This window comes from Conger conger, chromosome 12 (assembly GCF_963514075.1).
Source record: "Conger conger chromosome 12, fConCon1.1, whole genome shotgun sequence".
In the NCBI taxonomy this organism is placed as follows: domain Eukaryota; kingdom Metazoa; phylum Chordata; class Actinopteri; order Anguilliformes; family Congridae; genus Conger; species Conger conger.
Genome location: NC_083771.1, coordinates 38519515 through 38591603, shown reverse-complemented (window position 1 = coordinate 38591603; position 72089 = coordinate 38519515). Strand labels below are relative to the sequence as shown.

The window sequence follows — 72089 nt, the reverse complement described above, 5'->3', positions numbered from 1 at the left end:
AACTATTGTTCTTTCTTCTTTTTTTTTTTTTACAATTTAATTGGAACTCAGAGTTAAATCCTCTCCAATCATTACTGTTTTCCCTTTAGTCTGTTGGGACATTGTTGTCAATTTTTTTTAAATCTTCAAAAACAAACAAACAAACAATGTGTTATACATTTATATAATATAACATTATATAATGGGCTTTTTTAAATCATTTCTAGCGTAGTTGTTGTTTATGACAAATTTGTTGTGTGGCATGTGACATAATAATTTTCTACTTACTATGATGACAGCTTAATGAGTATAGCAATTGACATAAACTAGCGAATAATTAAGATGATTTATAACAGACTATATTGTTTAATAACATTGTTTTCATAGATTTACAGAACATCTATGTGCACAGTATATGTTATACATCTGAGTAACCAGAGTACAACTTTTAAGTGCTACTGCAAGAAATCCAAACCCCCATATAGCCTTGAAATAGCTCAGATTATCCATATTCATTAATTCATTTATTTACCCATTGTGGAATTTAGCTTTCATCTGCCTTTCATGTAGCATATGTTTTCCTCTCTTAATACCAAACTGTGTATACATTTATTTATTTTAGGATTAGGGTAGTGGGTGTGCTCTTGCCACTGTTTCCCTCTCTTAAAGTGTGTGAATATTTTTCTCATATGTCCCCATTGAGTTCAGCGTTTTTGCTAAGCATTTCCAGTGTCTTTGAGCATCTCATAACGATTGTTTATTGTGTATGGGAAACTAATTGGAGCGGCAGGTCACTTCTCCACTCTCCTTTCATGATGTTTCCGTTTGACAGTTTGAGGCCTTTGGTCTCTGGGGCTGTCAATTCCATTCCACTTCCCAAGCTAGTGATCCATCACCAAACCTCTAGAGCAGACGAGATCTGCCAAGCATGTCACCAAATAAAACAACATACTGGCTCCTTCATTTTTATCAGGAGGGACGTGTATTTGGACAGGAGTGGGGGCTCGGAGAAAGAAGGTTTGGAAAGAGCATGGGCATTGTTCCTATTTATTTTTTCCCCTCTCTACCCTTTTTCTAGATCAAGAAGTATTTTGAATTGGAACCTCTGGCACGAGGGAAGAGTTGGATACTAGAAGCCAGTTCAGTGGACAACATGGAGGCTGTGAGGGAAAGCTTCAGTCAGCTGATCGGCTTGCTGGAAGATAAAGACGTGGAACCAGGAAGGATATGAATGCGGTGAATAGAGACTACAGCCCAAACACAAACTGTTAGAAAACAGCTGGTATCTCACTGTATCTGTGCTGTTCCTGATGATGGGGATCAATCAAAATGGATCTCAATATCTGAAAAAATGACTATTACAGCAGAAAACGCAGACAGTCAATGGCCATATGGCACCGTAAAGGAAGGCCACGAATATCAGTTCAGTCATCTCGATATGATGAAAATGATAAGAAAATAAAAGTTGTTAATATCAAAACAATATATGTATATATTGTTTACTCCTGTGTGCCATTTTAAAAACATGGTTTAATTGAAATGTAGAGCATTTTTGGGAGTAAATGTGTCTTGAGTACCTGTGTAGTTGCGTATTGCTACTGAACACTATTTTTAAAAGCATATGCTTGATATTTAGAATGACTGGAAAGCATGGTTGTCAGACATATCCTGGGAACATGACCTGTTTTAGTGACACACATTTGTAGTCGAAAGCCTTAAGTAACAGGATCGTTTTTCTTTTGTTTGTTTTTTAAACCATCAAATATTTTAAGTGTTTTTGCATATCTATCACCTAATCTAGTTAATTTCTGCAAGTGCGTCAGGACTGTAATGGTGGGATCGAAAGCTGTCCAGAAATTGATAGACAACTTGAATTAAGGAAAGCTAGTTTGTTAGAGTAAAATGCATGTTCTAGCGCTCAACAAAGAGCATAACAGCATCATCTCTGATCCTTTAGAGGCTTTTATTCTCTCTAAAGGGACATTATCTTAAATTGACAGAAGTTTCCTAGAACTATGAATTGTCTTTTCTTCTGGAAAGAATAATCAATCACAGACCAAAAGCAATACAGGCCTCTGTTATCTTTCACTTTCAATTTGAGCCTATTTTCATTAATGCTGGTGGTCTCAGAGCTCACACAGTCATGTCAGTATCAAGCAAAGTAAATAATGCTTAAATGTATTAGTCAAAAGACAAAGCACATCATGGTGAATTTAGTCTGTAGTGTTAGGTGGATATAAGCCTGCACATCCTCAGTCTATAAGAATCTATACACATGTTTATGTACAATAAGTACAGTCTTTACAAGCACTTAAGCTTGTAAAGATATTTTATTCTGGCTCAAGTGTTTAGATAAGTATGTAATATTTGTTATCTAGGATTTGGTTGCGGCGCTTTATGTTGTTGTCGTTCTTGTTGTGGTGATTGCTTTTGAATGTTAAACACCCCTGTACTTGTAAACAAAAAAGAAATGAGGCTGTCTGTTGCATATCTCTTCATGTGGAATGCAAACACTATCAATCAGCAGCCATGACAGTTGTGCCTGAACAGTGGCCATCTGACGCTTCATTTCTTCCAACTGTTTGATAAGAACCCTTTTCGCCCACCACTTCTCCCCCAGTGCTCATACCCGTACACTCCAACTTCTGACATTGTAATAGTGAAACTCAATCAGCAGCTAACATTACGACGTTCAACTCTCAAGGTCCCACTACGTGTCCCAAAGTGCTTAGCGCAAAGGAAAAAAGTTTTATCATACTCTCACTTCTTTTTTAAGAGTATACTTGGTGCATTTTGTTGTATTTATAGAATCAACCAAATTTTTATACCCTATTAGCCAATTCAGCTGCCTTTTTTTGTAATTCATTTATAATAGCAAGGAATTTGTACATTTATTACAGGTAGTCTTGTTAGTGGACTAGGCATATGCCTGTGTTTGTACTGGAATATTCTATATTTAGCAGTTAATTTTGGTGGGTCATTCACAAGTTCTGCTGTGTATATGTGTAATTTATACATGATTCCCACTGTCCAACAATGACAATAAAGGCTGAATGAAGAATCTGTATTTTGTGGACTGATTATAATTTTTTAGATGTTTTATTTACTGTATTTCCATACTATTTCACAGTTTATGAAAAAAATAATTCTAAACATATGTTGATAGCTACTGTAAAATAAATTTCATAACATTTTAAGAATCAATGTAAAATATCCCAAAGGCTTGATTCTGTATTTTACTGTAGCTTGCTTTTGTGATGTTAATTAGCAGGGAAAATTCTGGACAGTAATTTCTTGTATTTTTTAGACCATCTAAGTAAGAGTTGTTTAGCTTTTGTGTTTGTTGACATGTTCAGTATGTTATCTTGATGGCATTTTAATAAGACTCAGACCATCACAAGAATGAAAGTAGGAAGATGAATATGATCGAACAGGACCCTTGAGACAAGAAGGTACAGTGTTTCTGAAGTATTTTTCTCAACCGGGATCAGAACGTCTACTCTGCCAGTTGTAATATCTAAATTGTTTCAACTGACCCTATTTCTAATTGTGTGATAAAGCAGGATGGCTTTATAAAGCAATAAAGCATTGTTATGTATGTGTGGTAGTGTACTCCTGTTTTAGTCAAAATGGCATCTAACACAGGGCATTTGTAAAATAATTATGTATAATTTATGTATAAATAATTTGTACTAATTGCCTACTAATATGAAAACTTATTTCAAAATAAAATGGCAGTTCATAATGAGTCAGCAGGGTAATTTGAGAAGTGTCTTTTTTCAGACTTGAGGCATCCACAGTTGGAAAACAGTACTGAAATCCAATCATCCAAGAACTTATTCAATCATAAAATTTGGAGAATTAAAGTGAAGCAAAGTTTCACTGAAATGAGTCTACAATGGCGGAAGGGTGATGGAGGTGAGAAGATAAACAGCTGGACTCCTGATCCTGCTGCTGCTGCTGCTTCTGTGGCTGCTGCTATCTGAATGTGTGTTCTGCCTTCCCAGTGAGGGAGTTCTCGCATGACAGCAGTACTGTGCCATGGGGAGATGCCTTCAGAACACTGGATTAAAAACAAACAAAGGTTTGCTGGGGCATCCTGGGTGGATCCTTGCTTGGTATCACACTGGGTTGGCCCGGTCAGCTGTAGACCATGTGTGTTTGTGCCATTTTGTCTCTGTTTTGTTTCTGGAGATGCAAGGAAATGAAGCCAGGAACCCCCAGGATTTGTCTGAGGCATTTCCTATGCGTATCAACAGTCACATATGGTTAAATAAACATCATCTGAATGCTGGGGGTGACACATGTCTTGTGCCACATCTTTCAGAAAGACAATTAAGAATTGTCTACTCTAGAAGACTTGTTCGTTCGCTGTTATTATAAAACGATTACTATATTTAAAAAGCACAGAAAACTAAGGCTAGAGCAATGCTAGCAACCATTCCAATAAATTATTCTAATTAAAATTGGTGTATTTTTGTTTCACGCCAAAGTTTTAGTTATAAGTTAGAATAGTTCTGAACAACCCCCTTTCCAAAAGCATTCCTTAGTCTGAAGTTGTGCTGTCATTTGTTTTTCAATTATTCATATGTACATCCATGTTAAACTCAAATTTTGGGTGAATCCCCTTTTGGTTCTTCTCTGAGAGAGACCCCTTTAAGAACTGAGCTTTGTTCATTTATTTGCTTGTTTGTTTATTTGTTTTAATTGACACTTCTTGAATGCCTATCCCTTATCCCCTTCACTTCCAGGAATGCAGGAAGCTGGTTCCACGAAGGCAGTTAAATCCTGCCCCTAATCCCTGCTGCTCCTTTCACTAAGAGCACCAACAGACACTATTCCCTGGTGGCTAAAGCACTAAGAACACCAACAGACACTATTCCCTGGTGGCTAAAGCTTCAAATCAAATTCAAGCCATGATGGAATTAAATCTAGCTCTTAATTAAGAACATAAAAAGATGGTTATTGTAGTCAAAAGATTCAGTGGGGTTATTCTGGTGATCCCACCTCTATTTCCTCTACTCTGTCTCCTCAGGTGTGGAAAAAGGAAAAATAAGTACTTCAGGCATGCCAACCAATCTTAGAAACCAGGTTAAATATTAAGTCAAGGACCACAACTGGAATAAATTATCTTTTAATTTTCTCAACATTTTTAAATGAATATGTATTTGTTGCAGGGAATGACATTTTATATATATTTGTTTTGATAGGTCAAATAAATCAAATCAAATCAAAACTATTCTAGCAGCATATGTATGGCAGACTGCATAATTACGCATGAATATATTTCATGGAGAATGGAAAAACAACTAAGGTAGTCGAGACACACCGACAGGGGTCGGAAATTATCGATCTGAAAATCAAGGAAACAGGTTGTAGTGTCTGTCTGTCTGTCCTTACATGTTCTCTGTTGGTGCTTGCTCTCCTCTCTTGGAAGGGCTTCACTTGTGTTTTTACTACGGTGTGCTTCTGCAGCCGGGGCAGAAGGCCACTGACTGAGTGCACTCAGGTGCTCACTCAGGCACTCACTCAGGGACGCTGCTGTCATAGGCTGTTGTGACACTGCTCACAAGCCCCTGTTAGGGTCCTGGGCCACGTGTTGGTTTGTCATTCTCCAATTTCTGAATGTTCCTATGTAAGCACCAAGCGCTGATGGATCTGCCATTACTACAGATCCAAGAGTAACAGATTAGTACTTTTTTTATGAGTGATATGAACATGTAATGTTTGTATTTATTATTGGTTTTGCCACAATCAATGAAGTAGGAAAACTGGTTACTGAACTTATTTCAAGCCAAAAATGTCTGTGCTTACATGAAATGCCTAAAAAGCAGCCAGCAACTACACATCATACCTTATTTCTCTAACCTAGGATCGTATCTATTGGAATTAGTTTGCTATATTATTCACCTTATGTGCAAGCTAGTGCTTTTCTGTTATCTGATTTGAACCAGTGCACCCTGGGCCTCAACCTATTTGTGCTTGTTTCTCTTCTGCTATGCGTTAATGTTTACTGTATGTGCAACCATATTTCAGTGTGACAACTGAAAAACAGCTGAATGTCAGTGAGGAAGAAAGATGTGGAAAGATTTCACAAAGCCTCTAATAGCCTACTTTTGGGAACAGTTTCAGGGACATTATTCTATCCAGATAAATCTAAAGCAGAGGGACTCATGTTTTAGACTACATGTACAAAAGTCACGCATTGGATTAAATCATTCCCTGAAGAAAATACAGAAGGCTCTATTCTCACAGTCTTAGTGCATGACCTAAAAGTGCATTTAGGGCATGGCCAGACCAACTTCTGCTCGTTTCACAGCAGATGGTTCAATATGGCTGGACTTGGCGGCTTAATTAATTGATAGGTGTGTCCTGGCCATAAGGTGATCAAAGAGTCATCTTCCATTCTTTACTGCTCTTTTTAAAAGGTTACATTTTTATTAATTATACTTTTGTTCTCTTTACAATCATATTGTTCAGTAACAGGTGAAATCATTGAGGTGTGGAAATCTAGTCACTGCAATTAAATCAGACTTCACCATTGATTTTTTAATCGTATCCAGATGTTAACATTCTGACATGCACATTCAATCCCTGGAACCATGTTTGAAAAATATTGCCGTGCATTTAATGATTGAATGGCCAAATAAATAAAATATTCGCTGGACAAAATTGTGGACTTTATTCAGCCAAATTGCATCTGGCTGCTTACCAAGCGATAGATAACATAGCTAATTTCTTCTCACTACAATCGCTGATGTATATTGGTTCATTAATTGGACATGCAGTCCTGTAATCTGTCCTCATTTACATCTGAGACATCTTTGACTTTTGCCAATGTTATGCAACACAAAGCCTGCCGCATTTTGGGCCAACTGAGGGCTGTATTATAATGTTCCACCTGACTTACAGTGTGTACTATGCATCACCGCTGCGATTGTCTAATTCTGATATATTATGACCATGAATTATGACATTGTATTTTTATTATTTTTTGATATACACAATAATAATCTTTCATTTTGTAATCTTACTATGTTTATGCATGTTTGTGCATGCTGCTGTGTGTAACAGACAGGAGGGTGTATGCCAGTAGTGCATTACTATCTCAATATTGCAGCCTTAAAATATAGTAGCAGAACCAGGTTTTGGTTTGTCAGAACACAATCTCTTTCAGCTGCATCAAAATAGCATCAAAATAGCAATACACGGACAATTACAATGACCACACCTCATTTTGTGACCAAGCCGCCCAAGGTCATTTGCTATTTTAACGGCGTAAGTGCTAGACTGGAAAATGACAACTGCGTCTTGTGTTTGGGTTACTGCCGAGTCCAAAATAGAGCCCAGAGGGAGGATTTAGATAGGAGTTAATAATGCCAGGAAGTCTCCTTCCACTACCCAGAAGTCTTCTACAACTACAAATAAATTGCTGATGCTTTTAATCAATACTTTTGTTTTTGTTGGTGTTAGTAGAACCGGGAAATCATATGACAATATAAATGATTCATCATTTAGTGTGCAAAAGAAAGTCTTTTCATACACTCATACACAGATCATATAGTACAGTTCATACCTGATTAAGCCAAAAAAATGGGTTCTGCATGATCTTTATCAATCTTTATCAATTTACATTTAACCCTCTATTGTCCCAAAATTGATAAAGATCAGTTTTCAATCGGCCCATTGTCATCATGTTTGTTTATGATTTACCATCCTCTACTACATTACCGATACTGGTCAGATATGCTCGTAATTGGGCTAAAGAAAGCCTATACAAAGTGTAGATAATAACATTCCGATGTAAAAGTACTTTTATACAAGTATACAATGGATATTCTATTGACGTTTTGCCATGTTAGCACATTTTTAGAATGAGAATTACTGCATGTGGTCTGCTGGACCCTTGTTGTTAAAAGAACACTGACACTACCTTATTTCTTGTAGTCTGGATTTCCAAAATGCAGAGAAGGTGAGGTCCTCCTCACGCTTGTTTTGCCACCCAGATGTCACTATATAAGGAACTGCTATTGCTAAAGCAATGACATCTTAATAGGTTATACAGATAGAACCGTGAGTTTTAACACATCCAAATAGTATAGCCTGTTACTATAGTGATTGAAAGTTGCTCAGTTAAAAAAAAAGAATTAATGCAACAAAAAAAACCCTGGTATGAGCTGGTGACAGTTAAGGGGGTAAACAGTTGTCGGTGACAAATGCATAGCTTGCTGAACACAATTAACCTATAACATTCTAAAAAATGTCAAAAATGAAATAAGCTTGAAATAAGCTCACAAAGCTTCAATGAAGGGATTGCATGGATGGATGCCATTTACTTAAATGACAACAAGTAACAGTCATGGAGATTTTATGTGTTACACAATAACTTGTGTGGCTTTTTAGTTGGCAGTACAAAAACAAAATATCTTATTTATCAAACAATATCAGACTAATTCTCGTGATATTGAACATTGTGCATTAAATATCATATCTAGCAAAGGAGCCTGTTACAATCAAAGGCACCCTCAGACCTAAAATGTAAATATGCAGGGATGATTTATTTAGATTAAAACATGGCAAATGAGAAATGAAACCACTCCGTCCACTCCATTGTACTCAGTAAAGACTCGGTGGGCACCTTGCCAACTTGGTCAAAGGAGGGTAACAACATGTGTATTCAAACAAGCAACAGCTAATAAATCAATCCATGTTAGATGGTAAATAGTAAATGACCTATTTGCGTTTGTCTTCAAAACAACGCAGCCTTTAGATGTTGTCATCACGGACCGTGGGCCAAGCTCCGCAGGCGAACTTCCACAATCCAAACAGTTTACATCGGAAAGCAATCTCTGAAGCAACATTATGTGGGCAGCGTTTAATACTTCAATACAAATGTTTGAAGTGTAAAAGAGAAGAGTAACACACTCAAAGTACACAAGTGACTTCCATCCAGAGACAACACCTGTGTTTGGATTGCACCGTTTGAAATTACATTGGTTTGGCTAATGCGGGAGCTGTGCTTACTCAACAATAGGACAGAATTTGCGGTGTAAATGTCAGTACTGTAAGCGCTCATAGGCTTTTCTCCTGTTATTACGCAGAACACAAGCAGAGCCCGTCCTAAAAAGTGAATGAATAGTGGTTTGGGTGGCTGGACTGGACTGGCGGGGTTAGATTACAGATTGCAGGGTGTGAACAGGTCATGGGTGCCACAGGATGGATGACATGGTAAGATAAGGTGAAGAAAAATACATGGACAGCGAGTAGGGTTAACCATTAAAGCAGATGATATGGAAAGAGCTCACATAATGAGAATGACATGAGGAAGACAGAGGACTAATAATGATGTCTGGAAGAAAGATGTTTATTTAAACTGAGAGCTAACAGTATAACAGGGTTAAACTAGCTTATAGAAAAACACAATATTTTAATGTAATCTTAAGGGGCAATACACTGAACAGTACTTGGACCATAACATTTTAAACAAATTAAACCTTTAACCTAGAGGTATTTGACATTTAATTAATTTATTTGTAGGATTAATTACCTGCCTTGTTTTACTGTACTACTTAAAGTTAGGAATTTCAAAAGGCTTCAAAAGGAAAGGTTACCATTCGCTTTCTCTACACTGGAATGAACTCTCTCAGGACATGTAGCGTCCATTATTCCATATTTACTCCTAGCACATGAAATAAAGGTAGTTATGCTACTAGTACACATTTAAGCCACAGTCTGCCACTTCGTCTTGCCAGGATTTATCCGAACAGCCGATCTGTTTGCACGCCAGACATAACCACGAGAAGCTGAACAGCTGCTGATTTAAAAGCAGTAATCTGTCTGGGAATTCCTCCATTCCATAAAATAACTGACATTCTTCAGTGCCTGTGATCAGTGGCTGCATTCATTCATTCACGAATGTACATGGATGAAAGGATGAAGCACAGTGACAAAAAAGGGAAATGAGTCACGAGAGAAATAATGTACATGACACTCATAGGTAATGCTCCATAAAACCCAATGATTCAACATCAATTACATTTCACAGCTAAGGAATAATGAGTTGAAAAATGTTGGTGAAATAAATATTACTACCTACCAAATAAAGTAGGATACAATTCAATGAATATGTTTAGCATAAGGGAATGCATTATTGAATCAATATCTACACAGGTACCTGTGAATATGAGAAAAAAAGCTGAATTTAGGAATATCCAGAAAATCAAGATAACATACTCTACCTCTGGAAAATGCATACCTGCCCATTTTGGTCAAGCAATCAACAAATGCAAGTTACTAACTGCTGTGATTAATATGATTTTTTTGTATTATTATAGACTTTTTAAAGAAACAAAATACGTTTTGTGTATCTTGTGAAGACCTGTCATTAACTGTTGTTCATTGTGACGGGCCAGTCATAATTCTGTTCTCAAGAAGAGGTTTAAAAAAGAGAGGAGTTCCCTTTCATGTGTCCGTCCAGCTGACGTCTATACAGAGCTGGTCAGACTGGCCCTGCGAGTGCGTCAGCCTGTTTCAGATACACAAGATTAAGTGGCAAAAGTGACATCCAAGACCAATCGGCCCACCCAGGAGGACAGCGACTGGCGGAAAGGCTGTCAGAACCCCCCTTCAGAACATTAATCTTCAGCCCTGCTCTGCGCTGCCTACACGCATCTCCTTCAAACGGGACAGGAGGGAGGGAGGACTCTGCTTTTCTCCTTGGCCACAGCCATTGATTAACTCTTTAGACACAACGCCACGTAAGTGCCTGTGGACAGCATTAACTGTGTGCAGCTGGGCAGGCTTTGAGTCCATTAATTAGCGGATCTATCGATTCCGGGCTGTTCCGATGATGAGCGTGCTGAGGTGCTGACTTGTCAGAAAGCACGTTATCACGTTTGATGATGCATTACTTCGGGCAACCGATGCTAAGTGCACATTTTCCATCAACATTATAGATGTGGTTTTTTTATTTATTGGATAATTCCAATTGAGAGAGAAAAAAATGAAATTCCAATGGAAAACCATCTTCTCAGTAACTGGGTTTGAAAACACATAGAATTTATTCTGATACCTGTGCATTATCATTAGTTTCTTTGCAAGAGAACATAATACTTAAGTGTTCATTTTTACACTTTCAGTAAATCATAAAAAAATAGATGTAGTCTATATTTTATGTACATGGTTTTCTTTTAGTAACAGTAAAAGTACAAACATATGTCTTATATTTTCTTTTGTTTGAACGCCAGTCAACTCAAGATTATATCATATAATTATTCATTATTAATCACTCTTCATTAAAATGATTGAGTTGAATATTTTAAGTTGAAGCTATTTTTATGTGGTACCCTTTAGCCTGTCATTATTGGATATGTAATAAAAAGTATACTCATTTGGATTTTCCCATACCTTTCCGCTTAAATAAGCACCTGAAGTCTCCATATCTTTCATGTCAGAGTACCACATGCATAAGACATATTGTAAAATGATTTATCAAAGTTTGATATGTGGAAAGAATCACACTAAAACCCACTGGTTATAACTGGAAGTAGATTCATTGGACTGGGCTCATTAAACTGGCCTTAAACCATTCAGTTTTCCTTATAGAGTTACTGATCAATGGTAACTTTGATCTCAACCTCGGTGGTGAATCACAGGTTCCCATAAAGAAGGGATAGGGGGAGAAAAAAAAGTACAACCTAATAGCAATGAATGGAAAAGAGGAAAAGAAGAATACAAGAGATAAATAGCGGAAAATGAGAGTGTTATGCCTTGGCATGCCTTCAGTCCCAGGAGAGGACCTTCCTACTTTAGTCTAGCCCTGAGAACCAAAGAGGAAGCCGACCCATCTAAACGTGATCCTTTGAAGAGACCTGAACTCAAATTAAGTGGCATGCCACGGATGCTTTCTGTTGTTTTCTTCTTCTTCGTGAGAACTCTTTTTCTTTGGGTGAGGGTTTATATATCTGTCAAACTTAGTCTGCCCCTTGGACAATGCATGCAGTGCACAGTTTGAACCAAATTACGCTCCTTCCACCGTGATTTATTGTCAACAGGTAGGTGGAGCACCACTTTCTTACACCCCTCTCCCTTCCATAAAGATTCAGCCTGTACAAATGAAATGGTTCATTCTGTCGCTCGAACGGTTGTAATAAATGCAGATAGCTTCTATAATGAGATGTTTATGAACCCAAAAATCTTTACTGTGTATACTAAAAATAGCAATGCCAATCAAAGGTTGCCCAAGTTATTGTTTAATAATATAATAATATTTTTATGTTCGAATTTCGGCTCTAGCGTTTTCATGCTATTTAAATCTTTCAAATGTTTTTTCAGAATGTCTCATGACAATTGAATGAGGGATGAAGTCTTTTGAAAGCTTTCTGAATAAAGGGATGTTTTTTCCAAGACCGATTGACAGTTTCATATAATATAAGTATGATGCAGTGGGATCTCTACTTCAAATAAAACTACTAAAAAAAGGTTTACCAGTTTAAAATACTAATAATAGGATTAATAAAAGTCACAAGTAAATACGTTGGAGCTTTTTGTTACAAACTAGTTGAAAGAAATGTATGTCTATATCTTGCTTTAAATGTCATGGCACGTACGTAAGTCTGAAAGATGATTGCAGCCTTGCCATTGATACTGGATATGGACATGCTTAACTCCCGGTTCCCGCTAATGTGACATTGTGCTTAATGCCCCTCCATTGGATAATTAATATAGTGTGGTCCATCAGGGTAATCCTTCACATAGCAAGGGTAATGTGAAAATTGATAAGTTACAAAAGAAAGAAGTAAACCCAATAGAGACATAAGAAAGGTATTTCTAAAAGGAGGGGTGAAAGTAGTAGGTTGGAAAATAATGCACTGAGGCAGATGCATTTCGTGATGGTCTTCCAATTGATGGATGTGAATCTTCACTCTCACTCTCCAGAAGTGATACTGAAATCTAAGGGTCCAATGCACCTTTTTGTACCCCCGTAGACCCAGGCCTGCTGTGGAGGCCATTGGAGTACAATGAAATCATTGTCATCTTCATGGAATCAACTTGAGATGAACATGGTGCATTATGCTGCTGGAAGTAACTATCCGAAGATGAGTAGACTGTGTAGACTATAGCCATAAACAAATGCACATGGTCAACAACAATACTAAGGTAAGCTGTGGTATGTAAAGAATGCTCAATTTGAATTAAGGGGTCTAATATGTGCCAAGAAAACATTCCCCACACCAATATACCAGAATGGATCCTTAGATTCATGTTTTCTACACCAAGTTCTGAACATTCCCCCTGCATGTCGCTGTGGAAACTGAGATTCAATAGACATTTTCACAATCATCGTCTGGGTGAGCCTGTGCCCACTGTAGCTTCTCACTTTTTGTTTTTTGCACCATTCTTCTTAAACTCGAGACCACTCTGTGTTGTTTCTACTAAGCTATGTCAATAGAGTTTTCCAAAAAGGACATTCAGAGACTCTAAAAGGACACATGGAAACAAAATTTTATTAATTTTCGAAATGGACAACAATGATAATTCCTCCAGAGAAATTCAAAGTAAACAATGGACATTCTATCAATGTTTCTATGAGTTAGCATGTTTTTATAATTGCATTATTATGCATTTGGTTCACTGGACCCTTGCCGTAAAAAGGACATGGACATTACCTTATTGTGTAGTATGTGAATTTCCAAAATGCAGAGAAGGCGAGATCCTCGCACGTTTGTTTTGCAACCCACATATTACCAAATAAAGATGAAAAATGGGGACAGTGAACACATATTAAATAACTTTGACGCCCATTGTGGTGCTGAGCATTCTGAAATTCCCACCGCAATTTGGAATGACCGATTGTCTAAAATTACAGCCTTGCTCATGCTGCGGAAGAGTGTAGACCTCCCCAGTTCTCAGAAGCACGTGACACTGGCCCTTTTTGGACATGACTACACAACCATGCTATTGAGCTACTGGCCACATTATCTAGAGGGCTGTCCCTCCCTAATTTCAAATTATATTTATCTTATTCCCAATTACAACTGTAGATCCTAATGCATCTGTCTCCTGGTCACCTGCTGAAGAAAGGCTTGTAGATCCCCGCAGGATGTGATACACACAGCTATTCCTACACATGTGACAAGCTCAATCGTGTATATATGATAATCTTGTATCTTCTTACAATTTGGGGAAAATATGCAATGACCATCTGCAAAGGACATTTAGCCACTCCCATTTTTTCATAACTATAAACTTTTAACAGACTTCTATCCTTTCTCATTTCAAGGGGTTTCATTTTGGCCCTCCTTAGAACCTCTTACAAACCTCCTTAAAATCCAATCAATTTAGGATGGGGGGGGGGGGGGGATCAGTGGGAAAAAGACTGTTGAATATTCTGTTTGACAATTTTTTATAAAACAATAAATTAAATTAATAATAATAATAATAATAATAATAATAATAATAATAATAATAAATAAATAAATAAACATTTGATCACCAAAAAAGCTCCCAGCCACAGCAGGGACTGGCCTGGTCTGGATTTGATCTGAAGCCGTGAGGCTCATCTATGCTCCACAGCATGGTGTCTTACCCCAAAGAACCATCCAGAAGCCCTGGGACAGTAATCTGAACTGTCCACTTCATGTGGAATTTCCACAGCAATCTATCTCAAAGAATCAGGATGCCGAAAGCTCCAACAACATTAAAATGTTCATAATATTTCACAGACAATTTAACTAAGCAACTAATTCATCTTCTCCGATGGCCCCAGGTTAAAATGTTGAGACAGTACGTTCCTTTTCCCATATTGCCTTTGATAGGTTTTCACACTTTCTTTGCAAGCAGGAAAATGTTTTACAAAAAACAAAGTATTCAGTATTATATCTGCAGAAGACCATTAAGAATTTTTCTCTTCAGTCACTTGCTGTGCCAGACAAACATATTAGCATGCAGACAGATGAACTCTTTGGATTAATCTTCAAACTTTAACCATGTCTGAACAACTTTATAAAGCTGTCTGGAGCTCTGAAACTTCAAATCTTTTTTTCTCTTTTCATCCTTCTTGGTCTGACAGAAAGCATTATTGCAATCTTCTTAAAAAGTCTACTTTTCATTTCCATTACACCTGTAGATTCAGAAAGCTCAAACAAAAATTAAGTACACTTTGTGAAATCTATTACCACAACTGAAGTTACATATTTCATTAACCCTTTGCAATAGAGCACATGTATTATTTAGACATCTAAATATTATTTAAATATTATTACATTTATAATATAGAAATATTTAATTGCATTAAAATATTGGACAACGTACTGTACGGACAACAAAAATGCTTCTAAGAAACACACAGAAAAATAGATTAGTATGTATTGTTTTTAAATCTAGAGGTTCCTACAATATTAGTTCCCCAAACAGAATGCAGGTAATGCTATCAAGCATAAGCAGAGCCTCAAAGTACATGTGCAAAGCACTCACAACCCTCCGATGTAAATATTTTCCATTGTGAAGAGGCTGTTGATTTTCTTTATTCGGTCTTCAGAGGATTGATGAAGCTACTCAAAATGAAAGTTACATTTGACTCAAACACTGTGCAGATCTACAGTGGAACCAATTAGCTATCTACTGGCCAAGGGCTCTACTTGCACTGGGGGTTGTTTGTGCAAAACTCTCATTTGACAACCTGTCCTATTCCTCCATCTACTTGACATTATACGCATGACAAACTGCTTAATCAGGGAACACTTAGCATTCTTTCAGCTTTCATTGCTTTACATTCTGAGGCTCATCAAAGGCAGATTTACTGAAGCATGCAGATTCATTTGGGTACATTGTGTGCACTTCCGCCGTGTGGATCCCTTTTCCACTGCCCTCCATTATACTACAGTGAGTGAGAAAATGCTTATTTATAACGTAGGAGAGAGTAACATGAAACAGAAATGATGCACAATAAGTCCAGCCTTTCTGTGATCACATTTCAAAGGCAGTAGTTGCTGGCACTGTTTACCAAAAATGTCTGACCATGTATTTCCACTAATTGCGGTATATTTATTTATAGCAAGTTGTTTATCAAAAATTAACTTTGTATGTAATTCCTTTATGCCACTCAATTGAATGGGAATTAACTGAAAACTGTCCCTCCCCCTTCAGTTGAAACCTGAAAGCTGACCCTAGCTGGCAGAAGAATAACAAACACTTTGAAGTGTTTGCTATGAAGTACTTGGAAAAATCAATGCTACAACAGTAAACTAAATACCCAAAGTAGAAACAACCCATGTTGTACAGAGTATAATGCTAATGCAGTGTCGCTGCTATCTATTCCTTGCGCCTGTTTTTTATTTTTATTTACTTATTTATTTTTTAAAAGAAGCCATATTCTCCCCTTGATGAGCGAGGAACTTATTTATATACAAAATCAAAATCAGGTAGTATGCACTTTGGCCAAAATATTAGCTTTTTACCAGCTAATACAACTGTCTGCAATGGACTGTGGTAGCTTGTGAAAACTGCACATATATAACCCAGCAAATATTAAAAACTACACATTGCCGTAAAGTGATTCAGGGGTGTCAAAAGACAATGAAGTTTGATTGTATGCATCTTTAGACAAGTGAATGCACTGTCATCTAGGATGGAGAGAAATCAAAATGGATTAATTTCATTAATATACAAAAATGAATACCACAAACAATATTGACTCAATACTGAAACAAACAATCTGAAACAAATATTCATTGGTATGTTTCCAAATATTGTCTTTCAAGCAAGTTTAAATTTAATTACCTTTCTTTGTCAATAAAAGTTATCATTTTAATTAGTTAAGTTAATTAATGTTTACTATTAAGCTGGTTTGTGAAAATAATATGTTGACTTGGTGATAGGCTTTAGCATTAAAAATGTGTTAAGAATCTGAGATTCTACATCCTTAACATTTTCCAACCCTTATTTAAGCATTTGTAACTTTTATTGGTTGGCATAACGATACATTGATATGCACAATATAACTTTTCAGTTTAAAGTTATGAAAATATGGAAGTGATAATGCTTTAAGGGTGTTTTAAGGGTCTCATTAACATGTTGGTTTGGATCCAGTGGTGGCATTGCTTGAGAACCTGATGTCACAGTTCATCAGCCTATTCACTTTGTAGCTGCCCTCTTTGCAATGGTGAAATAAATGAACACAAGGAATTACACAATAGCTGCTATAGCTTCTGGCTACATGGAAATTATTTACTGATATTAATCAGTGCAATTCAAAGGTGGAACCTGATGGGACTGGATTTGGGAATGTGATGATTAAAGACATATTTTAACAGAAGCCACAATAATGAATGATTGGGTTACAACCCGACAGGGTTATCGAGAACAACAAAAAGAGCTTGGCATCAAACACTTTACACCTAAAGGGCATGGAAGCCCAAAAATGCCCTATTGAAAGTCGTTTTTTTCCCCTCCCTGTCTAGACTGGCTGATTTCTCCCACTTTTTAAATGCATTGCAATAGTCTATTGTGATCATTCATCCAATAGAATACTGGCTAATCATGAGAAAACTGGTCTTTTAGTAATATTTCTATGGGCAAGAGCTTACCCTAGACTCCATCAGAACTATAAGAGGAGCTTAAAGCAATTTAAAGGAAGCTATAACGAACATTGTAGGCTTGTGCTTTTTATTCCTGTAAAAAAATGCTGCAAATTGAAAGCTTCCTGAAATATAAATACAATAGCCTACATCTTGGACTGTTATCTTGGACATCTCGGACAATATTATATTTTATAACTTTTTAAATCTTTACATTTATTGGTCTTCATTTGTCATGAATGAATATGAATAGATTTGACAAAGATGAATTTGATTAAATGTAGGTAAAAGTTAGGGCATGAATGGGTGGCCCATTGATGATGCCACTACTGGCAGCAGCAGCTGGATGAAGCAAATGCATCAAAACAAATGCATTGAACAACTCTTCATCATGCAGCAGGACAATTATCCAAAACATACCGCCAAAGCATAGAAGTTTTTTCCGGCCAAAAAGTGGAATTTTCTTCACTGGCTATGTGAATCACCTGACCTCAATCTAATTGAGTATACATTTCACTTGCTGAAAACCAGACTGAAGGCAAATAGCCCTTGAAACAAGCAGTGGCTTCTGTACCCAGCATCTGTTAATGTCTATGGGTCGTAGACTTCAGGCAGTCATTGATTGCAAAGGATTTGCAACAAAATATTGAATATGATTACTTTATTTCAGTTAGTGTTCATTTGTCCAATTACTTTTGGTCCCTGTGACTATGAAAAGAAACAAAATAATGCAACTGCTACATGGTTCACCCAATATGGATGTAAAAACCCTGAAATTAAAAAACACAGTGATTGTTTTATCTCGACTGTTTGTTTGCTGGAGTATAGAACAAAAACAATATACACTCACTGAGCACTTTATTAGGAACACCTGTACACCTACCTATCTATGCGATCATCTAATTAGCCAATTGTGTGGCAGCAGTGCAATGCATACAGTCATGCAGATACAGGTCAGGAGCTCGGATTAATGTTCACATCAACCATCAGAATGGGGAAAAAATGTGACTTTGACAGTTGGTGCCAGACAGGGTGGTTTGAGTATCTCAGAAACTGCTGATCTCCTGGGACAACTGTCTCTAGAGTTTGCAGAGAATGGTGCGAAAAACAAAAAACATCTAGTGAACAGCAGTTCTGTGGGCAAAAACGTGTTGTTAATGAGAGAGGTCAGAGGAGAATGGCCAGACTGGTCAAAGCTGACAGGAAGGTGACATTAATGCAAATAACCGCACATTACAACAGTGGTATGCAGAAGAGCATCTCTGAACACACAACGCATCAAACCACAAAGTAGATAGGCTACAGCAGCAGAAGACTTAATAAGTCACTAATAAAATGCTCACTGCATGTACAAGCACACAGAAAATCTTTTATATTTGTCAATGTCCCTATCAAACACCAATTAAATTCCAACCTTCCATGATAATAATTTTTTTATTATCAGACTATAAAACACAAATATTAACATTGTCCTTTTTTACCGAACTACTGGTAATCACATACATTTTCTCATCACAAAACTGCTCTTAACATTTGGCACATACTCTAATCTTAAGGGCACAAACCTTTTAGGAATTCCAAAACAACTTCAGACAGGCAGGAGAATTTTCAACACCTGCCAGGATGAATGACATCATGCTAACCCAGACTTACAGTATGTGTTGAACAATCTTTCAATGACCCCTTGAATCAACACTCATCAAATAACATTGATTGACAAGGAAAGCCTTAATTGTTAATTAGTTACCTGAGGGGCTAAGATCTTTCTGCACATGGAATTATCTGGATGTATCAAGCACATGGACACATGAGCCATGTATTCCCCTTCAGAGTTTTGAATACAACAAACCAAATAACCTAATGTTGTTCAGATAACTTCAAAGGTAATGACTTACATGACCTGTACCGTATATCAGCAGATATTTAACAATCAAAAGGGTCATAAGCTGATTAACCTCTTCCCCAAACAAATGCTCCAGAGATGCAACTATTGAAAGCTATTGAAAATATACATTTCCTATTTGGTCTGAAGAAAAATGTTTGGCTACAAATTACAACAGCATTTTATTATCCAAATCTGTAATTCAATTATTCATTCACAACACATGGAATTGTATGCTTAATTTTAGAATTTATTTAGGAATTTATTGAATTGAAAAACTCACAGGTTAATAAACAGTTCAATTCCATTCCGCCAAGTAAGCTCAACATTACCGATAATTTCTTACACAACTTCTCGTGAGACTGATCAAAAGGTTATTTTTTTTTTCTTTACTTAAATATTCCTCCTAAACCCACAGTCAGCCATATTCAATTTAAGTTTGATAAAGCCTTTATGCTTCAGCTGTAATGTCTTCTAAGGAGAATGGACAAGCTATAATTACTGAAAACACAAATCTATCATAAATTCAGTCCATTGTCCCTTATATTAAAAGTCTAGACTTGTATATGTTTGCAGGCGTTAAACAAAAGCTAGAGGGCCATCTGCACATCAGACATAGACACAATGCCCCATACAATAAGAGTGATTGTGGCTGGAATGCGGTGCTCCCAGGAAAACTGGGAAAGGAGATTACAAAGTGAAAACCCACACTGCAGCCACTTTTCTTCTTCTACGTACAGGAAGCCAGATGAGAACTATGAAGCTTGACACTATTCAAATGCCTACAATACCTGGATATGCAGACAAAATACCAAGCTTAGCAGTCAAGCACAAGGCCAACAAAGTCTTCGTCATACCAAAGCGTGTCCATATTTTTGACACCTCCAGTTCTTCTGATAATCCAGAGCATGGGAGCTGCTACAGGTTTGTGGGGAGCCAGACCTACCGCATTTCAAATTGTTCTGAATTCGGTTCCCTCACCATATCTCACACCTCACATCCAAAACAAAAACAGAAACTAAAATCACTTTCAAAAAATTATTCATCATTCACAGTATGCAACCTAGTCTTCATGAGCCTGGTTCCTCCTTCTTCAGATCAATCGTCTATAATTCCTGAGTGAAACTGAATTCAGACCCTTCTCGATAGTCAGCACTATGCAATATTACCCCTCCTGGAAGGAGCCACCTGAGCAATTTCTAAGACTTGAAAAAAACCCATCAAGCCCAACTAGCTCTCTTCAGAAATATGAGCAATTGATTAATTCATCATACTGTATATTATTAAGATCATGCTCAACCTTGCATTCTGATTGTTTGGACATTGTCATTGCATATACAATTATTCAACCTTAAATTAATATATGCTCACTGAGCACTAAACTATACTAATATTGTGTAGGGCCTCCCTTTGCTCTCAAAACCTTTTCATTGAATGGATTCCACAAGATGGTGAAAACATTTATTTGGGATTCTGTTCCATGTTGGCATGATTGCATCACACAATTTCTGCAGATTTGTCAGCTACACATTCATGTTGCAAATCTCCAATTCTACCAAATCCCAAAGGCGTTTGACTCGATTCAGATACGGTGACTGGGAAGGTCACTGAAGAATATTTAACTCATTGTCATGTTCATGAAACCAGTTTTTGAGACAACTTTTGCTTTGTGATATGGTGCATTATCAAGCTGGAAGTAGCCATTAGAAGATGGGTACATTGTGACCATGAAGGGATGCACATGGTCAGCAACAATACTCAAATGACATTCAAACAATAACTGATTGGTATTAATGGGTCCAAAGTGTGCCAAGAACACATTCCCCGCACCATTACACCACCGCCACCGGCCTGGACTGTTGATACAAGGCAGGTTGGGTCCATGGATTCATGCTGTTGGCACCAAATCTCTACCATCTATATGCCTCAGCAGAAATCGAGATTCATCAGATCAGACTACATTTTTCCAGTCTTAAACTGCCCAGTTCTGGTGAGCCTGTGCCCACTGCAGCCTCAGCTTTCTGTTCTTTGCTGACAGAAGTGGAACCTGACGTGGTCTTCTGCTGTTGTAGCCCATCCACTCTTAGGTTGGATGTATTAGGTCTGAGATGCTTTTCTGCTCACCACAATTGTACAGAGTGCCATAGCCTTTCTGTCAGCTCAAACTAGTCTGGCCATTCTCCGTTGAATCAACAAGGCATTTCCATCCGCAGAACTGCTCACTGGATGTTTTTTGTTTTTCGCACCATTCTGAGTAAACACGTCTGGCACCAGCAATCATGCCCAGTTGAAATCACTGAGATCACATGTTTTGATGTGAACATTAACTGAAGCTCCTGACCCATATTGGTATGATTTTATGCATTGCACTGCTGCCACACAATCGGCTGATTAGATAATCACATGAATAAGTAAGTCTACAGGTGTTCCTAATGAAGTGCTCAATGAGTGTATAATCTATAATGAGCGCACAACTTTGTATTTTTCTTTCATTGTAAAGAACAATTCATTATGAACATTAATTTTTGATTAGAGTCAAAAGGTTTGTGGTTTCTATCTCAGATATTCTGAAAAATGTGGAAATATTATAAAATCTGAAAAACAGTATATAAAAAACAGACAGTTCTCTTTCTAAGCGAAACCAGGCAATTGTGTCTCAAAATGTAGCCTGAACTAATAATTGGCACAATAGTTTTTCATGAACCTGTAAAAAGTACAATAACATCCAATTTCAGATCAATGACTTTGTGGCTAACTGGATTGATAATGCTATGTAATATGGAAAGAGTGGACAGTGTTAAATGTTAAAAGCCTAATCCATGTCCTCTTGCAATCAGATTAATTATGCAAGCTTGAATTGGACAGTGTTATCATTCCGCAGAGGCACCATGTGAGCTAGATTAGCCTCTTGTGGCTAGTTAAGCATGTCTTTTCTGTGCCAGATTTGCCATGTGGTTCTGAAGTTGCCATATGGGCACACAGGCTACCTGCTGATAGAAACAGACCAGTCAATACAGGAAATGGAAAAATTGAAGTTTATCAGGAATAAAATATCCCATCATTCCAAAACGACTGTTATGTTTCATTTAACTTAATGTGCATGTAATGTACAATACATTACATCTTCAGATTCCAATGGACATTTCATCTGTTAGAGGCAAGTTTACACTCCCTAGGTAATGCTTTTCAAAAGCACTTAATATTACAGGCCAGTGTGTTTTATCAAAACAGATGTGGACTTGAAAAGGAATCAACAGATGGAACGCATGCAGTTTCACTTACTGTGCAAGTTAGAGCCTATTTCATCCAATGTATTTAGTTAATACATCTTCCTTTTAAATATTTCAAATAATGGCTGCCTTTTTCATGCTATGAGTCGGAAAAACTGCTTTCTGAATTGTATTACCTCAGACACCACCAAAACAAATTAATTCAACAATAGAAAATTCAGTGTAAAATGAGATCTGTATCCCAAACCTTTCCTACAAAATGGCAAAACTCAAAGAGACAGAATTGACTCACTGCCTGTGATCCGCTTTCTACACAACATCAAGCTTAGGATGCTCCTGTGATCCTAAGATCCTTCTGTGTAGAGAAAACATTACCTTCTGTAGAACTGTTTTTGTAAGAATAAAATTGCTGTCACACGTGGCAGAACTGTTTTAATGACAAAATTGCAATTTAATTTCTTCAAATGTAAATTGTGAGGTATAGCTGAAATGTAGATTTTATGATTTTAATTAGAAAAGGCATTGTGATCTGTGAAAATAAACTCTCATAGTCTCATAGTGATGTATCATAGTCATACCTTCATGTCAACAGTGCCTTGAAAAATAACATTTATGGTTGGCCTGGATTTTCACAAGCACAACAAATGGTCAGTCATGTTGCGACAGAAATTAATCTGCTTGTTTTTAAGATATTCACCAAAATTAGCCACTCTGTGTGTGACCACACTAAATGAAACAGCACTAAAGGTTCTTTAAGGATTGGCAGCATCCCAATAAAATGAAAATGTAATTAAACAATAATAGGAAAGTACATAAGGTCTCTCGTCTACAGCCTTCAAGGACTCGTACAACCTGCACTGAAGCCTTGATGTTACTGCAAAGAAAGAACATCTTAGATGAGGCTAGACTAACCAGACAGCTGGTGTACGTGTGTGTGTGTGTGTGTGTGTGTGTGTGTGTGTGGGTGAAGGGAGTGTCATGATTCTTGGCTGGTGGCTTGTCTTATTTATCCCCCTCCTCCTGCAGCCAGGCAGACCAGGTGAATTCATACCCATTAGAGCCTGATTGCCCTCACACACTAAAACGCCCTTGATGATGAAGGGCTGTCTGCTGTCTCGCTACACGTCTGTGGGCACCAGACCTTGCTGTCACACATATATAGCGATCCAGAAAACATAATTTGCATGTTTATGCACCAGAACAGTAATACACTATGTCCTTTTGCGCAATTATGAAACCAGTGTCTCATTTTGAATCCACTCTGCACCCTTATCTTCATAGAGGACTATATTAGACTTGAGAGTTAAATTATACTGGAGGATTGACCCAGAATCTGACAGACATTTTTTTTTCTTAATAAGACTTTCGTCTGGCAGCTGGCATAACCAGATTATTTGCCTTTGCGAGGGAAAGTATTGTGCTGATAATGAGATGAAACAGTGCTGCATAACTGGGCAGTTGCTGCATGCCAAATCAGCAGGCTGGGACAGAGACGTGCCCTGAATACACAGATACCTGTTCAGCGCACCCCACTCGCCCCTCCCCACCCAGAGAACCTCTCAACACCACCATCACTTCCTGTCAGCTCTCGCTCCTGTCAAACCTGTTAAAGATTGAAGTGCTTTTGACAAGCTCTATAAAAACGCTTCACAAGCAGTTAAGATCCTTGTGTTTCTTTTATTTGGACGATCTACCCACCCTGAAAAGTCTCCTCCTTTCTGCCTAACTGGATAACTAACTGCGTGCAGACATTCCGTGTCAAGCGCTGTATCACTGGCCAACCAGCCGGGCTTCCTAGGGGCACAGCATGCTTAATCAAACAGTAATTACTTACAAAAGCAGGCCAGAGCTGGCAGCAGAAGGGGAACTGGGGACTCAGCCATAACCACGCAGGTCTTTAATTGCCATCATTTGATATGCCACAAATTGATTTTATTCAGACTGATAAAAAAAAAGTACTTACGGGGCATTTATAGTATGTGTGATTACTTATTTGTATACGGATAGGGCATTTTATTGAATTAATTATTTTTGCCCTTCAATCGTTACTCCAAAATGAATGGTAAACTCTATCAATTCCCAGAAAGGCTGTGTTAGGAATTGTATCATCTCCTGGAGTGCATCAACTGATTAAAGAGCCAACAAACTAAATCCAAAGTAAAAAAAAAACACAAAAAGAAAAAAAAAGAAATCCATTTTAACACATTTTAAGTATCATGCCAGAGCATGTCATAACTACAAAATTGTGGTGTCTTCACATTTCCAACACAAAGGCTCTGCAAGAGAAGACAAAGAGCATTACCCAAGTTTGTGTTTTCTTTATTTAATGATTGGCATTATAGTTTTTCATCTTAACATTACATTTTATACTACTACTGCTACTGCTACTACTACTACTACTACTACTACTACTACTACTATTACAAAGATCTCAGAATAATCAATAATCATGTGGCACTGGAATACTCATGGACATTTCTATAGCCATTACTCACAAGGTCAGACAGTAGAAAGAACATTACCATATATTGGAAACCAAGCCATCACCACAGATATATCAGCTAAGGTCTTTACTGTCAGCTTCTGTGGAACCAGAAACCTTGCCTCCTTTTCTTTCTTTTTCAATGCAGATCCATTTATTCATAAGTCTATGGTTTCCATAAAAAAACCTTTAATGGGTAAGTATGGTGGTTGGAAAGCAGATGAGGAAGTGAGACAGAACGGTTTAGAACATGACTACATCTGAACAGAAAATACAGCTTTAGACAAGGATTGACAGTAACTGAGTGCATGACATGTGTAGAGAGAGGCATAATCAACCCGCGGATAAATTCTAGGCATGAACTGAAACCAAATTTACTGACAAAATGACAACATTATCATGATGACTATTATATGTGTGAATATACAGTAAATACACTCAGTGAGCACTTTATTGGGTATTTATCAGACATATAGTTATATTTACATCGGCTCAGGAGGTAAGGGCAGTCGTCTGCCAGTCGGAGGTTTGTAAGTTCCGTCCCGCCCTGGGTGTGTCAAAGTATCCCTGAGCAAGACACCTAACACCCAATTGCTCCTGACGAGCTGGTTGGTGCCTTGCATGGCAGCCAATCGCCATTGGTTTGTGAGTGTGTGTGTGTGTGTGTGTGTGTGTGAATGGGTGAATGAGAAGCATCTATTGTACAGCGCTTTGGATAAAGGCGTTATATAAATGCAGACATTCAGAGATTGGCTTCTGTATACCACTGCTGTAATGTGTGGTTATTTGCTTTACTGCCACCTCTTGTCAGCTTTGATTCATTTGACATGGTTTGCGGAGTGGAGTGATAGTCTCACATTAGAGGCATTGGTGACTTCACTTCTTGTAGGAGTTAAAACACCACAGTCTGACAAACATGAGTTGTTTGAGGTCAACAAGTTCTGTGCATGCTGACAACTTGTTGACCATAACTGGATTCAGCTCTATTTTCCCAAGAGAATGCAAGAGGGAAACAAAGAGAATATTGACCCCACCGAGCTCAAAAGCCAGCAAATTTTTCTTTGGTTAGGTTCTAATTTAATTCTCAAATACAATATTGGATGGTTAAAGTATTTCTTTATCTGCAATAAATTAAATCCACTGTGAATCAGGAAATATTGATACTGCAAACTGGTTACATTTTTGTACTAACTATAAAACAAAAAGCAGATAAAATATGTAAAATCCGTAACAGAACCATTGCAGGGGTCTGGCACAACATATAAGAATGCGACCACAAAAAACGGACCGTTTGCATCATTTGGACATTTTTTGAGGCCAGTTCACGCATTTAAGCTCTTTGAATTACGTTCAATATTCAACCTCAAGGTATCAGAAGTATATTTGCTGGAAAATTGCTTTAAATTTATACATGCTTTTGCAGCATCACGGTCAAATTCATTGGGGATAATCAATGCATTGCAACACTTCATGTGAACTGCTGCTTAATTCTTGTGTTTTTCCCTTATTTCATTCCTCTTTATGTTTTGCTTGGATGTCTAATACAGCATAACTTGTACAAAAGAAAGCTGCTTGAGTAGTAGGTGATGTGACAACACACCTCAGAAATGATTTGGCAACGCGGCTCATCTGAATACCATCTGGAAATAATAATAAATATATCCAGAAGCATTCTATTTTCATATATAGCTGCACATGATGTAAATGTACCACTCTTTGACCAGGTGGTCATGCATCACTGAAAAAAACTATTGACAGTCTCCTGTACTGAAGCCCTGAAAGTAGACTATCAGAGATGAGCAGGAGCCTTGTTGCTTGGTAATGTAATGAAATGCCCCACAGTAAAGGACAGTGCATTTAAGATCAACTACAGCCGCAGCCAAGGAACAATCACTGGCTGTATTGTGTGCTTATTACTTGTCCCCTCTGGCTGAAACTGTACAATGTGATTCACAAACCTCCATGGCCAACAGTGCTGGAACAGTCAGCCTCTTCATGAGAGTCAGCTGGTGTCTGCCCAACCAGCCCCACCACCCCAGTATTTTCTCTTCTCTTTTTCTGCTTTACCTCACAGTGGATCCTGCTGAGAGCTGAGAGCGTGGAATGGTCATGGTCTGGGATGACCAGTTCAGTCTGCCTTCTACAGTTTTTCTCACAAACCACCAGCCTATCTTAAAAGACTACACCAACCTTAAATGTGCACTTTTGCGTTAATGACTCTGAACCTGGTTATCAATGCTAATACTGAGTAAAAGCACCTAATTGGTAAACTGAAGCAAATCTGTCTATCTAAAAGAAGATTTCTTTGTAATCTTCTGTTTTCTTTTGTTTTATGTGCACATTTTTTTAGAATTGCCTTTAATCAGTGTGCAATCAAAAATCACCCCAAAACATTACATTATTGGCATTTGGCAGATGCTCTTATCCAGAGCAACATACAGTTTATTAGACTAAACAGGAGACAATCCTCCCCTGGAGCAATGGAGGGTTAAGGGCTTTGCTCAAGGGCCCAAGGGCTGTGTGGATCTTATCAGTCATGTACATTTGCCACTCCACTACAGGCTGCCCAAAACACATTAAATCTTTCAGATTTTACTAATCTCATGATATATTAATAAGCCTTTAAAATGTGGGTCTGACAAGTAGCAGAACAATTGGTAAAAGTGATCTGAACATCCACTATGTGGTTACATCACCACATTGAATGAGTTGTGTTCAGCACTCAAAGGATGCATGTTTCAGCTGTCATGATGTGAAAAGTTGTCTAGACGCACAGTAATACTACCAAGAGCTAGAATACACTGATGCATGGCCATGATATTTTAGTGTCAGATAAAGCTTTATCCCAATTTATTTAATCTTAGATGTTAATCATTCTTTCAATTTCACAAAATCAGGAGTGAAAATGTATGTTGCTTCTAGATTAATATGTTTCCAGTATTACTCCATTTAAGTTCAAGTGAAATCAAATGTTACATTTCTGAAGTGTTAACTGTTATATTAATTATTTGTGAACACTAAAATGAACAGATGCTATGATCTGTTCATTTTAGCGATGATACCAACTGAATGAAGATTGAATACAATGTAATAGTGAACATACAAAAGCACCCTTGTTATAAGCAAGCACGGAAGCTAGTTAATGAGCAGTAATTGTGTCGTTGTTAATTTGCGACTGCATGTAAAATGATCAGTGCTCATGCAGCTGAAATCTTAATCAGGAAAAGGCTGTGCCAAGCTTGGGTCAGGAGCTGTGTTAATGTTAAAAACACACAGTCTCTGTAGCACTACCAGAGAAATGATGACCCAACAATTTGGGATGTGACTCTGTCCTTTCCCATGACGAGCTTAATCCTGGCTCTCACAGTTGTACAAAGATTGTGCAACCATGACAAACATTTAACCCTGCCATATCTAATTTTACATGGACTTGGAATACAATGCACAATGCAAAAACCAAAAACTGTTTTTTTACCTCTCCCATTGTTTTAATGCTAATATTGAATAAAGTTACTTCCAAATGAATAAAATGTTTCAGAAGGGAGAGTGAGCTGGGTTTAAAACTTCTACATGTTGTTGTAGTAGTTTATGAAATAGGATCTGCTTATAGAAAGCTAACTCAGCCGTTTTCACAGGACCAGAGGCAGAGACATGTTCATCCACATTTCTAGAGGCTATTTCCAAGTGACTGCTTTTAAACATTGCATACCATAACTTTCTCATAATATTGCTGGCACAAAAGCATATTCACAACATGGGGAACAGGAAATATTTTTCCAAGTGCCACTGCTAAACATCTGAGATAAAATGTGTAACATTTGAATGAGTCAAAGCATGAGTGTGTGAAGTGTGACAGTAGCAATACCACCCACTTATCTGTGGATATTACCAGTATATCAAATATTAAATTCATTCAAGTGAATCCCTTCTCAGTTGCTGTGTCATATGTGCAATCCTCCAAAATAAATGCAGTACATTTAATCCAAAGGCAATGTTGAGGTGACACTCTCATGATAATTTGACTGCTCATTGAATGGATCAGCATATTAGTGAGTTATGTTTATGAATTATATCCCCTCAAAGTTCAAGTAGTGTTTAAATGAACAATATCAATCAATGAAATAATTTGTCCATTTTGTCCAACAATGCCCAAGGATTACCAGTTTTTACAGCATACTTCCCCCCCCATAACATAATTTAGCCAACATATTCATTTTGAATTTTCTGTATTCTCTGGTTTTTCAGACATCTAAAGTGGTCTGTGCATGTTTATTGACACAACAGTAGGGCTTTCTGTACAAACGGAATAATTAAATCAAAGTGGGTGTTGTCCGAGACATAGTGCCAATGTATTTTAAGTTCAGTGCTTGTGCACGTGTGTGAGGTGGTAGCAGTTGTGCTATTAGTAACAAGTGAACCCCAGAGTGTTCTGTTGACCCCTATTACGCATTCCTGTTTAACACTTCCACAGGAGCTTCATTTATAGTCTATTAAAGCCGCTGTTCATTTTAAACCCAAAGTGAGAGCTTAACAGGTCCCCGTTCCCCTCTTTACAGGCGTGTTCAGCTTCAGGGATTCTCACCAGTTCCTCATCCACCTTAACAAGCCACGGATCATGATGCAAGTTCAGCGAGGTCCCCGTGACAGCCTGGCTGACCTGTAGGAGTTTTGACATCTCCTGTAAGTACGTTACCTTAGGAATGACTGTAATCTAAGTGGGACACACAGCGACAGAGAAAGGGACTGAAACCCTTTATATTCCATATTAGTTTAGCCTGTTTCAAGTGCTTTACCCCGCTGACAACAGACCGCATTTTTGCAGTCAGCCCACAGTGGACGGGAAAGTGCCAGTGGGGAGGACTGTGCGGCTCTGTGCAAGCGGACAGTGGCCGGCTTGTCACCGAGGGGACCCGCCACAGCCAGAGAAACTGCATTTGGATCCTTATTCTGCCACACAGTGTCATTAAAGGGCAAGACCAAGCCACTGAGCGAGGCAGTGTTCCGGCTGAAGGACACATGCCTTTTAACTGCCCATCAGCACTTTGCAGACAATGTCACTGTTCTGTGAGCAGGGAGGATTGCACTGAGAACGCCCTGTTCACTTTGAACACAGGTCTTAGCCTGACCTACAGTCTCATACAAATGAAGCCAGGTTTTTAGATAAACAGCGTTTTCAATCACACAAATCTTAGCTGAGTTAAGACTACAAGTCTTGAAGCCTGCCCCACGGTGCATTTGCTTTGCTTTGAATCTTGAAGAAACTGTAATGTATTTTTTGTGATGAAACTTCTAACTGCCACACTTCCAACAAATAGTCCACATATAATAGACTTGATGCATCCTCTAGAATACCTTGTGTTGCCGATTTATTTCCTTTTGATTGGATTAGTTACTGCCAGTTTCTCTACTTTTAAATGTCTGCAGATTGCCAATGTTTGGTGATATTGAGAGTTTATCACTCATTTCGTTTATCAGTCATGTGTATGGAATACTCTGGACTGACACAGACTGACATCACACAGGTAGAATGGTTTGTATGCCATGTAGCTACTCTGAGAAACCAATAATTACTAACTGAATCTTTGACACTATCACTGTCAAAGAGAAAGACAGACTCCATAGTGTTCTGTAGTAGCTTATCGCTATGTGATGCATTCCTGTAATTTCTGAGATGCACTCCATGGTTTCAGAAGATGCGTAGCCTTGAAAATGGCTGACTAATGATTGCTCTGCCAGTCATAAAGCTTTTGACGAAATGCCCTTGCCCTCTAAGAATTAAAGTAGCACATAATGTACAATGAGGACATCATCTCAAACACTCAGTATTATATGCACTCTGGGAATCATGGTCACCTAGATATTTAGTCAACTTGTAACAGCACTTCAAAGAGAGGAAAAAATAACACAATGGATTTGCATTTGAGATAAAAATGTATCAAGTTTAAAAGAAATACAAGTAACCATTGAAAACTTAAGAAACCTTAATTGTGCTAGTCCAGTGGTTCCCAAACTCGGTCCACAAACTGGAGTAGCCCTGTGTATGCTGGTTTTCATTCTAACCACAATTGCAATCCAAGAAGGTAAGGTAAATATCATTTTAAAATGAAATTCTTGTACTAATTAAGAAAGTTAACAGCTTGTTAAAGTTATTCTACGGCAATTGGGGTTGGAATAAAAAGCAGCAGACACAGGGGTACTCCAGGACCGAGTTTAGGAACCACTGTGTCTATCGGGCTGACAACTGCAAAACGGAATGAATTTGACTTAGCTATATGACAGAGATCTTGCCCTGTTTTGTGAACATGGCAGTGTTTTAGATTAAATTATCTAGTGAGAAGTCAGGTTTTTATGATCTTAACATAACAATGACAATGCTCAGATTTTCTGAATTGATACATTTGTCAAACAGACACACTTTTAAGACGATTTGCTCTTTCTGAAGAAACTAAGAGACAATCATCGTTAAGTTACCCAAGAAGTTTGAACTCGAACTAACCACCGAAATCACATGTAAATCACTGCTGCAGCGGGAAGCATACAGTAGCAACATTAGCTAGGTGGCTAAAAAGTAAGTTTGTTCAACAGAGAACTGATGTTCATGAAATCACTGAATCTATATTTATTTTGGACTAAACTGTTTTCATCTATTTGTTTTCAATAATCTTTACCTGATAGAGCTGGTATAGAAAAGGCCATGCTTTTGCTGCCCCCACTCAGTCAGTACAGCTCACTTTATACTGACTACAACCAGAGAGCAAGAGGCTTGCTACCACTGTGTATATTGAGAATCAGAGATACTTTGTTTAAAACTTCAAACATGGCTTTATGTATAGGCAACAGGCCCAATATCCACTTTCAAACCTCCAAACTGTAAATTACATTACAAGTGACATTTTAGCAAATGTCTATTTTTCTCCATGCAAAACAGAGGGTGCCATGCTTACAATCCTGGTATTGGTATGATGCTTTTCTGGATTTTCTGATGTGCAAGTATAAGCTACACGAGGAGTAAGGAATAAGAAAGTCACAACTGGAACAAACCCGTAAGGAAAAAATCCATGTTTTTATTCTTCCACTCTTCATATCTGTACAAACATAACTTTTTGTATATACATTTGACATTTACATAAAAAAAATACAAAACTATATATTTATAACTGAATCTGTATTTAATGTGTCATGTTTCAAAAAAATCAAAAACAGAAAAGCAAAGTGATTAATTTTGATATATTTTAATTAATGCTGTATATCACATACTTCTGTAAGTTCTGCAATTGCAAAATGGAGTAACACATTGTGTGTAATGAGAACACAATGGAAAAACACATCTAAAATATATACATGTTAATGGCACATTTTGACATAACCAGCTTCTAAACACCATTCACGTTCCAATGTAGAAAACTAAATACTGAATCTGAGTCAAGACATAATGAAGCTACTGCTTACCATTTTGGAAAAAGCTTACTCTTTAATATGACTGTGTTGCACCACTTCGAGAACTTTTGCAGAACCATTGAGATTGTCCCTTTGGTCAATTGTGAATTGTAAACATAAAACAGAGCCATTTATGTACATTTATGAATGATAAATTCTTAATAAATAAACAGGCTAGCATACCTTTTGTTTTTGCTTTTGTTGCTTGAAATAAACATCTGTGATACAGAAAGTGACATCAATAAGCAGATTTATACAGCTCACGGATTGCAATTTACAGCTTGCAGAAGATTTATACTTTACATGGTAGCATCGTACCTCATAATAAATAACACTGCTTCTCTTTGGAAAATACAAAATAACACGGTATATATTCAGCCAGACATTGTAAAGGTATAAATTATAAAACAAACAAAGTATAAATAAACATCTAGCAGACTGAACTATATGTATACTTCCTTTTTTATTAAAAAATAAATAAGCATACACATACAGTATGTACAGTATGGACATTATTTCTTGCCCTAAGGCTATTTCACTATCGATGGTAGTTTATCCATCCAGTGTTGGAGATAAATTGAAATAAGTCATGTAGTCCTGATCTTCATCTTCTTCCTCTTCCTCTTGGTCTTCAGTAATGGCTATATAGGGGAATACAGCTCTATCACAACAGCGCATAATCTCATTGCATGTTTTTAAAGCCCTTAGAGAGGCCACAATACTCTCATATTTTGCTTTACCAGACTTGGCAGTGTCCAATAGGCTATGAAATCTGCCATTATGCAACAAGATTTACATAATCTAGGAAGTCAGTACAGTGACAAGAGAGTGGGATCTGATGGTTCAAAGGCTCAGGCTGTCAATATTTCTGAAAGCAAACAAAAAGTGCTCTTGTGATCTAGGATTTGCTCTTTTGTTCCTTAAGTTATCTTTTGTTTCAAGCATATAGCTGTTGCTACTGGGCTGGATGAGACGTCTCCCATAGGCTGACCTTTGCTAAGGAGGCCAGGGGCAGCATGTTCTTGAGGTATTTTCTACAGAACATTGTACAATGAAAAAAAGCAGAGCAAAAACAAAACAAAGCAAAACAAAATAAATACAAAAAACAACCAAAATACAACAACAACAAAATGGACAATCCCTCATAATCCATTTGGAAAGTTTGGATATTTTCAACCAAAGAAAATTTACTATTTACAGCAAATGAAAATGTTAATGTATATTAGAAGAGTAAAAACAAGAGAGCATAATTTGAAAAGCTTGCAAAGCTTATCCTGCAAACTGTAAAATGCCACATTTAGAAACTCATGAGGTGATCATAATGTTGGTCCCTCTGGTTTATTCCCATACCTCAAAGCAGGCTTACATTAAAGTAATCTGTTGAAAATGAACAGGTGGAAAAAACAAATACAATGTCATTTGTGAATGAACTGAAATGATAGACATTCTTTCAATAGCTGCTTGGAATGTAATTTACTTTAATTGGGCCTACTGCAGGATGTATGGTTAACCCTAGCTTATTGAGCACACTGAGTGGTTAACGTTATGTGCTTGTAGAAAGGCAGGCAGATGGTTTACATATTAATGCTGTACTCTAAAGTCAGTTTAACAATGGCACCAATTTTACAATCACCTTATGTACAATACTTATGTATCTGTATTTTTCACATACAGTACATATACCATAGATGCTCAGCTGTATGTCATAGCAGATTTTGATGTCAGTGCATTTTGAAGTGATTGAATACAGCCAAAAGTTAGAAAATAAATTCAAGATTAACATACAATTATCATAATGACTGTGATATCTATAAGATGTTAAGACATTGCCTTGAATGCTGCTCTACATTAACAACACTAAAACAATGACAAAACCCTAAGTATTTTAAGGCAACCTGCTATAACAGGTTACTAAAATGAACACACTTGTCTATCATATATCAAGGTTTTAACTGCAAAAGCTAGAAATAGGAATATAGTCTTGTTAGTTATGAAGGACATTATCAGCTCAATAGTTCCTAGAAATTAGTCTTCTCTTTTATTTCTTTATTCAGTATTACTTGTTTGCTTATTTTGCAGAAAATGCAAAATTAAAGAAGCCAACGCAAGAGAACATGCAAGTACTCCCATTCCAGGTCCATTACGTTGTGTAATCAGGGGAGGTAGGAAAGGGATAGTGTGGGTGTAGTGGGCGGGTGGTTCTGAAAGTACATGGGGCTCTTTCACTTTTTAGACTACTTACAGTTGCACGATCCAGAATGCTTAATTTCCAGGAGAACTCCTAAAGAGCAAGCAGCCTGCTTCATGGCACACTCGCTGGGATACGTGGTGTTATCACTGGCACACACCGCTTCGTCCGACCGGCTTTCAGGACACGTCTCCTCGCAGACTGAACAGCGCCCCCTGCTCAGGCGGGCGTCCCACAGACACCTCTTTCCTGGACTGCACTGGATGTCGTCACAAGAATTGGCCTCTATTAGGAAAAGGAAAGCAAACCTTTAATGAATGTGTGACATCAAACCAGATATTAAAAAGAGAGGGATATTTACTGTCCTTATATTTTTCCGGTATTAAAAGTCAAACGTTTAATGCGTCTGACAAACTTTTAATATTGTAACTGAAATACAAAAACAAAAATAAGATCTCATGTATAAAGTATGTTTTAGATTTTTCAGATGGAACCATTGATGCATAAGCCATTATATTTGTAATTCAGGTAATATGATTAGCCAACTCAACTTTTAATTTAATGACAATATCAAACACAGAACTTACTTATGCACTTTCCCTCGTATGCAACTCCAATAGATCTGCCATGGAGACATGTAGCCTTTCTCAAATGACAAGCACTGGAATAGGAGATACCATCATTTCCACACAGGTTTTGTTCAGGTGATATTACTTCAGGGCAAATTCGATTACAAGTGACACAATACGCATTATTGGTCTGGTCCACAACACACGTGAAGCTTCCAGGACACTGAACATCATGGCAAGTCTCTGAAATTTAGAAAGAAATATCATATAAATAACACTGAAAACCTCAATGGCATTCTTCCAATGATGTTCAGACATATTCGAAATGCCTTTATCGTGATCACGTATTAACATGTTTAATCAGTAACTTCCAAACGTTTACTGTGAACGTTTCCCTACAGCCATTAGTGTAACAGCCAATTATTTTTGCCAACAATTGCTTGGCTGTGCTGAATATGCCAAAACACTTACTCCTGCATTTGCCCTGGTATTGAATCTCCAAGTCTGGGTGGTTTTTACATCTTGCTTTCAATAAGGCGCATTCATCTTTGTACGTCTTTCCATCGGACCCACAAACAGGTCCTTTCCAAGTGACACTGGCACAGTCGGGAGCGCAGATGCATCGAGGCTTGTTCCTCTTGTTCATTTTACATCTCTTTCCTGGACCGCAGTCAACACTGTCGCATGTTTCTACAAACGATGAATCAAATAGGTATTGAATTAATTAGCCCATAAATGCAACTGATAGCAGTCAATGATTTACCTAAGACAATGCAGCGCTCTTGTGCAAGCAAGTAGGCTATGCGTTAGGAACGACCAATGTAGGCTTATGCTAATTAATTCTGTAATTTTAGACTTAAGCTATAGGCTACTACCCCTAGACATAGGCTTAATATCACTTCAGAATTTGTCATTTGCTATTCACATTCAATGCGTACCTTTGCAAGGTATACAATTCGGGGCTCCCCCATTGAAGATCATCCAGCGAAACAATGTGCTATTCGGCACATCCTCCTCTGTCCACGAAGTCCCCAGTCTCCCACTTCTGCAACACTCCTCTCTGCTCATTCCAGACATATAGAGGACCTGGCATCTTCCGTTTTTCCCCTGCTGCAGCCAGCAGTTACCAGCTGTGAAAAGCCAGTCGGGTTAATGTCTGAAGCCAATGACCCAGACGCAACACGTGCAGCCTGTGTTTCGTATTGTCCTCTTCACGGCGGTGGCAAGACTAATTTCGAAACTTAGGGCGGCTGTTTTAACACTTTCTGGTCAGGGCTCTTTATGATTAGGCAATTTAGCCCAGCTATTAACAGTCGGAGCCTTAAAACTAGCTTACGACCTTGGGAGGTTTTAATCAGACAGCTGTCCAGGAAAAGAGCGTAAAACGCCAGACAGGCGTCACTTCAAACTAGATTTCCTTACCCACACAGACTATTCCTCCAAAATATCGTTGCTTTTTTTTTTTTTTTTTTTACGTTATTAAGGTTACGTTAACCTCATAACAGTAGTGATATGATTTAATTTCGGCATTCAGTCCAACAATTAACCAGCCACTCCGAAGCAACAGGCGGAGGGTCGCTCGATAAATATTTAAACGAGTCTATTTTACATTTTTTGACACAGTGTTAACCTATAACCTATAACATATTTATTCATTGAACACCAATGGTTTATACGCTGTAGGCTAGTCGGCGTTAAGTCATGGACTTTTAAAAGTACCACTGAGAGGCAACGTGACTTTTCTGATTGTTCTGAAAGCCAATTGATTCAGTTAGTCCGAGGGTCTCTGTGGGCTCTGCATGATTCCAATACCGCTAGCCAATAGAATCCGAGTTAAATTAGAGCCTACCATCGCCAAAAAGGATTACTAAAAAATATTGAATTGAAATTGAGTTTTCAGATAAAATGACAAACAAGGGATGAATAATCACATGTCATGTGTCCGACATTAATTAACTATATGACTTGTAGCCTATCCTAAAGTAAAATTACCACTATCGTTCAATTTGGCAGATTTAATTGCTTTTTTATAGTTGCAAAAATACAGCGTAGCCTATATCACTGCATGAACCAATAGGCTAATATTTGTACAATATGTGTAGGCTATGCATAGGATATCAGTTGTGATATATATATAGTGATATGCTACCTGTAGGCTACATATGTGAAACAGTTGATGTGAAAAGCGAGTTATTTCTAATGTATGTATTATATTTCACCAAAAAAGTGAGTAATATTAATGCTGCTAAATATTTTTTATTTTATTAATAAGTTTTGAAGCATCAGTCTTATAAGTATCTTGGCATCCAAGACCATATGAATCTATGCTGACTTCTTATTAACAAACTAAAATCGAATAAAGTAGGCCTACTATAATAGCGACATCGAAAAGTTCCAGAACTGTTCCTCACACGCGCACAAGCTATTCATTTCACACGTTGATAAAAATAAATAAATAAATAAATAAATAAAATAGAAAATACGAATCTTTATGCAGATAAGGTAAGTATTACAAGTAATAAGACTTACCCTGAACTTTGTGATCCTCAAGGAAATAACTGAGCCATATGAATAATAAAATTATGCCCGGGTGGAGCTGGTATTTCTCTAGCATCCTTAGCATGGTGGAGACAAAGTGAACTATTCAGACGGGCAGCGGAAAAGTAATCTGCTTACGATGGCACTGTTGAATGAATGTCAGACTGTGGATGCAGCCTCTCTTTTTAAATCTATAAGGGGGTCTCTGGCCGACTGTCTGTGGTGCTGTGGTGGGCGGTCTTGTAATCGGTGGGGGTGGGGAGAAAGATTTTTTTGTAAGTTTTTTTCCTCCACTCCCCCCCAATCTCAATCAGGTGACATGTCTAGTTGAAACTTTCCCTCACAACAATATTGTAGGGAACTGTACTGTTTTGCATTGGCTGTGCAATGCGTCTTGCTTCACAGTGAAGTGAAGCGAAGTCTAGTTACAGGGATGATTGAAAACGTCTACACCATGCTATTATTCATATACGAGGGGTAAACGAGTGGTTATAAAAATGTATTTATTAAAATATTTCAGATTAACTACGTCTTGATGCTCATTATAGGCTAGTAAACTTATCAATGCATCTCGCTAACTCGCGTTTATATTGTGGCCATTCTGCGTTGCTTTGGGGACAATGCATCGACTTTATCCATCTGAAATTGTAAATACATTGAGATTTCAAATTGCAATTAGAACGTATACACGTTTAAGGCTACACATTAAAACGTATTTTTACACGGTTATAATTATATGTAGGCTAATATTTCCTGCGCTGAATTCTGAATTTGAAGTTCTTGTTTGCACTTTAGCTACTATAAGCTATATTGCAACTGATTTTGTTGCATTAGGCTATATTTATAGACCATATCTAAAGGTTAATTTAGTCTGCAGAGTGCTTCTCACGAAAAATGAAACAGCAATATAACTAACATTTTAACAATATACGTTTTGTTGTATTGTACAGTGCCAATGACTGCTTGAAATCGACTACTCAACTGCATAATAATTACCACTTCAAAATAGTAAATAATAGACCTGACGCTGGCATGCCAGCAAGGGTTTGGGTCTGACAACACCCACTGCATAGAATTGCGCCGCAATAACAGATAGTTTTCCACCAACTGCAGGTTATAGTGTTAATCTTTTTAATAAAAGTGCTGTATTACAATGAGATCTGCATGGAAAGACAATAACAGACCCCAGAATACAAGCTTGCTAATAATAGAAGAGACAGTTGTTTGGGTCTTTCAGTCAGGTCAAGCTTTTAAATATACCCAACGACGTTTCCAAATAGGCTTCAGAGTGGAGTGTAGTATTACACTGGGTTCTATACATTAAACTATCTATTGTATGCACATACAAGTCCACGTGCGGAACATGACAGTTTTCAGCCGCCGTCTGTGTGGTGTGATTCCAGACAGTCTGCCTTAAGCGAAAACGTAACATGAGGCTCCCTCTAACGGTAGACACCATGAAACGCATTCTGTCTGATCCAAAAATTTCGCCGCTGATTAGAATTCGCTAAGGGCCATCATCATTTTCAATGAAAGCTGCGAACGATGATGATAGTAGTAGTAGATGATTTGTTTCGCTGCGTTCCTTTCTAGTGTGACCAAATATTCTTTTTTTAAAAATTTAATCTGTATTTATACAGGGATACGCTTGAGACCGAGGTCTCTTGCACAAGTGTGCCTTACATAGCAGGGAGGGAAAATAGGAGAGAATTTAAATATCAATCCATCCTAACATATGCAGAATAAACACCCTTCAAACATTACATTACTAGAATGCAAGTATAATTTATAGTAATAGCTTCCATTTGAAGCAGAAAGACAATGACGTAAAAGCATTGGATAATGGAATACCGATGGCAAAATAAACACATATGCATAAATACAACAGAAGGAATCCACAGAGATAAAAAGAAAATAAATAGAATGGTATCTTTTAAAACACATTAACCCTGATTTTTTTTTAAACATCATTAAACAAAAGTATACATGTGTCTCATCACTCAGTTTGTGATAGACTGTCCTCTAAAGATCATGCTGACTGCCTCCACTGTTTTTCACTCTGATAGGAACTGATAGTCTATTAGACAATGGGTCATGTACATTCACGCAGTGGAACCATTTTGAAAAGACCTTGGGTCTGAATTTGAGCAGGTCAAGCTCTGCCAGGTGTTTAGTAAAGGTGTCTCTCACATGGATGCAAGGTTCCTGTTAACACTCTTATCTGATGCAGCTAACTAATTCAAAACATTTTATCATTGTCTCCAGTGTAAATGCTTTGATATTGTGTAAGCATATTGTGTTTTTAAAAAGATGTCTTGAAATGTTGCCTGTAATGTTTTGCTGACATCTCAACAAATGTAAATCTAATTTTAAATTCTTATTTTTGTATGCATAATATAGGTGGCCGTCCACTTAATTTGTAATGTGCTGTTTACCTCATGACTTCATGTGTTAGATTTCATGACTAAGATTACAAGTCTCCTGGTTGTTACCTTCAGTGTTCTCTCTGATCCTACAAACAGCAAAAGAAGACCAGTGTATCTACTACAACCCCACCCAGTTTACACCCAACATCTATAATGCTTCCCAACAAAGAATTGCACTTCTCAATTGCACTTCACAGTAATGCAATTGTTGCTAGCTTTAATACAGGCTGGGCATACAAACTGTGTTACACACAAAACTGTTAAAAGTATTGCTTCAGGAAAATACTGCTTTATAGATCCAAACCAACAGTTCATATTATAATTGTACTGTGTTTGCAGTGTATGAATCTCTCAGGTTGCAGGCCAGTGAGGCCTGCCTTGTCCCTCACCTGCAATAATTTTATATTCTGATCCTGAAGTACTCATGTCAGGGAACAATCCTCAATGGAATTGTGTCATATTTGCGGGCAAACAAACAGACATCCACAGTCTATTTAATACAAATCCTATTCCATATTGAATTAAATATACACGAATGTCAGCATTATTTCAAATGCTAACACCTAGCAACAGATGAAGGTCTACTGTATACACATCAGCTTCCAGAAGAGTGCACTTATGTGATCCTTTCTATCAAGTGTAAATTTCAGCTGAATACAGTTATCTGTCCCTCCACATACCCATGTTATTAAATCTCTCATGTAAAGGGGGATCAACACATACATTTAGTGAGCACTTTATTAGGTATTCATTAAACTCATTTTTTAGACTTATTAAGTCGTCTGCTGCTGAAGTCTATCCACTCAGAGGTGTGATGTGTTGTGTGTTCAGAGATGCTCTTCTGCATACCACTGTTGTAATGTGCAGTTATTTGCGTTACTGTCACCTTCATGTCAGCTTTTACCAGTCTGGCCATTCTCTATGAGCCTCTCTCATTAACAAGATGTTTCTGCCTGCAGAACTGCTGCTCACTATTCTCTGCAAACTCTAGACTGTTGTGCATGAAAATCCACAGTTTCTGAGATACTCAAGCCAAAGTCACATAGATCACATTTTAACCCCATTCTGATGTTGATGTGAACATAAACTGAACCTCTTGACCTGTATCTGCATGACTGTATGCATTGCACTGTTGCCACACAATTGGCTGATTAGATAATCGGATATATATGTAGATTCCTAATAAAGTGCTCAGTGAGTGTACATTAAATTATATTTTCACTTTGAAAATCTATATGATGGAGCATTCCAGGCCAAAGATATATTGCACACAAATTACAATACGACTTTCTGAAGGCTAGCTGTTATGTTTTGGTGCCACCTGCTGGTAAGAAACTGATCAGAGCCATTTATACTGTAAATTGTTCAAATAAATTTCAAATTGTTTCATATTTTCTGTGCAATGATATGTTGTAATTTGGTATGATAATTGCATCACACTATGTATTTTAATAATGCATATTTTGCACTACAAAACAAGACAATCAGATATATTCATGTTTGATTGATTTCATTGATATGATATAAAAATACAAAGAACTGCACAGGCGGTAAGGGCAGTTGTCTGGCAGTCGGAGGGTTGCTAGTTCAATCCTCCACCTGGGGTGTGTTTAAGTGTCCCTGAGCAAGACACCTAACCCACAAATGCTGGGTACAATGACCAGTTGTACAGTGCTTTGGATAAAGGCGTTATATAAATGCCAACCATTTACAGTCCTGCATGAAGTTTCCATTGGAAGTTTTCATGGGAGTCCAGAAACCCTTATTTTATCAGTGGATATAAACTGCAGCTACACATAGAGGTGAATAGCTGCTTAGTAGCATCCACCATCAAAGGTCAAGTTTGACCACTGTCTAATATATGTTATACACCTGATATATTTGTTCACATTGTCCACATTCATAACTAATTGCACATTTCAAGCATGTGCAATTAGTCAAACATTTTATGAGGTCTTTTTCCACTGAACTCTTTCAATGGAAACAACCCTCCCTGGCACATGTTCTACATGTACAGTATGTGAGACTTGGTGTGTGTACCATGACGTGTTAAATGTGTTAGTGCTGGATCCAACCACATCTTTGCACACAACAGTTTGTTATTATGTCGAATGTTTAAGAAATATGGGACAGATGTTCCTTCGGAATTCAGGTTCGAAAACTTCCGATTCAGTCCACCCTCATTTCTAGAGTTTGTGGACGTCCGGGCGAATCCTTAGTAGGCGTGTACATCCGATTCATTTCCCGTTTAAAAGGGTTAGCTGACAGACAACTCGAGCAATAGGAATTGAAGACATAGGAAGAAGATTTGTACTGCGCTTGTATCCATGGCTTGTGCAACACGACCTAACTTCATTCATGAATACCGAGGTCAGTTACATTAATGTTCATTATGACATATGCATACGCTCATTTCGTTGCTGTATTTGTAGTTCTGCTTGCTAATTACCATTACCTCATGATGATCGGTCTCAATATTCAACAATATACCAAGCAAATTATTTTACATTTCGTCTCCTTGACGCTTATTTACTTATCGGCGACCGTTTCAACCGTTTCGAAACATTTGGAATGTTTGTTTTTGTCAGTCCAGTGCTCAAACTCCATTGCTTTTAAGTAGTAGTAGTGATTGTTATACCACCATTCGACTTTTCAGCTAAGAATGTTCTCCGCACATATTTTTGATCTGCACAAATACGTTTTGATTGCTTTGATTAAACTAATTCGCTACTGCGTCTTGAATTTAGCTACATAATCTACTACATATAGAAGAAGGTCAAGCACGTGAAAGATTGCTCAGAATGGTGAACCGGTTGCAATGATATGGTTACTGCTAGATTGGTGGTCTACTTGCGTAATTGGTTCAATAGTTCTGAGATCACGAATAGGCTATGGATTTTGTCCCTTTCATTTTCCAACAGGTGCTGGTGCTCTATTTTGCCAGAAGTGCCGAATTGGCAGGAATGAAATCGGAGACCATTAGTATCCCTCAAGAACTAACGTCCCAACAACTGTGGCAGGAATTGGAAAACCGACATCCTAGGTATGTATAATTTCACTAGTATTAGGCTACACAGTAACACGTACCCATACGTTATCCTTGGTACGATGGGAAACAAATATTACTGACTGTTAAATTGTGATCAGGCTGTCTGCGGTGCGCGAGCAAGTGGTGCTTGCAGTGCGTCAGCAGTACGTGGTCTTGGGTAATCAGCACGTGAGTCTACGGCCAGGTGACGAGGTCGCTGTAATTCCTCCGCTCAGCGGTGGCTAATCCTTCATCTCAGGTGAGGATCTTTCGAGTCTTTGCTTCTCCCAAAAGCAACTATAAGTAGCCCCCAGCGGCAACACGGATAGCTGTTCTTTGGTGCCTGTTGGGCTGTTTAATGCTGCCTAAAATGTGACCCCCCCCCCCCCCTACTTTAATAAAACGGCTAACTTGTGGTGCCTTTATCCAGCAGCATACAGAGGCTATTTCATACACTAGTGCATTTGTGTGTAACCATTTTGTATTTGCCGATTTGGAAACTCTTGTCTATTGTGTATGTTTATATGAAACCTCTTCATCTTGTTTGTCTCAGTTATGAATGACCATGACAGAGGTCCACAGGACCTTATCAAACTCACCACTGACAAGCTCTCAATTGATGCTGTATCTGAGGCTGTGTTGTGTGCATCCTGTGGAGCAGTCTCCATTTTCATTGGTAGGTCTTGAAGCCACATTGCAATAAAACTGCATATTCGGATGTCAGTGGAGGTAATCCTAATTTTTCTAATTTAACACCAGGCACCACAAGGAACAATTTTGAAGGAAAGAAGGTTGTTCAACTAGAATATGAAGCTTACATTCCAATGGCAGAGTCACAACTGAAGAAAATATTCTGTGAGATAAGGGAACGATGGTCAACTGTGAAACATATCTGTGTTCATCACAGACTGGGGTGAGTCCTTTCAGATCTTTTATTGGAAAATTCTTGGAATCTTCAGGAGATTTGGTTAAGTCTGAAGTATTGCATCCTTAATCAAATAAAGATGCCAAATCCATTAACTCTGCCTGTGAATACTGCTATTGTGTTTGGATAAGGGGTGTGAACGGTTAAATGGTTAACCGATTAACCGAAACTGATTTGTAAGCGGTTACAGAAAATTGATAACCGATAACCGATATTTTTTTTCTGAAGGTGAAATGGTAAGCTCAGTTTAAAATAAATGGATGTCCATCACTAAGCATATTATTGCGGTTCTAAACTGGCAATCGACAAGCATCAGTAGTTTGAGCAAGAAAGCTTTCAGGGGGTTTAAAACGCAAACATTTTTTATCCATCGGATATTGAAAGCGAAAATTTCCTGCTTCCAATGAAAAATCGACACACGTTAATCTCACCACCACGATTGTCCCGCGCCATATAAAATGCAAGTTTAGCATTACATAAAAATATATCAAATTGTACAGAGACCTGTATTGGCAGGAAAGTAAAATCATTCGACCAGTCGCCTATGGTAAAATAGACCCGGTGTTATATTCTATCAGCCAAACATTGCGTGACCACGGAATTTTGAGTGCTCAACCCGGTCTATAACAAAGTTGTTCACAGCAGCATATTTACAGATTACATGCCAATCAAGTCCATCAGACAGAAGCCATAGGAACGAGGGATGAAGACATGAAGAATTATCATTTTAACCGCTGCATAAAAACAAATTGCACCTGATCGACCACTGGGATTTCCGGAACTGTGAGGTTACCTTGCACAATGTCAGTGTAAATGTAAATATTGAATTTGGCAATTAGGCTGACTTACTATTATCGGACTTACAATGTTGACATTTAACTATTGAGATGGCCCAAAATAAAGTTTGAAAATGCAATTCAATTTCTCAGTAATGCAGTTTATAAGCAGTATCGGTTAACCGTTAAAAGAATGGGATGGTAACAGGTTACAAAAACGGATTTGTCAGATCCCTAGTTTGGATCTGGTGTCAGTCATCCTGATGACTGATCTATCTCAAAGTTCAGGATTCAGCCATGGAATCATGCAGTCTACTGGTTAATTACCTATACAGCAGCCTCCTCTGTATTTCTAGGGGAGAGGTGGTATGTTGCTATTTGCTCGTAAATTTCTTTGGTGCAATAGTTCACCGAGGAACATCCCCACAGATGGGAAGAAAGATGGTGAGGGTGGCCATAAGCTATTTCCACCTTGGCTATTCGCAGGTGGAAATGGACCCCGAAAGCCAGCCCGTCACTGGGTTTGTTTCGGATTGATCCATTTCCGGACCATGCCCTTTGGTTTGAAGGGACCTCCAGCTACTTTCCAAAGGCTGATGACTCGGGTGCTCAGCAGCTGTCTGGGAGACTGCTGTATGGTGTACCTGGGCGTCATCGTAAACCATTCCAAAGATGTCAAGATTCCTCTGTATTGCATTCAGAATGCGTTTGATTGTGTCAGACAGGCTGGCCCTACTCTGAAGCGCAAGAAGTGTCAATTCTGTCGCCTTGAGCAACAATCTTTCGTCACGTAGTGAGGGCAGTGTCTGGCTGTAGTGTGGAGTCTGGCGAAATGCAGACGCTGCCTGGAAGGGAAACCTTTTTGTAGTCGTCATGACCACTCTTCCTTATTGTGGACCACAAAAACCAGCTCCAGGCTTAGGTTGGGCAATGCAAGAGTTTTTACGATTACGCTTATCGTAAGGGCAAGATAAAGAAGGCCACTCTGACCACGGTTCTGGTCTCCCTGGTTTTGGACACTCCTCCAAGACTGTTGTATGTGGTTCTCCAGCTTCTTCCTGATCAGCTGATGTTTGGTAGTCTGTACCGCCACATTCTCACCACACGTAAATAAGAAGTTGACCTCAGAACATAAAGTCACACAAAATGGCTATTCCATTGTTCAGGTAGTGCCTTGTTTTTGGGGAAATTGTGTGACTCCTTTCTCCCCTATATCTTTTCCACCCCCCACCCCCCTCAGAGCAGAATATTTATAATTATCTCAATTTCAGTGTTGTCCCAGTAACCGAAGCCAGTGTCATCGTCGCCATCTCCTCACCTCACAGGAGTGAGTCTCTAGAGGCAGTTGCATACTGCATCAATGCACTGAAAGCAAGTGTTCCCATCTGGAAAAAAGTGAGTGAACATTATCTAGTACTGCATGTCAACCTTCTGTTGGTATGTCTGTGTGTGGATGTTTGCACTTGCGCAGGCCTTTCAATGGGCTGATTCTGTATTCCACCCTGCTATCACTTGATTTGTCTCATTTATAATGTATTTTGACTTCAACTTCAACTTGAGTTAACATGTCCCCCAAGGCACTATTAATGGTTTAATTCAGTTTAAAGTTTAAAAGGAAATTTCCCCCACCAGACCAGTCAAACGAAGCAGGCATGTTTTATCATGCTTCCTATTGCAGTATTGAACAGGAATGTTATGAAAGGTTGCATTGTGCTTCAAATGTGCCACATCAATCAAGAAAAAAGCATCTTTGAAGTTAAAGATAGCTAAAGCTTGAACAAGTTTTATTATTCTTAAACATGGGCCTTAAACATCTTAAACATGGTCTTTGGGTGATTTGTGTGCCCAGATTTCATAAAGCCTTTATTTTTTATTTTAAGGAGGTCTATGAAACTGAAGATTCCACTTGGAAGGAGAACAAGGAATGTCTGTGGGCTGAGGGTCTGCTCAAGTAATGTGTCAACCATTAACCATCCTGGAATTTACAGCCCTGTATGTTTACATTTAGAATTAAAATGATTAGAAAATATAATTGTATGTTACTAATCTGCTATCAATTTTACCACTGTGACCTTATAACATAAATAAATAAAAGGATCAGCGGTTTGTTTTGAAGTGAATGTGTGCAGGGTACATTTTCTGCTGTTCTGTGCATGTTTTTTACATGAAATTGATCTTGGAAACAATATTTCAAACTTTGGTTTCCCGCGTGTACTACATGTTCAAATATGTAGTATGTATGTGAAACCATTCTTAAATGTATGTGTCCAGCTATGAGTAATGGGAATGAGGCCACACAGTCCAGTTTTCATTTCTGTTGTATGGGTAAATGGCCTTTGGCATGTGTCAGTGCTAAATACAAAGCAAAAGTACCCCTTACATAAATATTTATTAAAAACTCCATCATCGACAAATATAAAATACTTTTCAACCATCAAGAACATGTGTCCAGATATCATTTTAAGAATAGGTATCAAAATATATTTTAAAGAAACCAGTAGTATTGTACCCGTTTAAGGAAGAAAAATGTAAAAAAAATGTATACATAAAAGTCAGCACAAAAGTCCACATAGTATCAGCCTGGTATTGCAGTGTGACCGACTGATGTTGCTCACCTTTGCTGGAGAACATTAAATGTTCAATCCTGATATAAAAAAGAAAAAATGTATGTACATCTTAATTAGAATCACTGTAAACAACAGAGTGGGGGTGAATTCAATTTCAATTCATTTTTCTATTATTTCCTTTTACTGAAATTAAATTGATCCCTGGTAAGCCAGCATAATGGTAGTAGTTGAACACACAAAATACATTTCTTGAATGACTGCTGTCATGAGGGCTATTTCGTGCATCCAAATGACATTGATATCTTTTGCTCTGTTGGCATAATCATAATAATAATGATTTCCCTTACTCTTACATTGCATTATACGGCCTTGGATTTGATAAAAATGTAAAATATTAACATGTAAAATAATTGTTTTTCAAAGCGGGCTGTAGACGGCCAATGGCACTATCTATAAAACAGCTTTTGCATTTTACACCAAGTTACAGCTCTGTAAATTCTGTATCTAGTTTGAATAGCACAACAATGAAGTTGACCTTTATTCATAATGAATTGGTTTGCTTTTCAAGTCATATTTAAAAAAAAACATTTAATAAGACCAGTGGCATGGTGGTGCAAAGAAGAACTATGTCACCTCACAGCAAGGAGGCCCTGGTTTCGTATCCTGGCCGAGGCCTTTCTGTATGGAGTTTCCCCGCCTGATGTCTGTGGGGTTCCTCCAGGTACTCTGGTTGCCCCCCACAGTCCAAATACATGTAGGTAAGGCTAATTGCAGAATCAGAACTGCCTGTAGGTATCAGTGTGTGAGTGAATGGTCTATGGATTACCAACCATTTCTTGGATTTATTGACTGCATGCCTATATGTCTTGCAATGAAAAAGAAATCCACCCCTGCTGTCCTCAGCAAACAAACCTGCTTAATGCAAAACCGTATACAAAAATGATAGCCATCAGCTAAACTGGGGCAGTAATACCAAATGGAGAAAAGTGCTAAAGCGTCATAGAATGGCATAAGCAGCCAAACAATATTTCAGGTCTGTGCAGGGAGAAAAGTACAGTAGTTAATTATTGTCCTGCTTTCAGGCAGACACAGTGCTATCATTGTGCTTTGTAGGCTGAGAGTCAGCTTTATCCAACATTGATCAAACTCCCGCCTTTTCAGTTTGGCTGTCAAAGGCGTCCGATTCATTATGTCCCCATGCCCCAGGCCTTCCACTGCCTTCCCGCAAAGCAACAATCACGTCCACTCAGCAAGAGGGTCAACAGAGTCTGCGGCTCGGAGCCACACAACAGTGCAGGGCCTGCTTTGCTTTTCCAGGGGGCTCAGTGCCAAATGCTTGGTCATAAATTCATTTTCCTTTTCCTCTGCGGTAAAGCAGAGCAGCTGTTCTCCACCGGGCAGGGCTCAGGCGGCGTTGTCCTGCAGTCCTTCATTCTCAGCCCCATCTTCCTCCTTCATCAGATGCTGGTACTTCCTCTTGAAGAAGCCAAACTGGGAAAAAAATCAGGCCGGGTTAGGTGCAAACATGTGACTAGTGCACTGCGGAGACATTGCAAGTTCAAGCATGGCTAATAAGCGAGACAGATTCGCTCAGGCTGTGCTGCGGTATGCACACAGCTGCAGCCTATGTCATGTGCTGACAAGGAGAGAGTCCTGTCACATGAGATTCCTGAAATCTCCCTGAAAAATGTGTGTTCTTATTTATGTCAGTGAAAACATTGAAAAAAACAAAAAAAACTTATATTAGAATTATAAGTTCAGTTCAAGCAAAAGGCTGATTACAAGGAATAATGCAGTTGAATTCAACATGGCGTTTGAATACAGTATGGAGTGAGTGTTACCTTCCAGAGTAGCAAAACGGTGATGGCTAATAGGAGAAGCCCTCCTATCACACTGCCCACGATCACTCCAATGGGCACCTCCGCTGTCTCCTGTGACTTGCTGATCATTATTCCTACCTGCAGACAAATTGTGAGTCAAAGTTACTATTCATTTTTGTCCACAAGAGGTCAATGTTTGCTGAAAAAACATTTCTGTAACAGGGCTATTCTGTTGAGTTTTGAGAATCCTCTTTCAATTTGACAGCAAATTATTTCTGTTTGACAACAAATTCAAGAGCAATACCATGCTGGGTATTGTGTTTTTGGTAATGTGCATTTCTGCTATTTAATTCCCTGGGAAATGACTGACAACACAGAAAACTACACATTGATAATTACACAAAGTACACTGAGAATGTTAACTAGATAGTTATTAAGATGGCTATATATATATATATATATATACACACGCACACACACACACACACACACACACACACACACACACACACACACACACACACACATATATATACACACACACACACACACACACACATACATACACAAAGAGGATGTTAAATTGCAGATTATTACCGGTAGCGTCTTATGACTGATGACTATAAGTTCAGGCCTGGAAGTCTCTATTTCCGCTGTTACTGTGAGCTCAATGGACTGGAAGGTTGACTGTGCAGTAAGAAAGGGGAATACACACTGAATTTAAAAGAAAGATCTATGTATGTCTTCAAGCTGGTACAGTAAGCTGTCTATTGAATCGCAGTTGAACTGTGTATCTTTTTCATTTGAATCGTATTGAACAGAAGTGAATGTTGTTGTACACTTACCGAGGCCAGCGTACCATTCCAGATCCTTGTGGTGACATTGACCATGTGATCACTTTTCATTGCCATCTCCTTCAGCACACATTTCATAGACTTACATGTGGCACTCACACAGTCCTGCCAGGCAAACAGAACAGAAATGATGCACATGTGTTCATACACATCAGACTCATCACAAATAAAACTAGAGCAGGATGAATAACTGGTTCTCATAATAAAACATCACTGTGTTGTATTTTTTGAAAACTCTTTAAGGTTCAGATGCTACATAGTTCAGGCAGAACTGTGATGGAATGCCTCCAACACTCACCAGCTTTTTTACTCCTCTGAAGCTCTCCTTGGTGAAGGAGACTGTGTGGGGCATCTTCAGCGCGTCTATCACAGTACTCCCATCACAGCTCACTTCGCTGCCCTGAAGGAAGCAGCAAAGGGATGATGAGACATACTCCTGTTGTACTGCCAACATTCTAACTTCATAGCCAGCTAGCAAGCAACCACCCATGTTGTGTATAGCCAGGTTACCATGTACCATAGCACATACACACCTGGGAATTTCCAGGGAAATCCAACATGCTCTCACTATTTCTCAAGACATCATGGTTTACAATTATCCCATTGTGTTTGCAGTTTCTACTATTGTCCCAGTTGTGATTGAGGTTGTACAGGGGCATTGTCTGAACTCACTGACGGCGTGTTGACTCCTGCTATGTAGAACAATGGATTTCCTCCTTTGGTGGAAACTGGGAAGGAGACTGTGAGATAGACCAGGCTAACCGGGAAGTTCCCAGTGGAAACCTGAAAGAGAAACCATATGCAGCTTAACTACAAGCAGCTAGAGTGTATGTCACTGCCCTGATCAATCATCCCCTGATTCAATTGGCAAAAACATGTTTATTTTCTCTTCACCTCACGGTGGTGGTTGAGGCGAGTTTCCCTCTCATCACTGGAAGACTTTGAGTGTCTAGAAAAGCGCTATATAAATGTAATAAAACTGCTTCAGCAAACATTTGGAAATGTTCTTACTTTCAGTGTGAAGTTGAATTCTGGACCAATGTCATTGTAGTCATTCACTGTCGTCTTTACTGGGGCGCTTTCATCCACCGCATAAAAATTAATGTTGGCCTCTCTGAGGAAAAACACCAGTCACAAAACGCAGAGGGAACAGGATAACAAAAGAGACATAAGGACCCTGAGTAACATTTCATTATATTCCGATTTTATTAATTTAGAAGAAAACAGGACATACCTTGTCAAACCGATTTCAGAGTCATACTGAACTGGAAATGAGAGCACAGCTTTATTGTCTTCAGGAGTATCTTCATCACTGTCACTGTTAAAGACAAAATCGGCAAGAAGTTGGGGCCACATTCCATTTGGATGATGACATATGACCACAAAAACCTTTCTCCCACCTTTTAACCTCAAATTGAATCTCCGCCTCTTTCTGCAACTGCTTCAGATTGAAGTCAAAGTTCATTTGAAATGTCACCTATAGAAAGAAGAGTCACAACATTTAGCCCAAGGTCATTAGTTAAGACAGGGTCAACTACTCCAAGTATGTTTTGTTTATAAAGTATTTGGTTTCTTTGAGTTTGCACACGCTGTGTCCTCAACGCGTATTGGGTGTGTGTCCATATCTCTTATATTTTATTCAAGTTCTGTTGTGGTTTATACCGGCACCTTAACAACTACAATGAAAACAATGTTGGAGCACAAGTATTTAGCGGTAGATTCTAGCTACATTTTAGGTCTAGCTTTTAGGGTGTAGCTGGATACCTGCTGTTGGTGGCAGACCAGGTTTCTTTGGCATCTGTTGCATTTGGCTCAAAACACATTGCTCTACCATATACACAATGTGAAAAATAGCCATGCAGGCCATGTCAGACCCACCTGTTGGTTTGTAGTGAGAGCAGGGTATCCCAGCTGACAGGACAGTCTTCCAGTTTCTTGAGTAGAGATGCATTTGACCTCAGTTCCATCACTCTAAAATGACAGCCAGGATTATCCATTTACCACAGTCACAATGAGAGAAGTTATAGCATAATGGGCAGGTCCAATAACTGAGGACTGGGGCCAAATTATTTGTCATTATATAAGTGCCTTTTGAAAGAACCAAATGAAAACCTAAAAACACGGTAATGTTGATTCTGGATAATGATATAATGAAACAATCAATCAAGATCAAGAACAGAAGGTAAAATATATTACATAAATTTTCAGTCAGTAAATGAAGTGCAGACACATACAGGCGGGGTTATAGAAGCGTAGAACAAATTTTGGGAGAATATTGAAATGATTCGGGAATTGTAAGCATTCTCCTTCCTGTTTTCCACATGAATGTCAAAGGAAACTCTTCTGTTGTTGTTGCTGACGAAAAATGGGGTTGAGCTGCAATACAATAATTTGGTACAATAATAGAATTCATTAAAGCATTAGTAATACAATTATAATAATTACATAGGATAATGAAACATTAAATATAGTATGTGTATATATATATAGTATTACAACAGTACAATATAATCTCAAGAGATTGAAATTCCAAATTGCACTATTCCTGTAGAATGACCACTGACAATGTGTTAATGCCACAGGACAGGCTATATTTTCCTCTCAATTCTGGCACTTACTATTCAATGTGTAAAGCTTCAATAAATATATATTTTTCTTTCTTTTTTAATTTTATTTGTTTTTACATCTCAATGCATTGTGGTGGTATCTTGAAAGATGTACAGAACTTTCCATTATAATTGCTAAATATAGGGAGACAATGGTCCAAGCTGACAGCGGCAATACAGCCAGACTGACCACAGTCACTGTCATTTTCCACCTTAACCCAATTTAGAGCCAAGAAAAACCCTAGTTTACACACGAAGAACTGGGACCAAATGCAAGGAGAACATACATTTGAAAATAAAAATATATATGTTACATTTATAACAAAGCTGAAAAGAATACAAATCCTTTAAAGGCTTACACTGTTGCTTATGTTGTTTCCATAACTGACGGCATGATAGTTTACATAACTCCAATTCTTGTATGGTTGTTGGTTAAGTCTGAACCGCAAGTTTACTAGCTGTTGTCTGTTTCCACCTGAACTCCAGAACAGTATTTTTTGTTATTAAAGTGGGCATTAAAAAGTTCCAAAATAGTCTCCTGCAATAAGACAATGCGATGACCCACACAACTCTTAAGCAGTGTGTGCCAATGGAAACTTTTTAAACAATGGGACGAATTTGTTTCTACAGATGCTTTAATATTTTATTAAACGTACCTGTATATTTTCACATATTTATATGGACATACCTATATATTTTAGTTTGCACTGGAACTTTGTGTTCTAACTAGCTAGCTCACCTTAAGAGGTTGGATGACCTCTTGACTTTCAACACCAGATTGCTTATACAGGCATCATCAGAACCACATTCCTTTGAGAAAGGAATCTGCCAATATAAGAACAAAATGTTACTATGGAGTGATTCTTTCCTAGACAACTAAATGATAAATGCACAGAACACATATAAATAGAGATTATAGTGTTTTTGAAACTCACAAAGAAATTCCAGGCACTTGGACTGAACACATCTAGTACAGGGTTAGCATCAGGGTTCTGCAGGTCAATGTCCACTCGTAGACCAATGGAGTTCATAAAGTCCGGGGCTTCCTGTTAAAATAACAGCAGCCAACCATTAGGAATATCTGATATTGCTGGATATTTTTACAGAACCAATTCAACTTAATACCATGCTCAAGGAGATGACAGCAAAACTTGTATGCAGGTATGTTTATATATCTGATTTGTCTCTTGAGGTCTGTTCCAATATTAAAGATGACCTTTTAGCAGATAATAGCATATCACAAGAAAGTACGAAATTATGACAATACAATAAACAACTTTCAAGTTAATGGAAACTCCCAGTTTGCATTCTCAGATGTATTGAGATTGACAATGTGTTTCTAATAGGTTGTAATGGTAGTTCTATGAGAGGTGATCTACTTCAAACTAATTTTTCTTTTTACTCTGTCTGAATTATTGATTCAGGTGAGGCTGTTTGACCATACACTTGCATGGAAAGTGATCATTTTCCACTGACCTGAACATAAACATCATGTTCTACACAGGTCTGAGCATCAACTGTGACATCATTCTGCAGATGTCGTTCATTGTTGCTAGTGAACAGGCCCCTTGAGCTGACACGAGATGACTGCAGATCTGCATCCAGAGTGAGTTTGTAGGTAATTGCTGCCACAGGTGATGGGAGGAAAACAGGAAGAGGAATTATTTTCTAATACACAGAATGCTGCCAACCGCTTTTTGGACGAGACTTAATTGTTAAGTTCTCATCAGGACTAACTGCACTATTAGTAAGAGTGTTTAACAAACAAAAAATCATTTTAAGAAATATGGGGGATTGTTTTTTAATTTAATCACATTAAATGTGAGCTACCACATAGATTACATAATCAGTAGGGTGACAGTGTTAGAAAAGATACTCCTACCTACAGGTCCTACTGATCCTATTGGCTTAAAAGATGCACTAAAGCAGATGTTGGCTTTGAAACAGAAGACCATCTTGCCATTGACACTGCAGGGTTTACTGAGAATGCTTATTTTATTGGGTGAGAAGGTAGCTGTTGTCTTCACAGTCGCTAGCCCTCTTGACCTGAAACCAAAGACCATAATGTGGTGAGTGTACACCTTGCACCAGGCAAACTCTTGGTATTGATCTGGTTATAATGGAATGCAGCAGTCCATATAACTGTACGACATTCAGATATACAGAGATGGTAAATGGTTGGCATTTATATATCACCTTTATCCAAAGCCCTGTACAATTGATGCTTCTCATTCACCCATTCATATGCACACTCACACACCAACAGCGATTGGCTGCCATGGAAGGCACCAACCAGCTAGTCAGGAGCATTTGGGGTTAGGTGTCTTGCTCAGGGACACTTCAACACAGCCCGGGCGGGGGATTGAACCGGCAACCCTCCGACTGCCAGACGACTGCTCTTACTGCCTGAGCCACCTCGCCACATAGATGCATCATGCACATCAGAATCATAATCAGAATCAGCTTTATTGTCCAAGTATATGTACACGTGCAAAGAATTTGACTCCGGTTTTTACTCTCAATGTACACAAAATAGACATACAGCTAAAAACAGGGACAGCAAAGCTAATCAAGGTAAGCCTAAACATCTAACTACTATGTGAAGATAATATATATATTATATATATATATATATAATAGAAAAGCATAAACTTCTAAAGATTGTAAAAAAAGACAATGGTCAATGGTGCACAGTGCAAATATGCTGGAATGAATATGGAATTATTAATACAATATACAGTATATACAGCATGCTTAGGTTTATATTGATAATGATATGTACATGTTAAAGACTGTATTTAAACATACTGGTTCTTCTCATTTTTACACAGAATATCAGCCCTAATATATACTTCTAGTAGTTCTGCATAGCCTCTGACAGTCAGTGAAAAGGAAATGCTTCCATCCACAGAATGGTTTAAATACTGTGTTATAGTACATTTCGCATCATATAGCAGTCCATACTTAGCACATAGGATACCTGTGTGGCACTAAGCCTTGTATAAACTATTGCATCCCATTAAAAATGACTCACCAGAGCTGGATCACATTGCCATAGGCTCCAACAGAAACATCTGGAATTGTATCATCATTCAAATCACCATAAACATCTAGAGATCTTCCAAAATACCGCAATTTAGGATCTAATTCAGATCCCAGAATTTTCTAGAAAGCAATCAGAAGAAATTCACCATAATTTAGTGGTCAGTAGCAGAAAATGCAAATAAAAGTGCAGTTGTTCCAAACTGTGCAGCAAACTGCATAACAGTACAGAGAACTGTCATAAATAAACCCAGATTGAAGTGAATTAATGAAAATGCTAGCATTGAAAGTAAAAAAAACCTCTAAAAAGTTCTAAAAGGGCAAACTGGGAGTACTATAACATTTTGATTTTAAATCATGCAACCATGACTGTCAAAAAAGAATACAGATTCTTCCTGGGCTATGCCTTGGCCGCATTTTTTTTTTCATTAGAACTAACCGTTTTGAAAAATACAGCAGCATTGAGTTGTTACAATCCTGTACTCTCTGGTTCCAAAAGGAAACTTTGGATTCCTATCTAGTTCAACGGTTGTCTGGGAGCTTTCACAATTCACACCTATGATAGATGGTTACAGAAAGAACTGGTTCCTCTGGGGAGGCAAGCCAAAGAACCATAGTGTATATGCATGTTTTTCACATAAAATCAATTATTTCAGTCTTACCTGAGAGTACTTCTTTCTGATAGTCTTCCCTTCTCCATTGTAAATGTAAACAACGCCCTTGTTGTCATCCTCCAGTGGGGCTCCAACCACTACATCATTAAAGCCATCAAGATTGAGATCAGGAGCCTCAGAAATAGCCATACCAAAACGAGCATTCTCTGAAGAAAATGACCCATTAAGAAAGCCTTGGTCACTCAAAATGCCCTGAAATAGACAGATAACACTGTATTGGTTAAAATAAACTCAATAGATGTGTTTACCATTCTAATATCAACAATGTTTTCTGCCAAGTCTTCAGCTCCTGAATTGCTCTTGGTGAAACACATTTGGCACGGTGCGTGTGCTTCACCTTTGTGACTGAGAAGATGTGCACCTTTCCGCACTCCTTATTGGATTCGCTCATAAACATCGGAGCACCGACTAACAGTACATCAGCTACATTGTCTTTATCCACATCCAGGGGGCACAATACACTGCCGAAATAGGAACCAATCTAGGATCACAAGAGACAAAAGGAGACAAAACAAAAACAACTGAATAACCAACAAGATATTTAACTCTATGTTTGAAGTATTTGTTAGCATGTATTTGTTAGCATGTTTACAAAAAACCTACCTGCTCTCCTCTTTGTGAATCTATGACTGTAGGCTGCCCCTGGGTATTGATGGTATACACGATGACTTGACCAGTGTGATTGGAACGAGGTGCACCAGCAACATAGTATTCTCTGTTTCCATCAGACAGTGTTGTCACAGAGTAGCCTGCACAAATACAGGAAGTATACATCTGTGATATTGTGGTCTAGGGCATTTCTGACAATACCATGTCCTGTCTTTGAATTGTGCAGGTACTCAAAACAAAAGCACATTTACTAAGAGGGTAGAATACAATCCATGCATGTTTTCAGCAGTCGACTTTCATTCTATAATACAACATTGAGATTGAAATGCATCCTGATACTAAAATTAGAAAAATTAAGTAAGCCAAAAAACACCTATTTGACTCATGAATTAACTGATATTTAATAACAATTCAATTATATTACCCAATAAAGAACTGTGGTTTCTGTCTTCCAAGATTTTCTCAAAGGCATTTGGGGGGAAAATGTCTGTTTTCTTGGCAGTTTGGTGGACCACAGTACCACTCCAGGCATATGCTCCGACAGCACCTAACATCATGACATCCTATGGGTATGTAAGGGGGAAAGGACTGGAGGTTAAATCATTTAATACTTTCAAACTCAATACGTCATTATAACTTATGGGATGATGCATACCTCTTTACTGGAATAATGAGCACTAAATCCCACTTGGGACATCTCCATTTGGAAATTCTCTCCTCCTTTCCCAGTTCCTACCAGAAAAGACCATGATGAGCGCTATTCAGTCTTGGGTGATTAATCTATATTATGGTCGCGTTATATATATATATATATATATATATATATATATATATATGTAAATAATTTACTGGGAACAGTATGCAAACTCTGGTAAGAAAGAAACATTATTTTACAACAGAATGTACCTTCTATGTTGAAGATTCTGTCCCCAAGTGTTCCTGCGATCTCCAGAAGAGCAGCTTCAGCTGACACATTGAAAAAGTACTTGTCTGCTGGGGTACTGGCAATTGACTTGATTTCCGCAATGAGGTTTCTAGTGTCCAAGTCATTTCTTAAATAGTAACCAAGCACCTAGGAATACCAATAATAAATACATGGTGTTTTAATGATAATGAAAGGACTGATGCATTATTGATCCAAAAAGCAAATAAAAGACAAAGTAAAACATTATTCTTACTTGAAAAGTGCAAACACTATTTCTGAGTTTACCACAACATGTTTAGTACTGAGCAAGCTTTTGATGAATAAATCACAATTGGTTGTTGCATCACAACCACCATTCATCATTGATGTTACCATTGTGACCTATGAATATTCTGGGACACAAATAATAAGCGTGTACCTAATTGAAGCGCTTTCGAACAATAGAAGACCCACAATCTACATTAAAACATCTTTTTGTGATATACAAAGCATGTTAAAGGCAGGGATCTGCTCAGCCGCTCCACACTCACAGCGATGCCGAAGCGTGTGATCTGGGCTTCCTTACACTTCCTGATGACACTGTCCCTCATGCTCTTATCGTGAGACTCTCCGTCCGTCACGACCACCATCACTTTACTTGCCCCAGGACGGCCTCCGTTTTGTGGCAAGAAAGCTTGCTCCCTTAAAACAAGATTTACAGCAGTATTACTTCCTGTCACACCAAGCTGAAGAGTGCATTGCATTACATTGCATGCTATTTGGGTGATGCTTTTTTTCCTTACAGTTGATTAGACTAAGCAGGAGACAATCCCCCTGGAGCAATGTGGAGTAAAGGGCCTTGCTCAAGGTGCCAAAAAGCTGTGCGGATCTTAGCGTGGCTACACCAGACCACCACCCTTATGGGACCCAGTCATGTACTACACTACAGGCTGACCCCCATAGTGCAGGAGCATTATAAATTGAAATCAGAATTGTAGCATACAGTTTTGATTTTAGAAATGTAGGCTGCTTGACAAAAGTGTCCAACCCATAAACCTGTAGAAAGGACCACCACTAGTTGGCGGTATTGTGGTCTTATCTCTCAGTGACTTTATCTCTGAAGCTCTGCAGTTCAATGAAATTTAATTGCTCAAACTTCCAGTTTCCCCACACTATATACAGGTAATTATATCAGATAACTTGATAAACAGATAATTAAAAAGCTTTAAAAAGCTAGTCCCATTTGTAGCGGTAGGGCACTTTATTGTAGCATGTGAGCAAGTGAGCATCTAGTGAGGGTGTGTTATAAGGTTTTCGTCACTGTGTCAAACTAGCAAGGTTCAAGCTCACAATAGTCAGTGCTACACATACACTCAGTGAGCATGTTATTAGGTATTTATTATACTTTTTTTTTTGACTTATTGGTTTTCTGCTGCTGTAGCCTATCCACATAGAGGTTTGATGTGCTGTGTGTTTGATGCAAATATACTCTTCTGCATACCACTGTTGTAATGTGTGGTTATTTGCGTTAGTGTCACCTTCCTGTCAGCTTTGACCAGTCTGGCCCTTCTCCACTAACCTCTCTCATTAAATGAGGCATTCTGATCATTGGATGTTTTTTTGTTTTTCACACCATTCCCTGCAAACACTATATAGACTGTTGTGCATGACAATCCCAGGAGTAAAGCAATTTCTGAGATATTCAAACCACCCTGTCTGGCACCAACAATCATTCCATGGTCAGTCACTTAGATCACATTTCTTCTGCATTCTGACATTTGGTCTGAAAAACAGCTGAGCCTCTTGATCATGTCTGCATTTTTATGCAGACTTTTATGCATTTACTTGCTGCCACATGATTGGCTGATTAAATATTTGAATTAACAAGCTGGTGTACAGGTCTACCTAATAAAGTGCTCAGTGAATGTATATCTGTTATAGTGGCTTTAACACTGAGAATTTTGTTCTGTACTTTCAGTTTCTTGCTGAATGTTGCTAATTGCAAGAATAAATTCTTATTTTCTCATTTTCTTATGGTTTGGTATTTGTGTTATTTCAATATTTATGCTCTTTCCCATAAGGTCTTTCCCATGCAGTTGCTTTTTGGTGAGATATTGATCAACAAACTGTGTTTAACGCTTCCTCAGGATACTCCTAGTAAGCATTCTTTGGCATTCTTTCACCTTTGCCCTGGCATACTGTAGCAGTTCATGCTAACCTTCTATTAGAAATGCATCTGTTTTCAGTGGTACGTAGACACTCCATGTTCATATCCTGCATCCAACTCAATAATTATACATGGAATGGAGGGTGGCATACCTTTCATCATTTCCTACTTTGTAATAATCCCATAAATAATATAATCATGTGCGTACTTAAACATCATATTCAGTATAATTATATATGTGTGTGTGTGGGTGTGTGTATGTGCGCGTGTGTGTGCGTGCGTGTGTGTGTGTGTGTGTGTGCGACTATCTTTTTGATGAATATGTGATTTGTATGGCGAACATACCTGGCAAATTCAATGGCACGGAATGTATTTGTTTCAGTGCCCTGTCTTTGAGGTATATTTGAGGCAGCAGTGACAATGGACTCTTTGGTTTTATAGGAGTTCAGTCTGAATTCAAAAGATGGGTTAACTGCATACTGAACAATACTCACCTGAAAGAAAACATGAAAAAAGACAAAATATAGTATAATACATATATTATAGAGTAATATCGTTTTTTAAATGTATGCAAAAAATTTAGGAGGAATATAGAACAGTGGGATATTATATTGCAAACAACATTGCTAGTAATATTTTCTGTTTATGAATAATTGCAATAATTGAAAATATTAAAGTTATGCAATGAATACAAGACTACTGCAAAACTTACAAGAATACAAAAATACTGTATAAGGATGTTGTAATCAAATGTATGTGGTTCTACTGTATATGATCAAATTAATCAAATTAACCAAAAACACTTCAATTTGACAAGATATCTGTGGTTTGGTACAACACAAAATGGCAAAAAGAAAAGCCGAACCAGACAAGATGTCGATGTACAAAGAATGAAGTCCAAGACATCTATTGGACTTCATATGATTTTCTTGTGTATGCTGTTAATGAAAGGCTGGGTAATCAAAACATTTACCTGAGTATTTTCTGGACCAATTTCCAAATTCTCTAACAATTTCTTGAGAAATGCAACAACTGGCGGCCATGGCCAAATGCTATTAGACCCATCCAGAACAATTGCAATATCCATTGGACCCCCACAAGCTGAAAAGGTACAGTACAATTACAAATATGCAATGCATAAGCATTTTGTAATGTCTTCAGTTGGTTACAGAAGAACACTGGGTAGGATGGGGGGTCTCACTCTGAATGGCTGGAGAGAACGGGGATAACGGACTGAAGAGGGGATCCACTTCATCACAGATTCCACGGGTGAAATATTGGCTGCCACATTTCTGGGCCCACAGAGGTGCACATGTCTAGAGTGCAGATGACAATCAGCAATTGTAAGTAAAAGTAAAAGAGGTCCCCTTATTGTGCACTCAATAAATTAGAAGATATTTATAGAAAATATTGAGATATAAACAGTCATTAACATGGCATACAACCCAGAAACCTACAATGGGATCACAAAAATGTTATTGAAACTAATATTGCATTGACCACCTCTGCGAAAAGCACCTAAAATATCAATGGTCATCATGCCATAACACAATTGTTTTTCATAGGTTCCTCCATTTTAATTTTAAGACCAGATTATTGTGCGTTCAAGTTTACCAAGAATCTGTCCTTGCTGGCTGGTCGTGTAAGTGTCAAACCAATACTCATGTTGACGTCAATGTTTTTCACAGTTGGGATGATGACAGCGTCTGAAATATAGAATGGAAAGAAAATTATTTAATTGGAAATTAATTGAACAAATTTAACTTTCATTCATTTCAAACAACTAAATCAGCTTTGTGTTTTTGTGTGTGTGTAAAGTATTGTGTGTGTGAGTGAGTCGCATATGCGATCCATTTCACCATACAGTGACATAGTAACAGTGCTTCACCGTGATATTGTGGTGGGGAAGCTGTCACAACCAAGAGACTATGAACCGGGCAGGGTTCAGACCATTGTGAGCTAACACGGTCTTCCGAACACCAGAAGGTTGTGCAGTTATTTCTCGATACGTATTGGTCCAATTCACATAAATCGAAGTGTTTTAGTGTCTGAGATAGTCAATAAGCAACCATAATCATACACCACATTCCTCAGGAGAAAAACTATCATTGGACTTTAAATTCTGGAAGCGGCCTCTTGAGTTTGAGTACATTAATAATATCCAAATGCTATACAGTGTGTGAAAGCATTCTCTCTGCTGTGTGGGATGAAACTCTGGCATCATATTTGGTATGCTTTCTTTGACAAGTAGAAGTTTACTTTGCAAGTTGAGTTTTGCACAAGTGGTTATGTGCCCTGGGATCTCACACTTGTAAACATCCCCTTTCCTATTCTGTGGGTAGCCACTCCAGGGAGCACCAACCAGGAGCCTGAGCAGAGAAACAACAAAGATGTGAAGTCAATTCAGTTGCAATGAAAATATCACAGTAGTCAGTCAGTAGTGCAAAGCTGAACCACGTGTGCCCTTGCAAACTTAATATTTTAACTTAATTTTTATTACTACTAATTCCTGTGAACCGAGATGAGCTAATTTCAGTATTTGGTATTCATGAGGTGATATGATGCAGAGGTGTGAACTCTCCTGCACTCTAAGAATGGCTTCAGATGATGAGTGATATATTTAACCATGTATAGCACAGGCTTGTGAATAGGCCTCCTTCCTGATTTCACGCCTTCATCATTTCCTCTATTTATTATCTCACACTGAACTTTAGAAATTAATATTAGACAAAAGGGAACTGAGTATACATGTGTGAAAAGGTCATCGCTACTCAATCCACCATTTAGCCAATTCTAAGTGACAATACCATTCAGCTGATTGAACACAGCCAGGATTAATTGCAGCCAGCCCTGTTGAACCTAAACCAAACTCATATTGACCCTTACCATCAGAGTGATGTAATCACCACAAAGTTTCTACAAGCACACGATGCCATGATCAGAGGAAATTCCAGAAGAGGTCATGAAAAATCATAGTGGAGAACATTTTGAACAATGGTGAATATTTCCAGGAGTGGCCAGCCTGGCAGCCAGCCTATCTCCAATCCAGCAGTGACAATGCATCCAGCCTCAGCTAAGGACAGTGTTCATGACACCATAATAAAAAGGAGACTGAGATTGAGAATGAGATTCATAGGAGAGTAGCAAGGCGGAAACAACAGATAACCAAAATAAGCATCCATGCTCATCATTAAAAGCACCTGGATGGTCTCCTAGCCTTCTGGGATAATGTCCAAATCATCTGAAGTTAAATGCATTTAGTGTATCTCCCCACTCAGAAACCTCAGGGTAAAAAATCTATGTTAAGCCATATAAAGGTGGATCTTTGTGTAGGTGGCTTACAACACGATGACCAAATCTAGTTTGGGAATCTGCCAGTGTGCGTGTGTCAGTGCTGGCTAGACGTGAAGCATGAGTAACATAATGTCCACAATCATTTCACAACGGTTGAAACACTGATGAGAAATGCTCACCCAACATCCTGTTTAAAAAGAAGATATACAACAAAAAGACATTTCACAATCATGAGACTGGGGGTTTGTGTGGAAGCACTGCTCAATGGCACACTTAAATTATCCACAACAAAAGTGACTCATGCCTATCTGGAACTGTAATAACAAGGTGGACACTGCAATGAGGCTGTGCCTGTTCCATACACATTTTATGCTGCAGGTAGACAAAAAGTGAAGACTGATAAAACATTGTGCATTGAAATTGCAACATGAGACTAAATATGAATAAACTATTGTGATGAAAGTATACATAGTGCCCATGCAAAAAACAATTACATTCATTGTTGCACTACAAAATCATATAATAGAATAGAATATTATCTGCTTCTATTGATATGATAAAATACAGTGCACATTCTCAGACAGGAAGACAGGAAGAAGACAGTTATCAGCAATTAGCAGCTTTTGCTTGATGGCTGTTGAAGTTATGCACTTCCTAGTTCAGAACCAATAATGTCATTCAAAAGAGCATGAGCATTTATGGCAATAGATTATTTATATATAGAACTATTTTAAAATACTTTACAGACTTTGTTACTGAATTTGCTTTGTTCACAGAATGTTGTACAAATATATTGCACTTTAATTACAATTAAATGATTTGGTTTAAAAACTACTTTTACTAGTTATGGATGTGTCGCTTTAACTTGTGGAAGAACCTATGCACTTGTAAATCGCTTTGGATTAAAAGCGTCTGCTAAATGACTAAAATGTAAATGTAAAAACCACATTTTATTTGCATGGTTTGAACAGCTGGCTGAAACTTTTACGTTTACATGTTTTGTCATTTACATTTTTTGAAACTGCAGTGGACATGGATTTAACTAGTGAAATGGTAAATGGTTGGCATTTATATAGTGCCCTTATCCAAAGCGCTGTACAATTGATGCTTCTCATACACCCATTCATACACACCAATGGCAAATGGCTGCCATGCAAGGCACAAACCAGCTAGTGTGTAATTCAAGAGTAGTGTACTCGGTTGCTCACAGGTCCATTCACTCCACTGTATCTGACACAAGAAAGAAAGCTCACTGTGCGCATGTGTGCCAAGCATATATTTGCATATGTGTGCCAAGCATGACGAGAAAAACCCACACAGGAAATCATATTCACTGGCTGTAACAGTCATCTTTAAACATGCTGTACAAACATAACAAAAATCACGGACCACTTCTATCTTGGAGGCCTTGGAGATGAAATAAAGAAAATATGTATCTAATGCACACTAATAATACTAATACTAATACTACCACTACTAATACTATTAATGATAATAATATAAATCATAAGTAGTATTCAGAGTACAAAAATGCTTGTAGATATTAAAAGTACAAATCTAAAAAAATGAACAGTCTATACAAAAAAATCATGCATTTGGGACAATGCTTGCACAAATAGGTTTTAAGATTAGGTTTAAAAGCGGAAACTGATTTAGGGAATCTAATATAAGAGGAGAGTCTAGGGGCAAAGACAGCCAAGAGCAAATGCAAGGTGTATATGGGACCAGCAACTGAGCAATATAAAGCAGTGCCAGCTCATGTGATGCCTTATAGTGTATGTACAGTATACAGTACACTTTATTACAAAATGCTATTCTAAAATGCATCCGGCAGCCAATGTAGGAAGACCAGCACTGGGGCGATATGAGGCATTTGTTCTTGTTAAAGGCAGATTCTGTATGGTCTGAAGGTGACTTTTGGTTTAGACTGAGGAATAAAGTAGTCTCACTGTAATGAAACAAAAGCATGGATTATTCTCTCAGCATTCTCAGTTGACAAGAACAATTTTAGTTTTCAAATGTTTCTAAGATGGTAAAAATGACTGGGCTTATTAGTGTGCTGATCGAAATTGCGTCAACCCCTGCGGTACCCCAAAGGAAGTAGCTGCCATGGAGGAAACATAGTCACCGAGAACTTCCTGATTACAATGAAGCCCAGTCCCTGAGATACCAAAACAGCTCCTCAGCCTAACAGTAGCATCAAGCAGGTCAAGCAGTGTCCGCACAGAACAGCCACGGCAAACATCAGTGCCAGACTTTGTAAACATCTGTAAATGCCCAATTTAAATGTCCCATATCACAGTGTATCACTAAATCAATACTGCACAGACTGCTTTATGAATCAATTCCTACATTATTTTGACTTCAGTGTCAGCCCTCCCCAAAAAAACAGAAAAAGAAAATGTCACTATCACAGTAGATGCATTGGGGGTATAGTGGCAGAGGACCTGCCTTCCTGACTGACTGGAGATGAGGTGGAGCTGGAGCCACGAGGAGCAGGGGCCAGGTGCTCAAAGAGGGCCGGACTGAATTCAGAGGTCTGCTGGGAGTGTCTGCAGGAAGGGGCAGCACCATTCACAGCTTGGTACTGTAGGTCAGTGTGAGTCATCGGAAGCCGGCATTGGTGAATTTAGGCAGGCTGAAGACCAGGCGAATAGCAGCGTTCTGGGCCAGTTGCAGGGGCCAGATGACTTAGGGCAGTAGGCCTGCCAGCATACAGCATTACGATCGTCCAGATAAGGGATTGCGCAAGTAGCTGTGTAGTGTCTTGATTGAGAAACATTCCCTTCTCATTGTAATGTCTAACTTGATGACTCAGGTTAAGGGGTGGATCAAGGTCAAGCTCTTTGAAGTTCCTGTAAAACACATATTCTTTCCATCTCTTTGTAATTACACCCTTCTAATGTGCTCTTTTACTACATGCCTAGATTAACTTAACATGTTTGTGTTTATTTCTAGTATTTCTCTTGAGATAGGGAAAAGGCACCTCCTCAGAGAGCACCTGAAAACAAAGTGAATTACAGGACACAGGAGGCCAGTAATCTGCAATCTCCTGATTTGCTTTGAGACAGCAGAGCACTGCAGAACCCGCACTGTCGCCAGCACTGTCACCACAGCAATGCCGTAGTTTGAGTGATCCCACATAGCTGGGTCACTTGGACCTCTGAAATGGATGCATGCCACTGCTGGGCACCTTCAAACCAGTGCTGTGCCTTGCCCTGTTTAGCTTAGGTTAATTCAGTTAATTTATAGTTCCTTCATCCGAGAAAATATAAGTGGAACTTCATAAGCATGACTTACATTTCTTTGGTTTATTAACAAATACTGTATGTATGCATGTACCTATGATCCTGAAAGGAATGATAGGATATTTGAACCCCCTCCACCCCCAAACCCAATATAGGCATGGTGTGACAATACTGTGGCAGTCAGGAGGTTGTATTTTAATTCAGAAAGCAGAGCATCAGAACATCCTGCTCCACCTTGTTTAGCTTCATATTTTATCATGTTATTGTGTGTCGCCAGAGTTCATGTTCTTGTTACTTTTTACTGAAAGGGATTTCAAACTAAAACTACATGCAACTGTCCTGAGACGAAAAACAAACAAACAAACAAACAGACCACTGCTGTCCATAGGGTTTGGCTATGTTCCTCAGAGGGTTACTCTTGTACAGTTTACACAATGTCTAGGAATACAAAATGGCTTTAACCTCCTGAGAACCTGCGTCATCAAACAAGGACAATATTGGCTTCTCTGAGCTCTATACAGTATTTCACTTAACATAACAATCAATTAAAATTTAAGAAAATATATTTTGAAAATATTTTCACTGCAACAAGTTGCTGTTATCCAAGAAACTTGTATTATGTAAATAAAAGCTTACGGAAATGACTTGATTTGCGTGATATGGAATAGGAGTATGTGGGATCGAGACAGTGCTGAAGAGATTTGTGTGCTGAGCTATAGACCATGATTTCCACAAAGCAAACACATAACTACATGTACACTGCATGTGGGGTCAAACCCATCTTACCATTTGCCTTGATAATTAGTGAACTGTTGCACAATGTATCCAAATTCTTCAGTAATTGGACCAGCGAATACTTTTGCTCCCGATGTTCCAACATTAAAAGAGTGTGAACAGGCGATGCCGCAACCTGTAAAATAAAGAATATGTTATACTGTGTCATGGCAGGTTGGGGCAAATCCTATGAAAATAACTTCTGTGCCTTAAAAATCTGATCCAAAAGGGGTAACGTAGAGACAGGAATATCAGCAATGAGCAATCAGAACAAGTTAGAACTAGATACGGGTACATGCATAAGATTGCAGCCAAAGCATGCCAGTACAATGATATTTCTACAGAAGTATTTTGGCACTCCAGAGATGTTTTGAGAAAGTCTATTTTTGTAGAATAAAATACAACAGGGGACACCTATCAATATCTTGATGAGCAGAACCTCCAAGACTTACTACAGTCCTAGTTAAAGCAGAGAGAAACTATGCACTATGACTCAGTCATTTTTGTGTTCGCAGGCCTCCTGTGTGTGCATACATACAGTCTTAAAGCCAACATGAATGAAGTTTGCTAAGTGGGCTGGGGTATGTTTTCCTCAGATAAAACAGACTTTCCCACTGGACTTTACTCAGTGATCTAAAGCAATGCAATAAAACCTTCACAGCTGTGTTCAACCAAGAAAAAGAGCATCAGTCAAGATAATTTACCGATACTCTAATTCAGGGGTGCACAACTCCGGTCTCGGAGCTGGTTTTTGTTCCAACCAATTATCTTTATTTATTTTTCTGACAGCTCTAGAAATGATGTTGGTTCACTCCTGTACTTGAGCACGGTAAAATCTTTAGGATACACTTGCAGCCCGCAGCTGTAGCTGATGCATGTACAAATGTCTGATCAAAATATTATTTGGCTAATTAAATAATTAAGAGCAGAAGTTGGCACAAAATCCTGAAGCGGATCGGCCCTTGCTGTGCACCCCTGCTCTAATTCAGTATATCACAGATATAATAAGTAATTTTTTAACCCAAGATCTTTGAATTTCTTAACAGTTTGCAGCTAAGGGATGTTCAAATAATTGATTTCTCTTATTATTGGCTGGCTTATCTCAATAAGAACAAATATGATAATAGGTTGTCAAAACACAGAACAAATAGACAAATATGGTTAGCAATAATGCTCAATAATTGAATACTAAACTGGCATTTATTTATGTACAAAACACATACCAGTTCACACACGTTATTGCTGTTCCTCTCTCAACAAGACAAGTAGCTAGCTGAGTCTTGGTGCATCACAAAAGCACAGGATATATGAGTTGTATAACATAACATGTCTCAGCAGGTTAATTTGGATTCTTGCACTTCAGTAGTTCATCAGTAAAAAAGAGTACCAAAGCCAATACTGCAACTTCTTGCCAAAGTGAAGCCTTGCTGCTTCATCCACTGTGAGACTTTGAGATCACTAGCAACAAAAAGTGTGAACGGTCTTGACTCAGAGAGATGAATTGTGGGTTAATCAGTCCTGAAATGTATTCTTTACAGGGTACTTGCTGATTCACTATGCTAAAAAACCTAGTGAACCAGTGCCTGCAGTGAACAACACAACAATAATATCTGTCTATGCTGTCGATTCAATGCAGTACACAAAAAAAGCATAGATTATAGAGTGAATTTTGCCACTGTTTTCACCACTGAATGAATCCCTGGGGTGCAATGTGCCAAGCGGATATACACTCACTGAGCCCTTTATTAGGAACATTTTTATTTTATTACACCTACTTATTAATGTGATTATCTAATCAGTCAATTGTGTGGCAGCAGTGCAATGCATACAATCATGTAGATACTTGATTGGATAGGAGCTTCAGTTGATCACATCAGCCATCAGAATGGGGAAAAAATGTGATCTAAGTGACTTTGACTGTGGAATGATTGTTGGTGGTTTGAGAATCTCAGAAACTGCTGGTCTTCTGGGATTTTCACACACAATAGTCTCTAGAGTTTGCAACAAAAAAAAATCCAGTGAGAGGCAGTTCTGCAGACAGAAACGCCTTGTTAATGAGAGACGTCAGAGTTGGTCCAGACTGGTCAAAGTTGACAGGAAGGTGACAGTAACGCAAATAACCACACATTACAACAGTGGTATGCAGAAGAGCATCTCTGAACACACAATGCATCGTAACTCTAGGTTCATCATAATCTAAGTGGATAGGCTACAGCAGTAGTCTAAAAAGTCTAAAGTCTAAAAAAATAAGTCTAATGAACACCTAATAAAGTGATCGATGAGTGTAGTTTACACCCACACATATAACACATGCTTATACTGACAATACAGTGATAACGCCTTTTAAACCTGGTCAGAGGACTAGGGTCCACATTGGATACATCAAAGAAAAATGGGTTTTAATGGATTTTACCAAGGCACAGGGACATTCTGCTGGTATATAAATTTTAGTCACATAGTTTAGTTAATCATTTAATCAATTTGTAAATATCTAAAAAAAATAAACATAAAAACAATATTGGTTCCTCATATAACATTGTCATAAATATATATTTTTTACATGTTGGAATATATTCTTTAGTTACAAGGAAAGATTAAGGGTAAGATTACTGACACTTAAAATACAGGCACTGAGAAACAAGCACAGTTCAAGAGCAACGCCAATATGCTGGCTGTTTTAACTGCCAGTCCGCTCCAGTGGGTACTGAACACAAAGTAGTCCAGTGCACTCTATCCACCCAAAATGGTTTGTATGACACAGAGCTACGTATTAAGGGTTTATCCAGCTTACAAGCACAAAGCAGGCATCCGGCTGGAATTACACTGTGACAGAATCAGCAGGGAGAGAGGGCCAAAGCTGAACGTTTCTCTGTCTCAGCTGGTGAGTATTGTCATGTTCATTTAAAAGTCTTCTTTGTTAGTCCCAGTGCCAGCCCTCTCTGGAATCCCCGTCTCCATGGAAACAACAAGGAAACGCACTGACGGGGCATGAGGGGGTTTAAGCAGAGTGGCCTAGACCCCATGGTTCAGTGACAGTTGCTACAATTCCACTGGAATTCCTCAGCAGAGATACAATTGCACTCACTTATGTGCAAACTGCCACAAAGACAGGCTCTTCCAAATGTCTTGTTGTCAGGAAAAGTCAGCCAAAGCATACTGAAGTTTAGGATAATAAAATGAAATGGACTGAAATGAAATTCAACAAATCCATGCCAAGTAAATGCTGTAATGACAAATCTCTGGTGATACAGGTATTTCCATTTCAGTGTTCAGTGACTAGTTCATGCTAATCCCAGATGCATTATCTTGGACTAAAGGAAAATATAATACTTTGAAAATAATGTTTACTTTCAAGGCATATTCAGTCCTGACTAGTACTGTCACTGGAGAATAACCTTTTTTTTTGGGTGTTTTACAATTTACAATACTTTGCATACTGTTTGAGTAGTATACTGTAGACTGTAAGGACTGTATCACCTCCAGTGACCCTTCTTATTGGGTTCAGTGTAACTCTACAATAGCTGCATTCAGACTCCAGTATATCCCATGGGTGTGCCAGTTCACTGTAATCTCTACTCTGGAAAAAAGTACTGTTCTGTACTGGTTATGGCTATACACTTATATCTAAAGTATCACACACTGCAGAGCTACAATACTGTAGCCGTGGCTTACACACAAAATATAATAATTATGATAAGCACCTCCTTGCACTGCTGCCTCATAAAAATCTATTATTTATTTATTTATTTATTTATTTATCAATTCATTATATATTTTTATTGCATCATGGTTGAGGGTAACAAAATAAGGTCTAGGTAAAATGATGCCAAAACTATGAATAAAATTTGATGGATTAAATACAGGAAATTAATCCATGGTTAATCAAATAATATGTCCAGATAGCATTATAATCAACTCAGCGCAGTAGGCTACAGTATCAATAGGCGCACAGCGATATTTTTCAGTAGCCTACTTGCATTTTGTAGGCTACAAGCTTAGGCTACCTGTGGATTTAGGTAAACGTAGGTGAAATACAAATCTGAAACGAATTTGAATTTGAAACGTATCCGCTATACTGTACAGCAGTAGTATAATTAATTTTCAAGAAAACGTGGATTAGTCAGCTTTAAACAAGTAAAAAATACTCACTGAAGACCATAAACAGCGCCACCAAAATCTTCTCTGTGACGGATCCCATATTTCCACAAAGTTACCAGCCACCTAGAGGGTGAAATAGCCTATACTGGAATTCACCTTGGTGCTTTCCGTGTGACCGTAGGCTACACTTCCGCGGGCGCTAAGTTTTGTTAACTTCATAACGAGTGGGTGGACAGGAATGTGACGTAGTCTACCTTATCAGCCTAGTGACACAACCAGGAAGGCAGTATAAGATAATTCCAGATTGTGTAAATTACCTTTAAAGGAATCATTTCCTGCGGTTACAATGACTACCTATTACTACTACTAGCCTACCATGTGGCATGGGGTAGTCCA

General features: G+C 38.2%; 4 protein-coding genes across 6 annotated transcripts in view; 2 read left to right on the top strand and 2 right to left on the bottom strand.

Moving 5' to 3' along the window:
* arl15b (ADP-ribosylation factor-like 15b) overlaps positions 1–3046 on the top strand; it is a 98115-nt gene extending 95069 nt beyond the window's left edge. For both annotated transcript variants that reach the window (XM_061263089.1, XM_061263088.1), the window contains one exon: positions 1058–3046. In XM_061263089.1, the coding sequence (XP_061119073.1) occupies positions 1058–1210 (153 nt within the window). In that variant the 3' untranslated portion in view covers positions 1211–3046. The remainder of the gene's footprint in view (positions 1–1057) is intronic.
* A 29147-nt stretch (positions 3047–32193) lies between these two features.
* Positions 32194–38052, bottom strand: LOC133141912 (follistatin-A-like). The gene is made up of 6 exons (XM_061262739.1): positions 37873–38052; positions 36282–36473; positions 35815–36033; positions 35362–35586; positions 34829–35059; positions 32194–33227 (listed from the first exon to the last, which is right to left on the bottom strand). Exons 1-6 carry the CDS (start codon positions 37964–37966, stop codon positions 33139–33141), a joined length of 1050 nt encoding a protein of 349 aa, XP_061118723.1. The 5' UTR covers positions 37967–38052; the 3' UTR covers positions 32194–33138.
* A 4501-nt stretch (positions 38053–42553) lies between these two features.
* Positions 42554–47151, top strand: LOC133141870 (molybdopterin synthase catalytic subunit-like). Of its 2 annotated transcripts, XM_061262665.1 has the most exons (5): positions 43455–43594; positions 43889–44011; positions 44095–44248; positions 46308–46431; positions 46917–47151. In XM_061262665.1, exons 2-5 carry the CDS (start codon positions 43891–43893, stop codon positions 46989–46991), a joined length of 474 nt encoding a protein of 157 aa, XP_061118649.1. In that variant the 5' UTR covers positions 43455–43594; positions 43889–43890; the 3' UTR covers positions 46992–47151. The 2 variants fall into 2 exon arrangements, with proteins under 2 accessions (XP_061118650.1, XP_061118649.1); XM_061262666.1 differs by lacking the exons at positions 44095–44248; positions 46308–46431; positions 46917–47151 and adding exons at positions 42554–42677; positions 43229–43350 and having other exon boundaries at positions 43889–44012.
* Positions 47152–47406: 255 nt separating this feature from the next.
* Positions 47407–71881, bottom strand: LOC133141869 (integrin alpha-2-like). The gene is made up of 30 exons (XM_061262664.1): positions 71745–71881; positions 67608–67731; positions 62539–62648; positions 61894–61985; positions 61481–61595; positions 61253–61380; positions 60625–60773; positions 58664–58814; positions 58115–58280; positions 57864–57940; positions 57633–57771; positions 57203–57348; positions 56937–57080; positions 56588–56791; positions 55918–56048; positions 54766–54929; positions 54360–54508; positions 53819–53929; positions 53623–53708; positions 52512–52653; positions 52156–52248; positions 51678–51754; positions 51512–51595; positions 51289–51391; positions 50950–51060; positions 50576–50677; positions 50269–50382; positions 50021–50110; positions 49445–49561; positions 47407–49094 (listed from the first exon to the last, which is right to left on the bottom strand). The coding sequence occupies exons 1-30, from the start codon at positions 71791–71793 to the stop codon at positions 49008–49010; spliced, it is 3555 nt and encodes a 1184-aa protein (XP_061118648.1). The 5' UTR covers positions 71794–71881; the 3' UTR covers positions 47407–49007.
* Positions 71882–72089: the final 208 nt, after the last annotated feature.

Bases quoted from the DNA above. Each gene is read 5' to 3' on its own strand.
- LOC133141912 (XM_061262739.1), bottom strand. From the start codon at position 37,966: ATGCTAAGGATGCTAGAGAAATACCAGCTCCACCCGGGCATAATTTTA. The intron at 36,034-36,281 runs GTACGCATTGAA...CATCGTTTGTAG, and splicing joins GAATTGTATACCTTGCAAAG to AAACATGCGACAGTGTTGAC. The intron at 33,228-34,828 runs GTAAGTAGTCTA...TCCCCTATATAG, and splicing joins GCATTCTGGATCGTGCAACT to CCATTACTGAAGACCAAGAG.
- LOC133141869 (XM_061262664.1), bottom strand. From the start codon at position 71,793: ATGGGATCCGTCACAGAGAAGATTTTGGTGGCGCTGTTTATGGTCTTC. The intron at 61,381-61,480 runs GTGAGACCCCCC...GTACCTTTTCAG, and splicing joins GTTCTCTCCAGCCATTCAGA to CTTGTGGGGGTCCAATGGAT. The intron at 51,392-51,511 runs GTATGTCCTGTT...GTTTTTCCTCAG, and splicing joins TCTGAAATCGGTTTGACAAG to AGAGGCCAACATTAATTTTT.
- LOC133141870 (XM_061262665.1), top strand. From the start codon at position 43,891: ATGAATGACCATGACAGAGGTCCACAGGACCTTATCAAACTCACCACT. The intron at 44,012-44,094 runs GTAGGTCTTGAA...ATTTAACACCAG, and splicing joins AGCAGTCTCCATTTTCATTG to GCACCACAAGGAACAATTTT. The intron at 44,249-46,307 runs GTGAGTCCTTTC...TCTCAATTTCAG, and splicing joins TGTGTTCATCACAGACTGGG to TGTTGTCCCAGTAACCGAAG.